This window comes from Dromiciops gliroides, chromosome 3 (genome assembly GCF_019393635.1).
Source record: "Dromiciops gliroides isolate mDroGli1 chromosome 3, mDroGli1.pri, whole genome shotgun sequence".
Lineage (NCBI taxonomy): Eukaryota > Metazoa > Chordata > Mammalia > Microbiotheria > Microbiotheriidae > Dromiciops > Dromiciops gliroides.
In genome coordinates, this window is record NC_057863.1 from 934,992 (window position 1) to 1,005,304 (window position 70,313).

The 70,313-nt window shown below is 48.7% G+C and overlaps 3 protein-coding genes across 7 annotated transcripts; 2 read left to right on the forward strand and 1 right to left on the reverse strand.

The window, feature by feature from the left end:
* Positions 1-5,287: 5,287 nt before the first annotated feature.
* SLC13A5 (solute carrier family 13 member 5) lies at positions 5,288-29,093 on the reverse strand. Of its 5 annotated transcripts, none has more exons than XM_043998414.1 (13): positions 29,010-29,093; positions 28,083-28,184; positions 22,753-22,881; positions 21,894-22,030; positions 21,319-21,503; positions 20,203-20,365; positions 18,145-18,267; positions 17,623-17,838; positions 15,290-15,390; positions 15,011-15,129; positions 14,008-14,169; positions 12,125-12,262; positions 5,288-5,452 (listed from the first exon to the last, which is right to left on the reverse strand). In XM_043998414.1, the coding sequence occupies exons 2-13, from the start codon at positions 28,182-28,184 to the stop codon at positions 5,315-5,317; spliced, it is 1,713 nt and encodes a 570-aa protein (XP_043854349.1). In that variant the 5' UTR covers positions 29,010-29,093; the 3' UTR covers positions 5,288-5,314. The 5 variants fall into 5 exon arrangements, with proteins under 5 accessions (XP_043854349.1, XP_043854351.1, XP_043854348.1 ...); XM_043998416.1 differs by having other exon boundaries at positions 29,046-29,062; XM_043998413.1 differs by lacking the exon at positions 29,010-29,093 and adding an exon at positions 28,784-28,818.
* Positions 29,094-52,666: 23,573 nt separating this feature from the next.
* Positions 52,667-61,602, forward strand: XAF1 (XIAP associated factor 1). The gene is given in 8 exon segments (XM_043991459.1): positions 52,667-52,740; positions 55,057-55,192; positions 55,958-56,014; positions 56,286-56,478; positions 57,230-57,282; positions 57,285-57,299; positions 57,917-58,207; positions 58,959-61,602. Coding segments are annotated over 8 exon segments (822 nt in total). The 5' UTR covers positions 52,667-52,708; the 3' UTR covers positions 59,004-61,602.
* A 1,525-nt stretch (positions 61,603-63,127) lies between these two features.
* Positions 63,128-67,113, forward strand: FBXO39 (F-box protein 39). The gene is given in 4 exon segments (XM_043998378.1): positions 63,128-64,153; positions 65,979-66,030; positions 66,033-66,154; positions 66,698-67,113. Coding segments are annotated over 4 exon segments (1,329 nt in total). The 3' UTR covers positions 66,827-67,113.
* Positions 67,114-70,313: the final 3,200 nt, after the last annotated feature.

Here is a 70,313-nt window from a genome sequence, read left to right on the forward strand (position 1 = left end):
GAGGAAGCAGAGCCCCAGAGCAGGAGCAGAGCTGGCTGGCCACCCCAGCACTGACCCTGATCTCAGGGCGAATGTGTGAGGGGAAATGGGGGATCCTCAGTACTCTGGGCACCCAGGCTCTCCTACCCACCCCCTCCCACAGTGAGGAGGCAGTCAAACCATTAGGGCAGCCTCCTGAGAACCACTTTCTCCTACAACTTGGCTGAAATGGGTGTTTTCTGAACTGGCAGAGAGGTGGGAGGATAGTAGTACAAGGTGACCAAGGCATGGGACCTGTGGCTAGGAAATACCATGGTAAGTATTAGGAAAAACCTGGATGGATATCCAGGCTCTATCAGCATGTTCTGAATCCAAAGAGTTCCAGGCTGTATTGGTGTGGAGGCCCAATGTCCACTTTAGTGAAGGTGGCAGAAAGAGGCTGGGGGTCAGGGTTTGTAGAGTCTGCTCAGATCTCTGATTATGTGATAGCAGTGGCTCTGAGGGGAAGAGGGCTGGAACATTTACAAAGCAGCTGGAGCTGGGGGGGGGGGGGTCATGTGTGGCCATAGAGGGCTGTGGCTCCTGTGGTGGGGGTCGTGGCCCTGGTGACCAGGCTCTGGGGAAGGAAAGGAAGACCTTTCACAGAGGTCCCTTGGAGTTTGAAGTGATGATGGTCAGGGTTGCCATGTCCCCAGAAGTTTTCTTCTGGGAGCCCTCCCCCCAGCCCCGACACAGTCCTCACCCTCAAGGTCCAGTGAGATGGGCAAAGCACTGAAGCACCAGATGAAATATCCATACCAAGTGGAAAGTGACTCTTCAGTGAGTCATGGGAGGCAGAGGGTCATCCATGCCCCTGGAGGGTCCTCCAACAGCACAGCCAGCTCTCCAGGGGGCATTGAGCTAGGTGCCTGCTCTGAGAACCATGAGCTCTGGTGAGTCCAAAGAGAACCATCCCTTGAGAAGGATTCACTCTTTGCTGCCCTGTGTAGGGGAGTGAGAAAGGGAGGTGGGATTTCACGCACTAGCCAGGCTATCTTGGTGTGCAGCTCTTGTTCAGCAGGAGACAGATACTGCCAAGCAAGAGGCAAGCACAGGTTTAGTCAGAGCATGAGACAAGGCAGTTTCATGAGCCCCAAGGAGAGAGTTGGCTCTGACCAGGAGTGGGACTTCAGAAAGAAGCAGAATTTGTAAGAAACGATGAGCAGGAGGAGTTCAGAGAAACCTGGAAGGACTTGCATGAACTGATGAGTGAAATGAGCAGAACCAGAAGAATATTGTACACAGTATCAACAACATTATGTGTTGATCATCTGTGATAGACTAGATTCTTCTCAACAATACAATGGTACAAGAAAGTTCCAAAGGACTCATGATGGAAAAGGTTCTCCAAATCCAGAAAAAAACGAAAGCTGTGGAGTATGGATGCTGATTGAACCATACTATTCCTTTTGTTTTTAGTGCTGTTGTTTTTCTGGTTTGAGGTTTTTCCTTTTTGCTGATTCTTCTCTTATACCATGACTAATGCAGAAATATGTTTAATGTTATTTTGTGTGTATATATAATACATATATGTGTGTGTGTGCATAACCTATATCAGATTATTTGCTGTCTAGGAGAGGGGGGGAGGGAGAAAAATTTGAAATTGGTAATCTTATAAAAACAAATGTTGAAAACTATCTCCACATGTAACTGGAAAATAATACTTTTATTCAAAGAAAGAAACAGCTGCCCAGAAGAGACTCTGGGTGTAGAGGAAGCAGTGTGAGGACAGCAGACACCTTGGCCACAAGGTATCCTACAAGAGAAAACTTCTCTTCCCTCAGCCTCCCTCCTCACTGTAGGGAGGGTCCCTCAAGCCTGGAAACTTGGCATCCCATGTGATCATTCCTCCCTCCACCCCAGCTCTGGCCCTCATCCTCTCCCTCCTGGGTGGTCTCCACATCTCCACTCTTTCCCTACCCCAAGCCATCCTCCACATGCCTGCCAAGGGGATAACCCCGAAGCACGGGTCTGAGCATGTCACCCCTACCACCTCCTTCCTATAAAGGCCTCCTGGAAAATCCTGGGTTCAGATCTTAAGGTTTCCAGTAATTTGACCACTTCCTGCCTTTCGTAGTTTTTTACACCCTACTCCCTCGAGACACACAATGCTCCAGGCATATTGGAATCCTTGCCAGTCCTGGGACATAATACTCTCCTTTCCATTTCTACGCTGTCCACCCCCTCCCCTCCCCTCTCTGTCCTGGGTTTCTTTGAGAATCAGCACACGTGCTACCTTCAGTGGGAGGCCCACCCTAGCCCCCAGCCTTCCTAAGGGAACCTGCCATCTACTTTGTATGGACTAATTTACATTTCATCTCCCCACCAGAATAATCAACTTCCTGAGAGTAGGAGGTGTTTTTGCTCAGCACAATACCAGGCACATAGGAAGCATTTAATAGTGACTGACTCTCTTAATATGTGCTTCACTACAGTGTTTGTTCGGTTCTCTCCTTACTAATGTGTATATTTGTGGCAAAGTGTGACCTAAGTTTATGGGGGGGGGGGGTATTTTGTAATTACTGTTCACTTTATGCCACTTCAGTAAATGTCTTTGCTGGGAGCTAATTGTGTAAACCAGGTGCCTAGCACAGGTGAGCACACACCAGTAGAGCTCGTGAGCTTTGCTCTGTAGAGCAGAACCATACATTGCCTTGAACCCGGAATAATCAGGCCCAACCATCTAGTGCTGGTCCTAAGCCTGGAGGGAGATGTTCCCAGCTCTGATTTTCTGAATGGGAGAGATGATTTTGGTTTCTCACATTCAAAGAGAGATCACTCTGAATTGGCAGGACCGAATTGGCCTTAAATGTGTGCAAATCTCAACAAAAGGGGTGGATGGGCAGCTGGGAGCCAGCCTCTCTCACCAAAAGCTCTCTGTGCTCCAGGGTCCTGCCAGCACTGTGGCTGGTTAGCACCTCTCTGCTGGGATCCTGCACCACTCTTGTGGCCAGGGGGCTGTATACCCCAGTCCCTGTCTATACCCATTGGGAGGAGTGAACTCAGAAGTGAGATGGGGAGCCTGGGAGTCCCCTGGAGGCTAATGCAGCTCTAACCTTCCAGCTGGGCTCTCTTCTCCTCCTTCCCTCACATCACTCCCAGGGCACGGCCAGGCTGCTGAGCGGAGATTGGCCTTGGCTCCTCACCCTCTTCTCCCTGTTCCCATCGACACTCTCCCTTAAACAGCCTCTTTCTCTGCTTCATCTGTGCCCCCTTCCTTCAGTCCTCCATGCCACTGCCCAAGGGAAATTCCCACAACAAGTCTCCTCTTTACTCAGGAAACCCCCTTTGCTTGGCTACTTTCCCCAGCTTCTAAGGTGCAAATTCTCCACCTTTCTTCCATTAACTCCAGGATGCCCTGGCTCTGGGGCCTTTCCTTCTCAGGGCCCCAGCTCTAGCCATTCTTGCTGGCCTCCCTCCTTCCTCTGCTGGCTTCCATCTGGTCTCAGCTACAATCCCACTTTCTGCAGGAAGCCTCCCTTCTGGCATCTCCAAGACTGCCTTCAGTTGTCATGTCTATACCTTGTTCATCCCCAAGTGTTTGTGTGCACTCTCCCCCATGGCACTGCGACTGCTTCCCTTGCATCTCCAGTGGGTGCCAGCAGAGCCTGGCTCTTAGTAGGCATTGCATAAATGCTTTGCTTCTTCCCACTCCAATCCATCCTCCATCCAAGTCAACAGTGAGACCACGTCACACACCCCTACTTAGTAAAGTCCAGTGGCTCCCCATTTCCTCTAGGACCAGAGCCCCTCTTCTCCCTTCCACCCTGATGATCCTGGGTGTGGATGCAAAGGGAGCTGGTGGCTGGAAGGGCCATGAGAGGCATCCTTGGACAAGGACTGGACAGCCCTTGAAGTGTACCAGTGAGGAAGAGGGGGAGGAGGGAGAAAGAACCCACACACACACACACCTTGAGGCAGACCAAACCTCTGCTGGACAGCTTGCCTGTTCAGGGAGCTCTTCCTGACCCTAAGCCTGACCGGATGGGCCCCTTGCAGCTGCCCTCCCTGGGTTGTAGGGCAGCCAGGACTGGCGAGTGCATGGGGGGCAGCCGTGACATACAGAGCGGGCAGCATGATCTCTTCAGCCTGATGACTTTATTCTCTAGCCTTCTACAACAAGCCCAGGGAGGGAGAAGCATTTTGCTCTCTTCTCCAACACATGCTCAGAGCTGTCGGCCACTCACGGCCCCTGGAAGGGAACAGGAAACTGATTTCTTCAGGGAATGAGCCTTGTTTATCTGATGCCAGGGGGGCTCTGGGGCACAGGCTCCAGAGATCGACTGACTAGGAGGGCAGGGACCCTGCTCGATCACCTCCTGCCTCACTAGCCCAGAGCCAGAACCAGAGCCAGAGGCTGGGAAGCCCCTGAGAGGCCGGAGCAGGAGCTGCTGACCAAGTGTGGGCCATGGGAGCCACGTGGTGAGGAGGCCCTCAGTCCCTGAGGGATCAAGCTTGTCTTAGGCCACAAGAGGCCAAGACCTCCCCATTTTCCACAAGACTTGAGCCTGACTGAAGAGGTTTTCCTTTCTGATAACTGGGGCTTTGGGGTGGCAGGGGAGGGACAGGGAGAAGGGCAGGGGCTTCTCTGTCCTGGAGTCGGGCCGGAGCCCCAGGTCTGCTGTTGCAGGCTACCATTCATGGGCTCCCTCCATGACAGAGCCTGGGAAAGGGGCTGGTCTGTGTGGCTTTGGAAGGGTCTTTCCCCAGCCTCTGGGGCAGTTTCCCAGACCTTCCTTCTAGCAGAGCCAGCTAAAAGGTAATGAAAAGAGGCTCTTGGAGGTATGAGTCCCTGCTCTCTGCTCCCTCCCCAACCCAGGGGCAGATGTAGGGAGTAGACCCAGGCCTCCAGATAGCCTGGGTCTTCACATGAAGGCACTGGAGTCACGGGCTGCCCTGGTCAGCCGGGAAGCAGCTGGTCATTTGGGAAGGCAGAGGGGCCACTCAGAGTAGACACTGGGAAGAGTAGCTGGCCTCTTTCTGGCTCAGGGGTGAAATTTCTCAAGCCACGGGAGCTTGCTCAGACACCTAATCTCATACATCTTCACCCTGTTGGGGCCAGCACTTCCTTTGCCCTGGATGCAGACACTGGCTGTTCCGAGAGGCCCCATGGGTTCTGGCCCTGCTGGGGGGACCATTGCCTGTGACAAGGCTGCTCAGATGTGGAGCAGCAGCCCTAGACAAGGCCGAGGCCCAGGGGCACTGGCCTCTGGGACTCCTGTCCTTCCCCCCTCCCCACCTGTCCCCCCCCCTCCCCTCTGCCCCTCCCACACCACACAGCCAGCCAGCTGAATCCTTAGTCTCTAATGCTGGTTTGTGTGGCATTTGCCCAGCTTGGGAAATGGTCCAGGTCAAACAGCAGGCGTCCCCAGGTGTTGATGGCTAGAGACACACAGAGAAAGCCGATTATGTTCATTACGAAGCCTGTTTTCACCTGGAACAAAGAGAGTCAAGTCAGCACCTGGGTAGTGGCCAAGCTGGGGGGGGGGGGGGCGGCATCGCAGAGCAAAAGCAAAGTCAGACCATCCTCCCACCCTTCCCCACCCCAGCTCCCAGTCAGCCTTTACCTGTGCTGACAACACACAGGTAGGGCAGCAGAGGAAGCCTGTCCTTAAAGAGCAATACCCTGCGATTTGACCAAATCACAGAGAAAATCCGTGGCAAGCACACCTGTGATTCAAACCTGCTGCAGAACTGTTTCCTGGGGCCTCCACTCCACTCACTCTGCAGCCATCAACCTTACTCAAACCAACATTGCTACTATCCTTGGATAGAGTGTGTCAACCTCCTTCTCCTATGCCTCTCTCTTCACCATTCTTGTAATTTCCTGGAACCACGTAACCCAACTCCCAGTCCCTATTCTTCCATTAGAACATAAGATCCTTGAGGGCAGGGATTGTCTTGGTTTTTTAAAGCCTGTATATCCAGCCCTTAGCAGTATTTGGCACATAGTGAGTGCTTCATAAATGCTTTTTCATTCATTCATTCATAGAGAATCACAGAACTGAAGGATTCTCAGAGGCCACCTGTTCTATGCCAAACCTCAACAAGAAGTCCAATCACCCCACACCGTGTATGTAAACACTGGAGACTGGTATCTGCCATTGGCTATATCACCCAGTATGTCTAGCTATTCCAGCCCTAAAAGGCCATGACTACATTAATTTGTCCATCATGGTCTAAACAAAAACTGTTGTCTGCTTTTTTTCCTTGTGTAGCTAATTTAGCTTTTTGTGCAGTCATGGATTTAGGAAGCTCTTTAATGCTCTGGGGCATGATGCAAACCAAAATATTTAGAGGATCATGAGTGGTGACATTTGGACATAGGTCTGGGTCAGGGAGCCTTGAAGGCTGTATTGTTCTGCCAAATCAAATACTTTTTATTGTCAATCAACATCCAATACATTGGGCCCTGCATACTCTATGGCTTTCAGCCAATTCTGTAACTGTCCAGATTCCATCTCTGACAGGATCACATTTGTCAAAATCTGTCCCTCCCCATCTCACACCTTCAGTAAACGTGACCTGGATGGCTGTGTGAGGTCTTTGCACCAGCATTTTCTGGAGATGAGGAGAGTTGGGTCATGAATTCATACATCTTTTCTTGGCCCCCTGGGATTGTATGGGTCTTTTCAGGCCGGTGTTAGCTTCCCTTCTTTAGCTTTCTGTATCATCTTGATCACCAATCTGCTGATGCCCCAAATGCTTGTGTCAACTTGGCCAAGTCTGACTGTTTCCCCATCTACATGCCCATCGTCTTTTGCATTTGCTCATGCGATGTCAAGAGAATGAGGATGGCAGAGTCTTTTAGAAAAGCCCTTTCCAATTTTTCAGTTTTCTTTTCCCAGGGGCAGCTAGCTGGTGCAGTAGATGGAGCACTGGCCCTGAAGTTGGGAGGACCTAAATTCAAATCTCACCCCAGACACTTACTAGCTTATGAGCCTGGGCAAGTCGTCTGGGGCCATCTCCAGTTTTCCTGATCTATGTTTTGCTAGGGGACCTAGATGGCTCTGGAGAAGAGAATGACTTTGGTGACCTTGCACAGCCCTCCCTCACTTAAATCCAATTCACTGTAAGTCATGACATCACCTAGAGAATGAAGGATAAACAACAATTTTTCTTGTCCCAGCTTTTCCTCTGTAAATGCCCTGAGGATGATTTCACCAGTCCTACCACTTCCAATTATTTTACCAAGGATACAATTAATGCTTCTCTGCTATTGTTCTCCATGTTCTCAGTTGGTGACATCCTCAGCTGCTATCTTTTTTTTAGTGAGGCAATTAGGGTTAAAGTGACTTGTCCAAGGTCACACAGCTAGTAAGTGTTAAGTGTCTGAATCCGGATTTGAACTCCTGACTCCAGGGCCAGTGCTCTATCCACTGTGCCACCTAGCTGCCCCTGCTATCTCTTTCTACTTGACAAGGAGGAGACAGAATTTAGGCTCTTTGGGTCATTGTTTTGCTTTGGTTAAATTTTCTTGTTCAGGTCATTTTTCAGTAATGCCTGACTCTTCATGATCCCATTTGAGGTTTTCTTGGCAGAGATACTGGAGTGGTTTGACATTTCCTTCTCCAGCTTATTCAGATGAAACTGAGAACAATGACTTGGCTAGGGGTCACACAGCTAGTAAGTGTCTGAAACTGGATTTGAACTCAGGAAGATGAGTTCTGTCTCCAGGCAGGTACTCTATCCACTGCAGTGCCACCTAGTTGCCCCTAACTTTCCTTAGGAAACAGACAATCTGTGTCTCTGCTCTTTTATCTATTTCCCATTTTTTGCCACCAGTAGCTTGGTTAAGCATGTCAGGTTGTAATTACTTCAATTTCACACCACATTTTCTTTCTTTGCTTCTGATAATCATCAATTACTCACATTAATCTCCTTTTTGGTGATGCTATTTGGGGCTTGCCATGTTTAAATATTTAAAGTTGAGTTTTCTTTACAGTCCACAAATCTTTGGCCTCTCTCATTTATCACTTTCACAGTGTTTTCCAATGTATCCTTCATTCTGATTGTCTAAACCCACCTTTTACATTGCAGTCACCAGTTGTGTCTATGGTGATTTGAGAGTGTTGGCCTCTTCCTAATCAACCATGCCAAACAACTTATCATGAGCCCTGCAACATAGGATGGCCAAACATCCATGAGCTGACTCCCCTTGTTACCTTTGGACACACACTAAAACCAATCCTGCCAATGCCTTTCCTTCAAGGTAAGGAGTCTTCCACTTCTCCAAAGCGGGCAATACTTCCAAGTAGATGCAACTTGCTTTTGCTTGGCTGTCATTTGCAGTAAGAATGTCAAAATGGATAGGACCCCATGGGGGCATTCAGAATGCCAAGCAGACAGGTAGCTGGGCTTCCAAGTCAGAATAGCTTGGGTTCATGTCCCACCTTGGATACCTCTCAGAGGAATTACCTACCCTGACAAAATCTCAGGTCTGGACAAACCACGGACAAAAACAAAACCATGCACTCGTTGGACACTGCACATGACTCACATTTGCAGCACCAGCATCTCAGCAAAGGTTCCAACCTCTTCCCTTCTGCTCCCATCATAAGAAGCTGATTCTAACTGTCTTTACCATGGAGCCCTCTGGCAATGAGTCTCTCCACACTGAGCCAGGCTGATCCTTGGAAAGAAGGCTCAGTCTGTTGCCAGGGCAGTCTTGCTGCCCCCTTAGAATGGAAGAAAGGAAGCTGGTTGGGAAAGGCTGACCCCATGGGCTCAGAGTAATTTGAGATGGCTGGCATCCCTGAGGAGATGCCAGAGAGCAGGGGAGTGGTCAAAAAAGCCAAGGACCTCAGCCTGGGCTGAGGGAAGAAGGGGCCACTGGAATCAGAGTAGATAATCTGGTGCCACTAGGCTAGTGGGCAAAAGCTCCTCCTAAGGCCATGTGCCGCTAAGGGAGAGAGATTCTCAGGAGCTGAGCCTAGCCCAGGGCTCCCAGGTCCCACCGGAAAAAGCCCATGAGTCTGGAGGCAGGGGGCATGGGACAGACAAAAAGCATCCCCTCCCCCCACCCCAAGATGGGTGAAGTGCAGGGGAGTGAGTGAATTTTACTCTCATTGACTTGACTCAAAGAGGGAATAACATTCTCTTTTGAGTATATAGAAATCTATCTTGCCCTGAAGGAAAGTAGGAGGGGAAGGGGATGGGGGTGGGGAGTGATAGATGTGAGGTAAGATAGGGAGAGGGGACAGTCAGAAGCAAAACACTCAAGGAGGGACAGAGTGAAAGGAGAGAGAGAATAGAATCAACTGCATGGGGAAGGAATAGGGTAGAGGGAAATACAGTTAGCAATAATAACTGTGACAAAAAAATTGAAGCAAGTCTTTCTGATAAAGGCCTCATTTTGCAAACAGAGGACTGAGTCAAATTAAAATAAGAGCCATTCCCCAATTGATAAATGATCATGAGATATGAACAGTTTTATGAAGTAATCAAAGCTCTCTATAGCTATATGAAAAAATTCTCTCACCATTTGCTTTTTGTTTTTGTTTTTCCAGGGCAATGGGGGTTAAGTGACTTGCCCATGGTCACATAGCTGGTAAGTGTCAAGTGTGCAAGGTCGGATTTGAACTCAGGTCCTCTTGAATCCAGGGCCGGTGCTTTATCCACTACAGCACCTAGCTGCACCCCTCTAACTCACTATTGATTAGAGAGAGGCAAGTCAAAACAATTCTGGGCTACTACCTCACACCTATTGGATTGGATAATAGGATAGAAGAGGAAAATGACAAATATGGAGGGGATATTGAGAAAATGATATATTAATGGACTGTTCGTGGAGTTGTCAACCATTCTGTAGAGCAATTTGGAACTATGGCCAAAGGACTATAAAACCATGCATACCCTTTGACCTAGCATACCACTACTGGGTCTGCATCCAAAAAGAGATAAAAAACAAAAAGGAAAAGGACCTATATGTATAAAAATATTTGTAGCAGCTCTTTTCTGGTGCAAGGAATTCAAAATTGAGGGGATGCCCACCATTATAGCACTATTGTGTTATAAAAAATGATGAGGAAGATGATTTACATGAAATGGTGCAAAGTGAAATGTACTATGTACAAAGTAACAGCAATTTGCAAGATGATCAGCTGTGAATGACTTAGAAAGAACTGATAGTGTCTGAATACAGATTTGAAGGTTTTTTTACTTTTTCTTCAAATTTTTTTGTCTATGTTTTCTTTTCCAACATGACTAATATGGAAATGTTTTGCATGACTACACACGTATAACCTGCATTTGCTTGTCCTCTTAATGGAAGAGGAAAAGGAGGGAGAGAGAGAATTTGGAACTCTCTAAATTAAATTAATGTTAAAATTGTATTTATGTATAATTGGTGGAAAATGCAAAGAAAAATGTCCCCCATATGACCAGCTCTTCATCCTCAGATCCCTGGTTTGGACCGGACACAGCACTAGAGCTCTGCTCAAGATGCACCCAACCAGAATCCTTTGGGAAAGTGCAGACATTTACCTACCTCAAGTCCTATTGTACCTCTGCCATTCTCCATGAAGTGTGAGAACAAAGGGCAAGACCAAGGGCAGCAGTTCTGAGGCTGCACCTATGGATTCTATCAGTGCTTAAGGACACTAGTCATCTGGGGCTCATCTAGAATTGCTTGATGTTCTAGACTGCAACAACCTCATCAGCTTGTTCAGGCCACTCCTCTTCCAGGGCATACTCATGACCAAACAGAAGCTCCATCTCCTCCTGTCTCCAGAAGAGCTATAAATCTCAGTCTAACACTTAACACTTACTAGCTGTGTGACCCTGGGCAAGTCACTTAACCCCCAATTGCCTCACTTAAAAATCTCAGTCTAAGCTTTAGCCTTTCTGAGGTTGGTGCTTATAGCTTGAGCTTCCTGTGCAGCCACACACTGTCCTCTTTAATGGCTTCCCTTTCATTTCTTAATATATTCATGATTCTATAAGCCAACTCTTAGCTGTGAGTAGCAGATCAGTCCAAAGGATGAACTTTGAGTTCATCTAGAGAAGTGTCCTATTTAATGCAAAAAATGACCCTATAGTTTGAGAATGATATTTACTGCTCAGTTTTATGAGTATGTTTTGAAACTTTCATGATTGGGAAGGCTAGCTTGGAATATCTGCATAAGATTCTCCTTATTGGTGGAGAGGATGAGGACTTGATGCTGCATGTCTCCATAAGGGGCAGAGTTGGCATGAGAGACGTTGTTAGTAGAGAGCCCTTCATTTCTGCTTCATGAGAGGACAAAAATGGTTCCAGACCTTCTTTGGAGAGGAACCCAGGGGCAAAACAGAACAAGCTTGGGGAAGCAGCCCCTCCCACCCCAAACATGTCCTTCCTTGCATCCTTGTATCCCTAGAACCTTTAAGGAAGCCCCCTCACCCTCCTCCTTGGGTAAGATTGGGGACTCTCTCTCCTCTCTCTGTCCCTCCCTCCCTTTATGTCTTCTCCTCTCTTTCTCCTCTCTCCCCCTGTCCCTTCCCTTCCCTCTCTCTTACCATATCTCCCTCCCAGTAAAGTTCATCCTCTTTACAGATGGGTCATCTGTACAACTTATCTGTTTTTTATCTACTTAGGACAAATGAGCTTATCCAATATTCACTCTTTATGATGGTAACTACCATTTAGTGGGAAGAGAATAGAGCTTTTGGATTTAAGTTATACCCCTTCTACTTCTTTTTTTTTAGTGAGGCAGTTGGGGTTAAGTGGCTTGCCCAGGGTCACACAGCTAATAAGTGTCAAGTGTCTGAGGCCAGATTTGAACTCAGGTCCTCCTGAATCCAGGGCCAGTGCTCTATCCACTGTGCCACCTAGCTGCCCCCAATACCCCTTCTACTTTAAAGAACAATTACCATGGAAGCAGCTTGAAACCTAAAAATCATTTCTCCTAGACCAGCCTTCTCTAAGGAGGCAACTAGATATAGTTCCAGTCTAGCTGGCTTTGTGGTCCCTTATCCCAATATCTCACAGCCTCCCTTGGAGAGGAGTGGTAGAGATCCCAGAGATGTGTAGTTACACCTCTCTTGTGAGTGGACATCCTACTCTCCATGGACAACACCCATGCCTTAGCTTATCTCACCATCTTACAAGTTAGAGCAGTGCCATTACCATGTCAGAAACTTTAAGGTGCCCATAAGAGAACACAATGGCGTTCGGGGGTGTGGCCACAGGCAGCATGAAGGCAAAGGAGGAGCTCAAAGTGCAGGGAATCATGACATACAAGGGGTTGATATGAAGTTTCTGGGACTGGGAAAAGAATAAAAAATTACATTAAAAATATTCAGGAAATAAACACAAACAAGCAGATATTCACAGCACTGGAGAATCATTCAGGTTTGGTTTGGGTGAGTCTACCCAGCCTAGAGCCTGGTCTTGATTTTATCAATTCAATCCAATAACCCTACAATTTATGGTAGGGGAGGGGGTCCATCAGACCAGCTGGGGACAGGACAGCCTGGTCTGTGGGCCATGACATCATGTTAGTAACTTTCCCAGCTGGGCACAAAATGGGTCTGGGGCTGTGGGAGACCCAGCCTAAAAGAGCTATTGGGTTTGCTGTTTGTGATAGAAAATCTTCCTTTTTATGAAAGGAGTGGGAGAGACAGTGCAGAGCCTGGAGACTTCGTGAAAACCCCCTCTCCTCTAGGTAGTCAGAGGGGGCAGATTTCTGGGCAGGCTAGACACCATTCAGCTCCTGCCCTGAGTTTATGTCCTTTGGCAATGAGCTGGTATTTACTGCCCTTTCCATAAGAAGCCCTTCTGTAACTCCTGTCTGGTTGTCTCTGGGCCTGGTTTCTCATGGGATAATGGCTGAAGTTGGGATTTCTGAACCATACCAGAAAGAGCAGAGGTCCAGGGCCTAGGGCCCCTGACCCAAGTCTTCTCTAGTCATTCACCAGGCTGCGGGGCTGGAGTTGGCCCCAGAAGGCTGGAACTCTGCCTGAGAAGACCAAAGTCTAGAGTGTGGGTGAAAGACAGCCAGCTCACTGCGGGAGGGCCTGTGACCACAACAGGACCAGATGACAGGGTGCCTTAGAGAGGCTGTTGGGGAGGCATCCAGGCCTCTGTTGTGGTACTCCCCAGGGAGAGTTGGTGCCATTCGTGGCCACAACAAGAGAACTTTCCAGAGCCAGTTGTCAGAACCCAACCCAACCATCCATTAGGTTGGCTTCCTGAACCTCAGCTGGGCGTGTTATTTGTAGGGTTCTCATATTCCTTTTTAATACAGGAGGGGAAAACCTCATTTGGTTTTGCTTTTGCGACAGTTTAACTGCTTCTTGGCTCTACTATTTGGAGAGGACTCCCTCCCTTTCAATCCCCAAGTCTCTAGAAGACCCCTTACAATCCCAGGACTGAGTACCTACGGTGTAACCTTGATGAAAGTACAAGACTATACAAGAGAAGAATGAAGGGGTGGAGGATTGTTAAAGATCAGATTCCAGGGCAAGCTGGCCGCTCCCAGGGTTTGACTTTCCTCAGCCCCTTCTTCAGTGACTAGGCCAGATGCTTCCAGATGAGGTCTCCATAGAACAGTGTGTGTGCCTTGGGGGCAGAGGCCCTGGCCACGTCACACTGCCTCACTGGCTCCTTTCTGCTCCAAAGCTAAGCAGGGACTGAGGAGCATGGTGGGCTCACTTTGGTCAGAGTTTAAAATGGGGGAGGGGACGGGGACCAGCTTCCCTTCCCTATCTTTACCTAACTCTACCGGGCCCTAAAGTCCTTCCCAAAGACAGGTGGGGGTCTTGGATAGGGCCTGCACTCAAGTCACAAGGCCTGGCTAAGCCCCTGCTGTGCACAGAGCCCCTCGATGGGTGGAGCAGCATGGGTAGGGTTGGGAGCCCCAACTGTAGACAATCATAGGGCCATCTAACAGCCCCAAGAGGTGTCTAAAAGGCCCAAAGGAGTGGGGTAAGGTGGAGTGGGGGAGGGAGGAAGCCTGGGGAGAGGGGGAGGAGTTGTCAGTGTTTGTGGGTAATGCTGAGTCCACTCACCATGGAGGCAAAGATGGGCAGGAAGAGGGTGACAGTGGCAATGTTGCTAGTGTACTCAGTGAAAATAGCTATTAATACCATGAGGAACATGACTAGAACGGTCGGGGTGAAGTTCTTCAGGGGGTCCGTCTGCTTCCCCATCCACTCTGACAGCCCTGAGACCTGCGAGCATGAGGACAGGCTTTGGGGGAGGGGGTCATCTGGACAGAGGAGTCCTCTGGCAGACCAAGCACAGGGCCACCGCTGCCCAGAGGGGTCCCTCACAACAATCCCGTCCCAATGTTTGGACCCGTTTTACAGATGAGGAAACTCATGCTCTGAGATGTGCCTTTCCATGACCACACACTGGGATTCAGCCGGTGGCCCTTCATGCTGCCATCCCAGCCCCTTAGTGCCCCTTGGAGCTAAAGCCTCCTCCCAAGCTCTTGTTCAGGAGAGCCATGTCCAGTGCCAGAAGAGCTGTCCTTCTCAGAGACTTCCTAGAACCAGGGAAGGACACCCTGGACAAGGCTCCTCATTGTTTCTGTCCATGCAGAGAAGTTTCTAGACAGGCTTGAAGGGTGGGGGTACTTGTGCCCAGTACTCAGGCCCCAGAATGTCTCACAGGTGAGACAGAAGGCTGTGGTCACTTTTCCCATCCTTCCTCCTCCTGCATCTGGCCCCTTCTGGACCCCTGGTCTCTTTCTCCATAAGGAGGTACAGAAAGGCCCAGGGGGAGCCCTTTTGACCAGGGAGATGCCTATCTCTGTCTGTCCCCTGTCTTCCCATCAGGGAAGTCAAGTGTGTGGCCCCAGTGGATTTACTTTTCCAATGTCCTCCCTCCCAATTCTTGCCAGGCTGAAGACTGGTCTGGATCCAAGCAGAAAGGAGTCTTCCCTCCCCATCCCACCTCGCGTGAGCTATAGCTGAGTGGCAGCTTGGGGGGACAGGAGAGGAAGGACAGACTTGCCCTGTGGGGTCCCCAACAGAGCCCCCCCCCAGCTCAGGGAGGACCCACAGTTACCTCACATCCTTTAGCCAGGGCGAAGCCACCACCCAGGAGCAACACAATGCCCCAGGGGACTTTTTCCTGGGCCACCTTCCAGGACAGCAGAGGTGGGGGGTAGAATGGGGCCTTCCACTCTGAAATAAAAAGCAATGGAAGCCATGGCCCCAAGTGTCAGACGTGGGGAGGCAGCGGGGCCCCATCTGTGACACCTCACCGCAGATGGTCAGGACCCGGGGGGCTCCCTCAGCTAAGGCCAGTCTCCCCACCACCACCACCCCGGTCCACAGGCTTTACCTTCTTCATTCTGGCTTCGGAAATTGAATTTTAACCTCTGGGAAGGAAGGATGAACATCAGGATGGAGATGAAGATCGCCACAGTGGCATCTGTCACATACCTAGAGAACACGGCCAAAGGTGGGTGACTGGCTCCGAGAGGAGCCAGAAAAAGCCCAGTCAAGGGTGGAGCTAGAGGGAGCAGGGGGTGCAAGGCTTGTGCTTACTTACAGGCCTCCTGGCTGGCTGGCCAACTCCTCTCTCTGTGAAGACTCAGAATCAGTGACTTCTCCACCCACACCAGCCCCCCCAGGGAGCTCACTCTCCTACACTAGTCATTGGCCATCCATCTTGGTCTTGGATTCCTGCCTCAGCTTATCGAATCCAATGCCAGGAGCCTTAGGGTCCAGTCTCATGGATGAGGCTTCGTGCAAGCAAATACTCCTCTTATTGGCTTGGATGCCTAGTCCCAGCTGCCATTCCTGGCCTTGGGGACAAGCCCGAGTGCCCTCCTCTTAAAAGTTCACAGCTTCTTCCGAGACACTCAAACCCAGTTCACTCATCTGATCAGTAAAACCTTGCTCTGCAACAACCCTCAACAACTCTCCTCACTGGAACTGGATTCTCCTGCTTCCCCAAGATACCATCCTCCTGGCTAACCTCCACTGGAAGCCACTTTTTTCCCAGCCTCCCACCAAATTCACAGGCCCAAGAGGAGAGGTGGGCAGGCCCATGCCTTGTTACTGAGGCCCCCCTCCTTGGCCTTTCCTCCCCACCCCTCAGAGAGTTTACTTGAGATATATGATGTGTGCTTGAGATACCATCTTCCTTAACTCACTGTCATCATCGGTCACTGTCTAGGTCACTGTCCCAGCTTCCTCTTCTGTCCCAACCTCAAGAGTCTCCCTCTGTAGCCCATACCCTCTCACCTTCTTCTCCCTTTAAATGGTCGTTTGCTGACCTCAGCCTCACCTCAGCCTGATCACACCCAAGACCTTGGAATGATGTCACATCCCTGCTCAGACAGAGGCCTTGGGACAAGGGTTATTAGTAAGATCCACAAAATACTGAGGCTCTTGCCTCCACAAGCAAAGTGCAGGTTGGTCTCCATTCCCTAAGTTAAAGAGGCTCAAGCTCCCTCAATGATGGAAGAAGTGCTTTAGTGTAACAGAGAAAGGCCCTGAAGAGGTGGAGGAGGATTCTGGTGTGTGTCAGGGAGTTGGCAAATAGAAGCACTCAGAGCTAGCCCTCAGTTGGGAAGTTCGTCCCAAATAAGAGGGAGCGGGTGTGGGTCCCACAGATGCCACCAGCAGACTGGGAATCCAAAAGGGGCTAAGAAGAGAGGGCCTAGGACCCCTCCCTGCTGTCCAACAACAGAGACAGGCTGACCGCCTGTCTTCCCAGGGCATCCAACCAAAACATGGAGTCCCCAAGACTTCTCCAACCAGAAGATAAAGGAATGGAGAAAATGCTGCTGAGCATGAGAGGGTCCTGAAGACTTGAGAAGCTCAGGCAGGGAGTGCCCCACTCTTGCTAATTAGGGCGAGGGCTTCAGGATTTGGAAGGTGGTGTATGAGAATGGGAACCAAAGCTTCCGCTCTAACAATCATGGGTGTGGAGAAAAGCCCTTTTCTGTCTGCCTCCCTGTTCCAAACCCTGCCATTGGGTTTTTTTCAGTGGCTCTGTCTCCCTCTGCTTACAAATTGTCTCTCCCAGCACCTCAAGCTAATTCTCTTTCATTCCTGCTCACTCTGTTGTTTCTGCTGTGGCCCAACTGCTCACCTGTCTAGGCCCTTGGGGGAAACCCGGTGCCTGGCACAATGTGAGCTCTCTTGATACTTTTCCATCTCTCTGACAGGAGGTGGGAAGCCTTGAAGGTATCTTTGAGTCTTCTCTTTGCCCACTTCCTTTTGAGACCATTCATATCTTTCTTCCCCCATTCCTATTGCCCTCACTACCACCAAGACATTCAAGACTATTATCGGACCCTCCCTACAAGGTCTTCCCATCTTCTGTCTTCTCTGGTCCAAGCTGCCATTGACACCATTGCTCAATCTTCCTTCTTAGCAATGCTTCTTCCCCACTCTGATCTGGTCTTCAGGAGTCCCTTGCCCTCATCTCATTCCTTAGCAAATGAGGAGTTCTCTTCCTGAAGGAGATTCCTCGTGAATGCTGAGTGGGGGCTGCCTAGAGCTTTCCCCAGCCACCTGTCCATTCCAGGGGCTTCTAGGGACCCAGGCCCCCAGACGGGCCTGCCTCCCTCCCTCTCCTTTGGCACTTCCAGGACAGCTGCTCAGAGCAGAAACAGCCAAAGGGACCACGGGGCACCCAAGGAAAGAGGCCCAATCCCTTACTTGTTCTTAGTCTCTTTCCAGTAAATCGATTGCCAGCCAGGAATAAAGCCGGGATCCCGGAAAAACCACAGAACAATCAGGAAAGCGAAGTTGATCAGCACGCTGATTTCCGGGTAGGAGAGGGAGCCCAGTTTCTCATACTCTTCTTTCAGCATCAGATACGCCGCCTTCTCCTTCTCTGTCTTCTGGACGCCAATGCCTATGTTTCTTTTAAAACTTTGGAAACAAAACAGATACTCAGCACTGCGACCGGCTGCTCTGCCCCTCCTAGAGAGCCTGCTGAGCAGACAGTCTGAGGCTGGCATGGCAGCCCAACCTCTGCTTCTCGCTGCTGGGGCCACTTAGCACATGGGTCTGAGGAAGACTCTTCTTGCTGCTCATCAGCTCAGAGCCCCCTCCTCCCCAGAAGACAAGCCTGCCCTCTCTTGGAGGCTTGCAGGAGGACAGAATCTCAGAATGAGCGGCTGCACTGCAGCATCTCCCTCCCCTCTCCTGCCCTTCCCTTTGGCAGCCCCCACTTACTTGGTGCCCAGGAACATGCACTGGAGCCAGATCCAGGCAATAAACAGCATCAGAAGCATGTTGGGGAAGGCAAAGCTGAACCAGGAAGCAAAGTTGATAATTTCTTTGCTCTCAGGGAACAACCTGGAGGAGGGAGAAGGGGGAGGAGGCACATCAGCCTTGGATCAATGATGGGGGGGGGGGCGCGGGGGGAATGGCTCTTCCTCAGCTCCCCTCCCCCCACAGGATCTTCTCATTCTGAATTTCATCCCTCCCACCTCAGAAAAAGGAGCATCTCCATATACACAACTGAAGCCACAGAGGATTTTCTAGAAAACAGTGACTCTCCCTTCTATAGCACTTATTTAGAGAAGACCATTTCAGAAAATCCAAGAATACAATGACAACATTGTAAAGAAAAACTGAAGGACTGAAGACCCAACCAGGATTTACTATGATTGATGGGGAAAATGATTACCCACCTCCTGAAAGAGAGGCAGTAGACTCCAGGTGCAGAAAAGGACATGGATTTTTGGAGCATTTCCACTGGGTGGGTTAATTTTGCTTCTCTCTCACAACAAATAGGGCCATTAATGCCTTTCAAGAACAACCAGCTCAGCACTTCTCAGCAGCAAAGCCAGAAGCCAAGTACAATTTGTAGCCCTTTGGACCTCCTCTGTATCCATGATCATCTCATACCTGCCCACCCTGCATTTAAGGAGGATGACTCCCAACCATCCAACACAACTTTAAAAAATGAGAGACTTCAGATCCACAGATAAGGGAAGAGTTTAGGACCAAACACGATACAGAACACATAACAAAATGGAAAATAGAACATTTTGAGTACATAAAATTAAAAAGTTTTGCACAAATAAAACCAATGCAACCAAAATTGGAAAGTAGAAAATGGAGGGGGGGGCGGGGCTGGCATCAAGTATCTCTGACAAAGGCCTCATTTCTCAAATAGAGAACTGAGTCAAACTTATAAGAAAACAGGTCATTTCCCAATTGATCAACTTGGTCAAAAAATATGAACAAATCAAAGCTATCTATAGTCATGTGAAAAAAAAAACGCCCTAAATAACTATTCATTAGAGAAATGCAAATTAAAACAATCCTGAGGTACCACCTCACACCTACCAGATTTCTACTAGATTTTTAAATAGGTCCCTGTTGGTAGAGTTGTGAATTGAGTCAACCATTTTGAAGAGCAATTTGGAACTATGCCCAAAGGGCTATCAAACTGTGTGCCCTTTGATCCAGCAATACCACTGCTAGGTCTATATCCCAAAGAGATAAAAAGGGGGGGGGGAGGGTGGAAGGACCTAGTTGTACAAAAATATTTATAGCAGTATGGTCCAAGACAATCCCAAAGGACTCATGGTGAAATATGCTATCTGCCTCCAAAGAAAGAACTGATGGCGTCCAAATACAGAACTGAAACACTGTTTTTCCCTCCCTCCTTCCTTCCCTCCCTTTCTCCCTCCCTCTCTTCTCCTTCCTCCCTCCCCTCCTTCTTTCTTTCCTTCCTTCCTTCCTTTCCTTCTTTCTTTATTTTTGTCTTCTTGTACCAAATGACTAATATGGAAATGTTTTACATGATTGCACACATATAACCTATATCAGATTGCTAACTGTCTTGGGGGGGAAGGGAGGGAGGGAAAGGTAATTTGGAACTCAAAACTTTAAAAAAAGAAATATTAAAAATTGTTTTAACATGTAATTGGGGAAGGGGATAAAATATTTTTTAAAAACAAAAGACTTCAACTGGCCACTTGGGAGTTATCTCCTGCTGCTTTCCTCAATCCATTAGTCAATCAGCAGCCCAGCACCATTTTGGTGTGAATGAATGACTTGGCATTAAAATGTCAGAATTCCTGGTGCCAATCTGGACATGGTCTGGACAGGAAGCATCAGGAAAATGTGCCTGGATCAACTTGGGCTTCCTGGGACTGTTAGTGCTGTATGGACCTCAAGAAGGGAAGAGGAAGGTAACTAGCGATCCCAGTACCTGCCTCTCAGTCCTTCCCCTTGTCCCCAAAGCTGATGTTGACTCCAAAGAGCCCAGAGACTTACATGCTCATCTGCCCTGATAGCACAATGTTGGGTCCAGTCCCAGTCAGAGTCCCAGTGCCTCCAATGCTGGCTGCATAGCACACACACAGTGTCAATGCCTTGCATGTACTCACATTTTTTCCTACCATCTCCTTGTTCTTGACCTGGGAAGCAACATTTTTCTCTGGAAAGGAAACAGGAGTAATTGTCTTGGGCCCAGTCTTGCCAAGCCCTCCCAAGGCTCCAAGTCTGCTCACAGACTGCAGGGAGTAGCCAGAAAGCTCCACAAAATGTGATTTCCCTCAGACAACTGCAGATCTCCAAGGTTTCTGGCCACATTATCTGTCACCTGGAGCTGTGCCCCTCCCACATACCAAACCTGATGGGAAGGGAGCAGTCATACTTTAAGGATAGTGCCAATGCCAAGACACCTATGATCCAAGCAACCCAGGGGATCTAGGAAGAGAGACCTGCACAAGAGACCAAGGATGCTAGCCCACAACAAGAAGGCTCACAGCCTTAAAGCAAAGAACAGGTGTTGGGTTGGGAAGGAGAGGAGACTTGGAAGCCCCTTCCAGCTATTAGATAGAACTCTAGGGTGGCATGGCATCTGCCATGGAAGCCTCATGGGCAATTATGAGGCAGGTCCAATCTCCCATTTGGAGCAATGGGTGGCCAAGCTGGTTTCACTCTGAGATAGCCAGCCTCCACCAACAACCACCCTTGCTCCTACTGGCTCCTTCAAAGAAATGATTAGGGGGCAGCTAGGTGGCGCAGTGGATAGAGCACCGGCCCTGGAGTCAGGAGTACCTGAGTTCAAATCCCGCCTCAGACACTTAACACTTATTAGCTGTGTGACCCTGGGCAAGTCACTTAACCCCAATTGCCTCACTAAAAAACAAAAACAAAACCAAAACAAAACAAAGAAATGATTAGTCCTGCCCAGAACTGGCCCCTTGTCCAAGCAGGTCAGAGAGGAGGAGAGCCTGTAGGAAGGCCACTTCTCCTTTGCCCCTCAGATGGAAGAGGCAGGATTAGGATCAGAGAAGGTAGAAAGAGGGACTGGTCAAACCCTGCTTTTCTGAGTCCAGCCTGGAAATGGACCAATGATCCTCAATCCTGCAAGCCAGGGCTCACCTTGGAGGTCTTTTTCATCCTTATCCGAGAGCTCTATGCTAGACGGGGAAAATTCGTCATCCTTGTCTGTCAACTTCAGCTGGTCCAGCACAGCCTGGACAATGGGCACCATCATGGCTGTTGTGGCTGTGTTACTGATCCACATGGACAAGAAGGCTGTGATGCACATGAAGCCCAGCATCAGGCTGCAGGGAGAGTTCAGAGCAAGAGTCAGCCTCCTACCTACCATGGGCACTGAGGGCGGGCTCTCCCTTGAGAGAACTTGGGCTTCACTCCCAGGTAGTTCTACCCTCACCGCCTGCCCATCCCCACTGGCCTCTCCTGCCAGCTTTCCCAAGGGGCCCCTCAGGAGGCCTAAGCTCCTGGTTATCAGACTTAGTGGGAGAGCCCTGGGCCCAGAGGAGTGGCCCCCCATTTTACTCCCTGTTCTGCCACTTCCTCCTTGGGGGACCTTGGGCCCATCCCTGCCCCTTCATGGGCCTCCATCTCCTCCTTGTCAAGTCTGTTCTCACATGTGTCTGAGCCCCTGCTGGTCCCCCTCAGAGATAATAGGGAGAGAAGAGCAGGGCACGCACAGGCCTGGGGAGATGCCAACCAGGAGGAGGGTGCGCAGGGCAATCCTTTTGTGCACATTCCAATGTTCCACAGCCACAGCAACGATCAGGCCCCCCAGGAAAAGCACCGTGGTGTCCTTCATGTACTGTAAACACACCTGAGGGATGAGCAGAAACAGCCTTCTGTGTGTCTGGTGTCTGCCTGCTTATCTGTCTGCCTGTCTGTGAGTCTGACTTCCTGTTTCTGCCTGTCTGTGGGTCTGTCTGTCTGCCTGTCTGTGAGTCTGACTTCCTGTTTCTGCCTGTCTGTGGGTCTGTCTGTCTGCCTGTCTGTGAGTCTGACTTCCTGTGTCTGCCCATCTGTGGGTCTGTCTGTCTGCCTGTGAGTCTGACTTCCTGTGTCTGCCCGTTTGTGGGTCTGTCTGTGTCTGTCTCTGCTTGTTTATGTCTGTCTGAGGCTGTCTTCCTGTCTGTATCTGTCTGCCTGCCTGTCTGTCACTCTATCTTACACCCAGCCCAGGGACAGGGTTGACACTTCTGCCAGGAGAGCAGCAGCTCTACACAAAACCCCTGGAATTCTTGTGTGAAGGGCCTGATGCTGCCATCTGAGTGACCTTCTACCACTCAGAGCCTTGGTTTGCTCATCTAGAGAGTGGAGATGATAAGTGTGAATGTCCCTATTTCTGAGGATGCAGTAAGACAAGAGATGCATAGGAAGCCCCCTCTGGGGCCAGTTGCAAAGAAGACACAACAGGCAGTTTGGTGGGAAACTCCCATTAATAAGCCCAAATGGAAAAGTTCCCTCTGTCTGGAGCAGGCCATTGGGGCAGGAGTGTCAGCAAGGCCCTCAAGAAGGCAAAGACCCTCTAATTGGACTTACCTGCTTAGAGTCCAGGACTTTGAGCAAAGGGAACAGCAAAATAGGGAGGAGGGATGTCACAGGCAAGGGGATGACCTCCGTGCACCAGTACACAGCCATGAGGAGGATGACATAGGTACAGTTGGCGCGCTGCAACAGAAGCCAAACTGGGGGTCAGGCAGCAGCCCCCCACAGCTGCCCCGGGGGAGGCCTGCTATGCTTGTGGCCAAGCCTCCCCCTTCAGAACAAAATCCAACACTGGGAGAATCCACTGAATGCCCAGAGGAGCATCTTTACAGTGCCAGAAAAAGGTGGGCTCCCCAGGTAACAAAAGAACCAAGACTGTCAGGAGGGAGTGCTGTGAACAGACAAGTCCAAAGGAACTGGATCGCTGTCAAAAATGACCCTGGCTCTCCCTCCTCTCCCCTCTTCTCAGGAGATACAGCTGTAGGGCCAACCTATGGCAAAGGAGGAAAAGGCGAGAACTGCCCAATCACACCTTCCATCTGTTGCTGAAGGCAAGAAGATGAACAACCAGGAAGAAAGAAAGATAGGACCAATGATTCACAGGAAGTGAAACATCATAACAATGCCTGGCATTTACATAGACAGCACATTAAGGTTTGCAAGGTATATTATACATTTCTTACTTGATTCTTATAATAACCCCAGAAAGTTAATGTGATTATTTCCATTTTATGAATGAGAAAACTGAAGCAAACTGAGGTTAAGTGACTTGCCCAGGGTCACACAGCTAGTGTCTGAGGCAGGATTCAAACTCAGGTATTCCTGACTCCAACTTTCTGACTCCAGTGCTTTCTGAGATGCCCCCTAGCAGCAAACATAAGAGTCCTGGTTCTGGGTCTGAGGGATCAAAAGCAGCTTTGGCATCTCCCTCCCTGGGCCTCATTTTCTTCCTCTGTAAAATGAAAAGACTGAACTACATGGCTTCTACAGTCCATCCACACACACCCTCCTTGAGCTAGGATCCTATCCATAAGAAGCCAACAATAAAATCCAGGCCCTCGGGTGCTCCCTCCCCTGCCCCAAAAGGACAGACAACAATGCAAGAGGGCTAGCTAGAGACCCTAAGGCCAGCTTTCCCAGTTATCTCAGATGAGACTGGATGGGATGAGACTAGTGACCAGAAATGACTCTGGAAAAGGAATCAAAATGTGGACTAGGGAGGGGAGGGGGGGGGGGTGGTTAGCAACTGTGTATTAAAAGGATATCTCTGGGGCAGCTAGGTGGCAATGGATAGAGCACCAGCCCTGGAGTCAGGAGTACCTGAGTTCAAATCCAGCCTCAGACACTTAACACTTACTGGCTGTGTGACCCTGGGCAAGTCACTTAACCCCAATTGCCTCACTAAAAAAAAAAAAAAAAAGGATATCTCATTTGGGGAAATCCAAGCATCAGATCAGGGACACACAGTGGAGAACAGCTGGGCAAGGATACGGGAAACAAAACAGAAGTCCTGTATCCAAACCACCCAGACAGAAGACACTAGATGAGCATCTTGGGAGGCAGCTCACGGAGCTGCAATGGATGTGCCCTAATGACGAGGGGTTTCAATCAGCTGACATCTGAGAGAGCAGAATAGCCAATGTTTGGGGCTGAACTCGATCATTCCATCCTTCAGGAGGTGGAGAAAACATTGAGATTGCCTGGCATTGCCATTCAGGAAGTGTTACTAATGGGGAGAAGTTCATAGGAACCTGAAGAGTATAGCAGGGACTAGCCTGACATGATCCCCACCTCTAGGGTGACCACACCTTCTCTCATGTACTCACTAGATGCCAAGCACTCTGCTGGGAGCTGGGTGATGGGGCAGGGGGGCAGATGCCTGATAGCTGGTAGCCACATTGGGGAGGGCTTCCCAGAGCCTTGGAGGAGGGAGGAGGAATTTTTCCCATTGAAGGGACAGCCTGAGATGCCAAGTAGCCACATGGATAGAATTCTTTCTATGAGAGATAGACCTCAAGGGGGATGAGGAATTGGACCCCAACTCCTGTTTATGAACTAACAAGCATGAAGGTTTCACTCCCAAGTGATGGGGTCAGGGGAATGTGCCAGCTCCCCCTTAACACAATTTGTGGCAGGCAGGCAGGCTCAGATGATTGGGGCTGGGGGCAGTGGTTCAGAGTAGCTGCCTGGTCCCAGGTTGCCATAATACCCATTCCCAGGGACCTCAGAAGCACCCTCCCCTCAGCACCTCCATGACCAGCCCATGTTGGGCTCTGCCCTGCTTGAGCTCAGAGCAGGTTGGGTCCTGCTGGGGCAAGGATTTCTGTCTAGGCCTGGTGGCTCCCCACTCCTCTCTCCAGACAGGCTGACAAATAGGGACCAAGGAACAAGGAAGAAGTAGAGATAAATGCCCCCAGAGGAGGGGAGCAGGACTGGGTGTGCCCGTGTGTGCCAGGGTGCACAGTGATGTGTGTGTACATGTTTGTGTACAATCATGTTGCAGACAGTGCATATGTGTGTGTGTGTGTGCCCACTGTGCATGCTGGGTACACCTGCAGAGATACTGAAGTAAGCAAGGGAACAGGGAAAAGCAGGATACCCCAGTTGGGATGGGGAGGAAGGGTCAGAAGTGCATAAAAATGCAACATCCCAATGATCTCAAAGGCATCATCCCAAAGTGCCTCTGATCAGAGGCACTGTCCAGATTGGCTCTGGAATTTACATATTCCAGGACCCAGGTGGGCTCTGCTGAGTCAGCACATATTGCTGGGGTATCCTCCTTTGGGGAAAAGAGGGCATGGACATGGAAATGCAGGCAGTCCCAGTCAGCCAAGCTGAGGGAGCATGGCTACAAAGAAACCCAAAGAAAGGGCAAGCAGGTGAGGTCTGAGGATTCTGGGAGGCCAAGCCACAGATGAGTAGACCCCCATCTGTGAGGCTGCCTGGGCCATGGAGGCAGGCCCCAGAAAACCCCAGGTGGAGGTGGGCATGGAGGAGAGCCCAGAACATTGGGCAGTGGGGGGAATCCAGCTGGAGAAGCCCAAGGGGGCAAGGGGCCCCAAATCATATCATTCATGCCATTTCACACAGCATTTCTGAAGCACTTCTACAGGATAGACACAGAGACCAAGCCAAGTCAGTCCCTGCCCTCCAAGAGCACTTGTTTGAGGTTCAGCATGAACCCAGAGCAATTTACTTGGGCCTCCCTCATGTCTAGGCAGTGAAAGGGAGGGATCCCACTGTTCCAGAGGTCCCCTCCCACTGCTGGCAGTCCAGGAAGGCTGCACAGACTGGTGGAGAAGCCTGGCCAGCCTCTCCCTTTCCATTAGGCACACAAGTCTCACCACAACAGGGGACCCAGTTAATGTTAGTAAGAATTCTATGGAGTTCACACACACACACACACACACACACACACACACACACACACGCACAGCCTGCTACTGCTGGGGTGGTGCTAGTTCCCCTTTCCTTATTCAGTTAGAAACCATGAGTTGGTGAGCAGCAGCTGGACGCCCGGCCCTGGCTGGACGCTTCCCAAACGTGCCCCTGGTCACCCCAAAGCTCAGCGCAGAGCTCCATCGGCCCTGGACCCAGTCATGTAATACCCAAGTTATCACACAGGTGCAGAACTCCAGAGATCATAGCCATCACCCCTGGGCTCCTCGGGGTGGCAGGGCATACATACAGGACAGCTCCTGGACCCCACTGGTGCCCTACCAAAGAAGGGATGACAGAGTAAGGAAGAGGAGCTGCGGCTGCATTCTGCTTAGGGGCAGGGGGAGGGAGGAGAGCGGGCAGCTGCTAGGAGCTGGTCGAGGAGGGGCATCTTCGGGAGGCAGAGGCAAGAGCAGAATAGATACCCTGCCAGACAGCTCCGACCCCCCAGTATTGGACAGCTCTTGGGGGCGTGGCCAAATTCCGAAAGCGAGCTCAGACTAAAGGCTATTTGGCTAGTCCCAGGCCTCTCCTTTCCTTCCGGAGGGGCCACCACCAGGGGCGCGCAAGACAGCTCTAAGTTTAGGGCCCCAGGCTCAGTGGAGGGAGGAGTGCTCTGGGGTCCATCCCCCAAGGAGATGCAGCGTCCTCAAGGTGTCTCGGACCCCGTAGCTAGGCTCCGAGCTCAGCAGGCCAGAGCAGCCCCAAAGCTGCCCAAGGGTAAGAGTGAGCAAGGGAGAGCAAGCAAAGGATGGGGAAGAAAGGGGAGACAATGGGGCAGCTAGAGCACCGGCCCTGGAGTCAGGAGTACCTGAGTTCAAATCCGGCCTCAGACACTTAACACTTACTAGCTGTGTGACCCTGGGCAAGTCACTTAACCCCAATTGCCTCACTTAAAAAAAAGGGGGGGGGGACAGGAGAGGAAAAAAAAGAGAAAAACAGAGACACCCACAGAGAGAATGAGACAGAGAGGGAGGAGAAAGGGCAAGAAGAAGGAGGAAGAGGAAGAAGAGGAAGAGGAGGAAGAGGAAGAGAGGGATGTGAGAGACAGAGAGGAGATAGAGAAAGAGACAAAAACAGACACCCACAGAGAGAATGAGACGGAGACAGGGAGGGGGGAGAAAGGAAGAGGGAGAGAGGGGGAGAAAGAAACGAGAGAGAGAGAGAGAGAGAGAGAGAGAGAGAGAGAGAGAGAGAGAGAGAGAGAGAGAGAGAGTTGGAAAGGAAAAGGGAGAGGGCAGAGGGAGAAAGCAGAAAGCCAAAGCACCAGGGAACTCCGAAGTGCGGAGGCAAGGCGCCACCTAGGCCAGAATCCCAGTATCTGAGGCATCACCCAAAAGGAACAGAGCACCGCTCAGCCTCCGCTAGCAGCCCGCCCCGCACCAGTCCCTGCTGCTGCTGGGAGGGGGCAGCTCAGAATTGCAAGCGAGTCCCTTGGCTTTCCTTATTATCCTGATCCCAAGCCTAGAGGCGATACTCTTGGCTTTCACCCAAGGCTTCTATGTGCTGTCCTTTTAAAAAGGATCATTGCTGCCCTTGCTCCCCTGGTCCTGTCCCTGGTCCTGTCCCTGGTCCTGTCCCTGGTCCTGTCCCAGGTCCTGTCCGCTCCGCGCCGCCCGCTCCTAACGGGCCAGGGGTTCACTCACTAGGCTCTCTTCCTGTCCCGGGCCCTGTCCCCAGTCCCTAAAGCGGTCCCAGCCCGTCCTGATCTCCGCTATCCTAGCCAGAAGCCTTGCCTCTGCCTCTATCCCTAACCCCGGCCCAGCTCCGGGTTCAAAGCATGGCACAACGCACATCAGTCAGCCGGCATTTATTCAACACCTGCAGTGTGCTGAGCCCCAGCTTCTCGCCCGAGCCCTAGTTGCGTTCCCGTTTGGTGTCCGCACCCCAAGCGCCGCGCTATCCCAACCCCGGTCTTAGCCCCCGGCCCGGGGCCCCAACTTCACCTTGGACTTGGCGATCACCACGATGGGTAGCAGCAGCAAGGGGGTCAAGACCAGGACCAGGAAAGACTTAAACTTCTTCAAGCAGCTCCCGACCGAAGCCATCTTCCGTTGGAAGAGAGAGAGCCAGGAGGGGGAGGGAAAGCTTCGGGCGCCGCCGCCTTAAGTAGAGCCTACGGGGTGGGGTGGGGGGTGGGGGCCGGGGCCCCTTGAGGGGTGGACAGGGGGAAGAAATTCCCTCCCTCTCCGCTCCTGCCCAGTCCGGCCCCTCCCCCCCCCAACCTTTGGTTCCTCCCTCCCTGCCCCCCCCAACCTGGTCCGTGCCGAGCGTCTGAATGGGGGAGGGGCTCCCTCCTCTGTCCTCCAAGTCTCTGGCCCTTCCCCAGACCCTGTCCCTCCTCCTATAATGGGACAGAGCCCGGAGGGAGCGGCCCCTGTTACACCCTCTCGCCCCCAGTGGGAGGCTCGCCCGCGGGATCCGCCTCTGAGCTCAGCTCCTACCCTCACCCAAGGAGAGGTAGGAAGGAAGAGAGGACCAAGGAGGGGGCCGGGAGGTGCCACGCAGCAGAATCCAACTTTCTGTAGCAGAATTCCCGCGCTGTCCCGAAGAAGCAGTAACGGACACTAACGCTCCCCCCCCCCCCCGCCCCGCCCCAACACTCTCACACACACACACACACACACACACACACACACACACACACCCCACGAGGCTCTTTCCGTCTGCCTCCACACTCCCGTGCTCTGGTACAGACCCCTGGTCCCCGCCTGGCAAGTTTGTCCCCTCCCCCCACTCCCGGTCCCTGCCTCTCCTTCCCAGAACCGGACGGGGCCTCGGACGAACTCCCAATCTGCTAGCCCTTGACAAATGGTCATCAAGCCTCGGACCAAAGACCGGGGTTGGGGGGCGGAGGAAGGGGAACTCCCAACCTGAGGGGTACTCTGGGCCAGCCTGGGTCTCCACACCTCATTCTTCTCTAACCCTCTGTTCCTTCCCCACGCTGATGCCTGCGCCGGTCCCTTTTCCCCGACACCCCGAATAGACTCCAGCTTCCTACTCCTGTGTCCTCTCCTCCTGCCTGCGCATGGCCTTCAGGACACTGCCCTTGCCTCCCTCCCTTCTCTCTTGCGCCCTGTGCCTCTACCTCGGCGGACTTCCCCGTGTTCCTTGCCCAGACCTATGCGCTCATCCTTTCTCCCTTCATGGAAAGGCAGCCAGGCGGGAATCCCCCTCCCCTGAACCCCAGCCCCAAGCCCGGCCAAACTCGGTCAGCTCTTCTCCCAGACGCCCACCCCTGGACACACATACATGCAGAGACCTCGATGGCAGCAGCCAGGACTAGGGAGGTGACAGTTTCTCGGTCCTGGCCCCAGCCCATCTGGAGGTCGAGACTCAGTTCTGGGATTCTCTGCTTAGCAAAAACCCGGACAAACTGGAAAGTGTGCAGAGGAGGGACGTGGAGGGTGCAGGGCCCAGAGCCAGATCTCATTGGGCCTTTGAGAATCTGCTGAAGACCAGGAGCTGTGAGGCACTTGCAGAAGACTCCAAAGACATTCACATTCATGGAACTGACAACTTCCCAGGGAGCCCACTTGGCCCAAGAAAAAGCAGAAGGTGGGAATGCTGAGAGACAGCTTTAGGCTGGAGGTCAGGGAGAACTTCCCAAGCATGGAAGCTCCTTAAAGGTGGAGTGGGCAGCTGCCTCCTCCAGTGGTAGCTAGGTCTGCTGGGCTTTCCTCATTGGAGAACTTGGGGCCCAGACTGAATGGTCATTTGCCAGATGTGGCAGCTCTGGTGCAATCAGAGAAACTCAATGAGTTCAAATCTGTCCTCAAACTTAGTAGTTGTGTGACCCTGGGCAAGTCCATTAACCCTGATTGGTTTCCTCATCTGTAAAATGGGTTGAGGAAGGAAATTGCAAACCACTCCAGTATCTTTGCCAAGAAAACTCCAAATGTGCTCAGGCTGAGCCAGACAGAACTGAAAGACTCAACAACAACAAATTTAAATACATTGTCCCCATTGATTCTGTGTGTTAGTGGGAGACTACACCACAGAATTGGGGGGGGGCAGGGAATGTTTATGGCTAATATTTTTACTACTCCATCTTACTAAACACCTTTGCTAAGTGCTAATTAACTTGGTCCACTGGCTGATTGCTAATGGTAAGCATATCAGTAGGGATGGAAGAGCTATGGTTCTGGAAATACAGACCCACAGTTACCCCTCCAGAACCTCAGATAACAATAACCCTCTGGGAACCCAACCAATAAATGCAAGTTGGGAAGTAGGCCAGAGGCAGGGATCTCTTCCTACATTTTGCTAAGTCTGATAGTCTCTTCTCTGTAGCCTTTGATACTGTTGGTTACCCTCTTCTAATCATCCCCTCTCTGGGCTTTCCATACACTTCTCTCTGCTCCTTGTCAGTCTTCTTTCCTGGATTTTCATCCAGGTCATGTCCACCAACCATGAGAGGCAGAGTCAAGAAACATTGAGTAGGTACCTCCTACTACAAGTCAGGCACTGTTAAGCCCTGGGTATACAAAGAAAGGCATAAGGCTGTACCTGTCTACTAAGGACTTATAAAATGAAGGAGCAGGAAACATAAAAAGCAGCTGAAGGAGGGAGGAGAAGGTTACCGGGAGTTGAGTCAGGGTCTGATGAAGTCCTTCAGCTGCTTGGGAAATGATCTGAGGAGTGTCAATGAGACAGCTGATTTCCTCTTGTCTTTCTGGGAATTATGAAGACCTAAAAAGCAATGGGGGTGGGGAGATCATGAGGTGAATGTCCTTGAGCATCTGGAAGGAACTCTCCAATGGCCACTACCAACCTCTCCAATGGTGAATGTTTCTTAGAGTTCTTCTCCCTCTATACTATTTCCCATCCACTGTTATAGATTGAGTAGTCAGCTGAATGTTGATGATTGCCACATCTACTCATCCAGCCCTAACTTCTCTGCAGACCTTTGCATTTACATCTCCAACTGCCTTTTTGACATCTTGAGCTGAGTGCCCATTGGCAGCTTCATTGCTCAATATGGAGTTCTAGGTCAGAGATCCAGGGCAGACTAAACAGGGGACTTGCCCACAGCAGTGGTGTTCCAGGTAGAGAGGCTCTGGGCAGCACATGGGGAAAGGAGGGAGGAAGAAGCTAGCAGCAGCAAAAGTATGGCTCAGACCTCAGGCTCAGAACAAGGTCTCACTTCCAACTCTAGTCCAGTCTACAGAGAAATCATCAGGACAGAAATCCCAGACCAAAGGGGAACTTAAAGTTCTGTCACTCTGAACCAGAAGAGTTCTCAGTTGGCTGATGGGGGCAGAGTCCAGCAGCATCAATTTGCTGAGGTCAAACCAAGGGGGCAGAAATTAAACATAGCCCAGGATCAGAAAGATCACTTGGAGAACACAAAAAGCTTGCAGATCCCCAGCCTGTCCCTGAGATCCTGAAAAAGATACTCAATACACCAAGAAATCAGCAGCATGATCAACCCACACCAACTCTCCAGGAGTCTAATGGAGTTCAGCCCTAATATCAAATCCAAACTCAGGAAGAAGTCTAGGAGAATAAGCAAACAAAAGGGGAACCCCTTCATAAGGAGCTATCATGGTAGTAGGAACACAAACACAGAAGAGAATGATTCCAAAGTAGCTACAAGCAAAGCCTCAGAGGAGAACCCAGCATGAGCACAAACTCAACTAGAATTCCTGGAAGAGAGAAACCAGGAGTTTTTATTTGGGTTTTTTTTTTTTGGTGAGGCAATTGGGGTTAAATGACTTGCCCAGGGTCACACAGCTAGTAAGTGTCAAGTGTCTGAGGCCAGATTTGAACTCAGGTACTCCTGATTCCAGGGCTGGTGCTTTATCCACTGTGCCACCTAGCTGCCCCAAACCAGGAGTTTTTAAAAGAGGTTGAAATGGGTTTTTAATAAATAAAATTAGAGTGCTCAAGGAAAAAAAAACTGGAAAAGAAACGAGAGATATGGAAGAAACTTGGAAAATTTACAACTTGGTAAAAGAGAAAAATATACCAAGAAAACTCCTTAAAAACCAGAATTGGCTGAGTGGAAGCTAACAACCATATGAGATACCAAGTAACAATAAAACAAAATCCAAAAATTAAAAACAAAGGAAAAATAGAAGAAAATGTGAACTATCTCATAGGAAAACAACTCACCTGGAAAATAGATTGAGGAAAAATAATTTAAGAATCATTGGTTCACAAAGAAGATATAGAGAATAAAATTGAATGTAAAATAGATCATTTTTATTATATAAAATGAAAAAGCTTTTGTACAAACAAAACTAATGTAACCAAGATTACAAGGAAAGTAGAAAACTGGGAAAGAATTTTTGAAACAAATATCTCTGATAAAGGCCTCATTTTTCAAATATATAGAGAACTGAGTCAAATCTATAAAAATGCAAGTCATTCACCAATTGATAAATGGTCAAAGGATATGAACAGGCAGTTTTCAGACAAAGAAATCAAAGCTATCTATAATCATATGAAAAAATGCAAAAAAAAAAGAAAAATGCTCTAGATCATTATTGATCAGATCAAATGCAAATTAAAACAACTCTGAGGTATCACCTCCTATCAGAGTGGCAAATATAACGAAAACAGAAAATACTGGATATTAGAGGGGATGTGGGAAAGCTGGGATGCTAATCCACTGTTTGTGGAGTTGTGAAAATATCCAACCATTCTTGAGAGCAATTTGGAACTGTGCCCAAAGGGCTATAGAACTGTGCATACCCTTTGACCCAGCAATACCACTGGTAGGTTTCTATCCCAAAGACATCCCCAAAAAGAGAAAAAGACCTATTTGTACTAAAATATTTACACTAGCTCTTTTTGTGGTGGCTAGGAATTGGATATCAAAGGAATGCTCATCCATTGGGGAATGGCTAAACAAACTGTGGTATATGCTGGTGATGGAATATTATTGTGCTATAAGAAATGACAAGTAGGATGACTTCAGAAAGGCCTGGAAAGACATGTGTGAAATGTTGTATTGTGCAGAGAACAGAACCAAGAGAACATTGTACTCAGAGACAGCAATATTGTTTGATGAACTGTGAATGACTTAATATTCTCAACAACACAATGATCCAAGACAATCCCAAAGGACTATTGATCAAATATACTATCCACCTCCAAAGAAAGAACTAATATTGATGGAACAGATTTAAGCATGCTATTTTTCACTTTAATTTTTTTCTTTTAATGGTTTTCTTGTACAAAATGACAAATATAGTAATGTTTTACATAATCATACAAGTATAACCCATATCTGATTGTTTGACACCTTAGGGAGGGAGAGGGGAGGGAGGGAAGGAGGAATAAAAATGGAACCCAAAACTATAAATAAAAATGTTGGGGGGTTTTTTTGTGGGGCAATGGGGGTTAAGTGACTTGCCCAGGGTCACACAGCCAGTAAGTGTCAAGTGTCTGAGGCCGGATTTGAACTCAAGAACTCCTGAATCCAGGGCCAGTGCTTTATCCACTGTACCACCTAGCCGCCACTATTATTTTTTAAAAAGAAAGAATTACTGGTCTACCTAAAAGACAAGAAAAAAAAGAGGCTTGATATTATATTTCAAGAAATTATAAAGGAAAACTACCTAGTTATCTTAGAACTAGAGAGCAAAGTAGAAATTGAAAGAATCTGCTGATCACCTCCTGAAAGGAATCCCAAAATGAAAACTCTTGGGGATGCTATATCCAAGGTCCAGAGTTCCTAGGTCAAGTCAGGATCACACAAGATTTAGCAGCCACAGGAAAGAAGCAGAGAGCTTGGAATATGATATTCCAGAAAGCAAAGGAGCTAGGATTACAAACAAGAGTAACCCTCCTAACAAAAATGACTGTACGGGGGCCAAGCCAAGATAGCCTAGTAGAGAAATACTAAACTGAGCTCTCCCAAATTCCCTTCCAAACCTATGAACCCCAGAGCTAGCTCTGAAAACAGCAATAAATGCCTGAAGATTGGGACAATGCCCCATCCACCCCAGGATCAAAGCACACCTTTAACATAAAGTTAGAAGTCAGAAAATAATTAAACTGGAAAAATGAACAAACAACAAAAATGAACCTGACCATAACAAGTTATTATGGTGATGAGGAAAATCAAGAGAGAAATCCAGAAGAAGATAATTATGTCAAAACAGTTACAAGCAAAGCCTCAAAGAGAAACGTAACTAGGCCACAGGCCCAAAAAAGAATTCCTGGAAGAGCTCAAAAAGGATTTTAAATATTGAATAATAGAGATAAAGGAAAAATTGGTAAAAGAAATGAGTGATAGGAGAAACTTATGAAAAGAGAGTAAAAAAAAGTCAACGTCTTGAAAAAGAGGCAGAAAAAAAACACTAAAGAAAATACCTTAAAAACAGAATTGACCTAATAGTAAGAAAGGCACAAAAATCCACTGAAGAAAAGACTGCCTTAAAAAGGAGAATTAGTTGGAACTATGCCCAAAGGGCTATGGGACTGTGCATACACTTTGACCAAGTAATATCACTACTAGGTCTGTATTCCAAAGATATCATCAAAAGGGGTAAAGGAGCCACATGTACAAAAATAATTATAGCAGCTCTTGTTGTGGTGGCAAAGAACTGGAAATCAAGGGAATGCCCAACAACTAGGGAATGGCTGAACAAGTTGTGGTATTATGCTGTAACAAATGATGAGCAGGCAGATGATCGCTCCAAAAAACATCCAAATAAGGTCATAGGAAAATGCCCGGAGCAGCAAAACTCACAGAAGAATGTGCTGAAATCACCTTCTAACCAAGAACAGCTTGGAAGGTCAGAAGAAGGGAACTGCTGTGCTGATACAGGAGTCGAGCCCAACCCCACAGTCACCTTGACACAGATCCAGTCCCAGGAAGGCCTCACCAAAGAAGGAGAGCCCCAGAGCCTCTGAATCAGCTGAAGCACCAGTGTCATCTGGAACTAAGCTCACAGTCTGGTGAGTGGGCTGAGCCCTGGGCAGGGGGGAGACTATAGGGGTCTATGCTGGTGCTAAGGCAGAACTTGCATTTGACACCCCTACTGAGAACCAGGTGGTAGACTCAAGTAGAAGTGGCCCAGGTGGGAGAGGGGCACAGGCTCATCAGAGCTAACAACCACAACACACAAAGCTGATTGATTGGCAAATTGTTCTGGGGTCATCTAGGACCAGGAAACAGGCCGGGCAAGGGAAGAACCTGTTCCTCCTTAAATCATACCACCTGGGACTTCTTAAGCTTGGGATACTGCAGCCTAAAAACAGTGCCCCACTTTAAGGAGCTAAAAGTCTGGTAAAAGAAAGGCAAGATGAGCCGACAGAGAAAGGTGAGGACCATAGAAAGTTTCTTCAGTAACAAGGAAGACCAAGGGGCACCCTCAGAGGAAGATGTCAACATCAGGGCCCCTACAATCTAAAGCTTCCAAGAAAAATACTAATTGGTCTCAGGCCATAGAGGTGCTCAAAAAGGACTTGGAAGATAAAGTTAGAGAGGAAGAGGAAAAAATGGAAAGAGAAATGAGGGAGATGCAGAAAAGACATGAGAAAAAAGTCAACAGCTTGAAAAGTCAAATTGGCCAAATGGAAAAGGAGGTACAAAAGCTCTCTGATGAAAATAATTGCCTAAGAATTAGGATTGAACAAATGGAAGCCAGTGACTTTATGAGAAACCAAGACACAATCAAGCAAATCCAAATGAATAAAAACAATAGAGGGCTATGTGAAATACCTTCTGGGGAAAACTGCTGACCTGGAAAATAGGTCCAGGAGAGATAATTTGAAAATTATTGGTCTACCTGAAAACCATGATCAAGGAAAGAGTTTAGACACCATCTTCCAAGATATTCTCAGGGAAAATTGCCCTGAAATTCTAGAAGCAGAAGCTAAAATAGAAATTGAAAGAATCCACCGATCACCTCCTGAAAGAGATCCCAAAAGGAAAACTCCTAGGAATATTATAGCCAAATTCCAGAGCTCTCAGGTCAAGGAGAAAATATTGCAAGATGCCAAAAAGAAAGAATTCAAGTACTGTGGAGCCCCAGTCAGGATAGCACAAGATCTAGCAGCTTCTACATTAAAGGACCGGAGGGCATGGAATATGATATTCCAAAGGGCAAAGGAAATGGGATTGCAACCAAGAATTACCTACCCAGCAAAACTCAGCATTATCTTTCAGCGGAAAAAATGGGACTTTAATGAAAAAGAAGACTTTCAGATATTTGTGATGAAAAGACCTGAACTGAATGGCAAATTTGACTTTCAAATACAAGACCCTAGAGAACCATAAAAAAAAAAAAATTGAAGCTGGGGGACATACCTGGGGTCGTACAGTGGGTGACTGTCTTGTGTCTGAGGCCAGGTTTTGGCTGGGATCTCCCTGGGTCCAGGGGTGATGATTTGTCCACTGTGTCACTTAGCTAGATGATAACATCTTTAGGGTTAAATTGAGGGGTGAAGGGAATTCATTGGGGGAGGGGGAAGGGCAGAAGTGAAATCCTACATGAAAGTAACAGGAAAAGGCTTATGGAGTGGGGGAAGAGATGGGAGAGGAGCAGGGCAGTAAATGAATTTTGAACTCATCAGAAAAGGCTCAAAGATCTTAAACTCATCAGAGCTGCCTCAAGGAGGGACTAATAGACACACCCAACTGGGTAGAGTAATCTATTTCATCTGGGCAGTAAATGAGCCTAACATTCATCAAAATTGGCTCAAAGACCTCAATCTCATTAGAACTGGCTCGAGGAGAGAATAATGTACACACTCAATTGAGTGGAGTAATCTCTTTAACCCTGCAGGAAAATAGGAGGGGAAAGGGATAAAGAGAGAGGGGCAAAAGAAGGAAGGGCAGAGTCGGGGAGGGAACAGACAGAAACAAATCCCTTTTAAAGAGTGATAGAATGAAAGAAGATGGATAATAGAATAAATATCATGGGGAAGAGAATAGGATGGAAGGGAAACAGTTAACAATAGTAATCATGAAAAAGAGAAAAGGGGGAAAAATTGTACAAAAAATATTTATAGCAACTCTTATAGGAGGCTAAGAATTGAGAATCAAGGGAATGATGGAAAAAGCTGTGTTATATGATTGTAGTGGAATGGACTTGTGCTACAGGAAAGGACAAACAGGATGATCCCCCAAAAAACCTTGAAAGACTAATGAACATTGATGATGTATAGTGAAGTGAGCAGAGTTGGGAGGACATTGTGGATAGTGACAGCAGGATTGTTCAATGAGTAATTGTGAATGACTTAACTACTCTCAGCAGTGCAATGATCCAAGACAATCCCAAGGAACTAAAGAGGAAGCTTACTATGCACCCCCAATAGAAAGAACTGATAAAAAGAACACTTGTAGATTATACATATATAACCTGATTTCGATCTTGTGGAGGGGGGAGGAAAGGGAAGGAGGGAGAAAAATTTGGAACTCTAAGTCTTATGAAAATGAATGTTGAAAACTATCCTTACATGTAAATGGAAAATAAAATAAATGTTTGTTGAAAGAAATGATGAGCAGGCAGATTTCAGAAAAATGTGGAAAGACTTAAGCAGATTGATAATGAGTGATGTGAGCAGAACCAGAACATTGTACACAGTAACAGCAACATTGTGTGATGGTCATCTGTAATAGACTTAACTCTTCTCAGCAATACAATGATCCAATATAATTCCAAAGGACTTGTAATGGAAAATGTTCTCCACATCCAGGGAAAAGAAGTAGTAGAAAATGTGAAATATCTCATCGGAAAAACAGCTGATCTGAAAAAATAGATCCAGGAGAGATGATTTAAGAATTACTAGCCTACCTGAAAGCCATGATCAAAATAGATACTTGAAGGGGCAGCTAGGTGGCACAGTGGATAGAGCACCGGCCCAGGAGTCAGGAGTACCTGGGTTCAAATCTGGCCTCAGACACTTAACACTTACTAGCTCTGTGACCCTGGGCAAGTCACTTAACCCCAATTGCCTCACTAAAAAAAAATAGATACTGGACAGCATGTTTCAAGAAATTGTCACAGCAAACTGCCCAGATCTCCTAGAACCACAAGGTAAAATGGAAGTTGAGTGAATCCACCAATCACCTCCCAAAAGAGATCCCAAAATGAAAACTCCCAGGAACATTATAACCAAATTCCAGACTGCAAAAAGTCACAAAGAAACAATTCAAATATTGAGTTGTAAGATTACAAGAGATTTAGAAGCTTCTACATTAAAGGAATGGGAGGTTTGGAATAGGATATTGCAGAATGCAAAGGTGCTAGAATTACTGTAGTAGCAGCCTGGTGGGCCTGGGTCCAGTTAGGGATGCTCTGGCCCTGAGGGGGACACTAGGACCATGGAGAAATGTGGTTGACCAGCTTGTTGGAGTCAGAGATGACTCTTTCCTTGGAAAAGCAAAGTAGTTGTTTAACAAGGTAGTGGTTGGTCAAACACATAATAAAGCAGCCACCCGGAAAGCTGGGCTCCTTAAATTTACAACATGAGCTTAGTTTGGAGCCACTCATGTTTGCTATAGAATTAGGACCAGATAGTGACAATAATCTCAAGTTGGAAATGTGGAATTTTTATTATTCATAAACCCAAATAGCTAACATCATTTTCAAACTGCTGTAACATTTCAGTCTTATGTCTCTCCCCCCACCCCCTTCTTGCCTCTATAAAATTGTCATCTTCTTTGTTTGGGGAGCCATACCTCTATGGCTGTCTGATTAAGGAACATGCCATAAACCTGTACCTCCCTGGGAGTTGAAGCTTCTTCTTCTGGCCATGCCTCTGTATGCCAAATAGTAAAACCTTTTGCTAAAATTTTGATTGGATTCTGGGGGTGAGTAATTCTTTGAAAGGGGAATGTTTTTAAGAACCCATCTAGCAGTAACAATTACAAACAGAAATAACCTATGCAGAAAAATTTAGTATACTCTTTCAAGAGGAAAAAAAATTGGGCATTTAATGGAATTGAGGACTTTCAAGCAAGACTGAAGAGAAGCATACAAAGGCAAACATGAAATAGAAACCATAACAAAATCAATGTGGTTAAAATGTTTGCATTCCTATATGGGGAGATGATAATTGTAACTCCTAAGAATTTTATCATTCTTATGGCAGTTAAGAGGTGTATACTTAGAAAGCATGGGTTTGAGATGACAATGTTGGGGTGCTTAAAATTTAGGGGTGAGAAAGAGGGATACACTGGGAGAAGGGGAAAGAAAGAAGAATGGGGAAAATTATCTTACATAAAAGAGACATGAAAGGAATAGCTATTATAATGGATAAGAAGATGGGGGAGGGTGGTAGGTAACACTTGAACTTTAAATTGTTATGGACCTGGGGTACCTCAGAAGTTTTCTGGGGGAAATCAAGGAACCTTCTCCTTGAGAAACTAAACCAAAGGACAGACACACCTAAAGAGATAAGGAGCACTGATCTGGACTGAGTTAGCTCCAGGACCACCACCCTTCATTCCAGTCTCCCCCAACCTTTGGGGAGATTAGATTAGGTGTGGCTGCTGCCTTTGCAGGAGGGAGACAGAGATGGCTTAAGAGATTGGAGCCACCTCTCACCCAACTTCCCCCAGCCACCACCAGTGGGGGATAGTCGTCCCCCAATAAGAGAACTTTTCAGTCAAATGATCACCCCCATCTGACCACCATTGGTCCTCTATAAAAGTATCTGCCTGTCTCCTGCTCAAGGAGACAGGTATCTCAGAGAACCATGACTCTGTGCCATGCCTTCTCCCCATGAGAAGTCCAAGGACTTCTCTCTTGATTTCCTTTCCCTAGCACCTAAATAAACTATTATTTTATTCTAATTGGATTTGTGTGCAAGAGGGTGTAATTCTTTAAAGAGGAATTCCTAAGAACCCTTACCCCAATCCCCCCCCCACCACCACCAATTTTCCCCATAACAGAAATCAATCTTACCCTATAGGGAAGTAGTAGAGGAGGGGTATAAGAGAAGGGGATGGAAGCTGATAGAAGGAAGGGTGGATTAAGGGAAGTAGTGATCAGAAGAAAAACAGACTTTTGAGAAGGGACAAGGAAATGAGAGACAGAGACAGAGACAGAGAGAATGGTAAATAGGTGAAAATGGGATGTTAATAATCATAACTGTGAATGTGAATGGGATAAACTCACCCATAAAAGGGAAGCAGATAACAAAAGGGATTAAAAACCAGAATCCAACAATATGGTGGGTTGTTTGTTGTATGTGTGGAACAGAAAACTGGGGTAAAACAAAAAGGGGGGTAGCAATCATGATCTCTAACAAAGCAAAAGCAAAAATAGACTTAATTAAGAGAGATTAAGATCTTTTTGCTGAAGTATACCACATTGAAATAATATCAGTACTAAGTACATATGCACCAAATGGCACAGCATCCAGATTTTTAAAGGAAAAGTTAAATCAATTAGAGGAGGAAATAGGCAGCAAAATTATACTAGGGGGATCTCAGCTTTTCCCTCTCAGAATTAGATAGATCTAACCATAAAATAAGAAAGAGATTAAGGAGGTGGATAGAATTTTAGAAAACTTAGATATGATAGACCTCCAGAGAAAATTGAATGAGAACAGAAAGTGTGAGAAACAAAATTGTGGGAAACTCCATTTTAAAATTTCCGGGACTCAATGTTGGAAAAGTATCAAAGGCCTTTATTTATACATTCTCAGGTGAATGGACCAACTCCCTAATGGAAATGTTGTGGAGCATGGGACTCAGGACCCTTTTCTCTCTTAACGGGCTGGCTCCACCCTTCTTCCTCAGTTACAATCTTCGAGCCAAGACACTGGCACCAAACGCTACCCAATTGGAATGCAGTATAGTCAAAGGGGCAGCCCTCTAAACTCCTCCCTTCTTAGTCAAAGGGGCAGCCCTTTATACTTCTCCCCCATGTGACCAGCCCTGGGTCTCTCTCATCAAGTGATCCTGATTGCTGGGGAGGGGGAGGAAAGGAGCCATTAGTAAGCACCCTTCTCCCAGCTGAAATTCACCTCCCAGACATTCCCCAGACAACTTTGAGAACTGCAAAATTTACTGAGAACTGATTCCCCACCCAGTCCCCTCTTGCCTGGGGCTGACTATCTTTGTCATTTCCAGACTCTTGATGGACTTATGGACCTTCCCCCAAGCAACTTATCCCCTCCCAATGTTCCCCACCTTACTCCCTGGACTTTATGTTATTATGTAAAAAGGGTCCACCTACATTAAGTACTTTCTATTCAGAGTCAGTAATACCTATACTTAGGAGCAGTTCTATTATTTCTTTTGTCAAAGGTTCATTTACATTAATTAGCTATATGTCACTCTGGAGCAATCTTTTGGTTCCCTTTTTGTTCTGTTACCCCATAAAAACACTGTCCTCTGTTCCCATCTTTGGGTATTCCTAGCTTCCAAGCTTAGTGATACCACGACCTATAGTTCTTCTGCCCCGATTAAAGACTTTATTTCTCCTATATTGATTGTTTCCTTAATTTCCAGGTTAACAACTTCAATCAGCTTTTATGGGGGGCTCATTTTTCTCACAGAAAGTATACTTTTCCTCAGCTGAACATGGCATCTTCACAAAAATTGATGACGTAGTAGGACATAAAAATCTCACAACCCAAGTACAGAAAAGCAGAAATATTAAATGTATCCTGTTCAGAACATAATGCAATAAAAATTAAATTTAATAAAGGACTGTCATGGGGCAAATGGGGTAGGGGTTGGGGTAGGGGTTTGGAGTCCTTAGGAATTCCTCTTTAAAGAATTATACCCTCTTGCACAGAAAAGCAGTTAGAATATAGTAGGCTTCCACCAGTTGCGGACGACCATGGCGCCTTGAAGAGCCACAGGCCACAGTGTGGCTGTGCAGTCTGATATGGGAGCCACAGCTCCTGCCGCAACAAGGACATCAGAAAACTGTGCTCTCTGTTGCCCATCGGTTCCTGTGTTTCATTCGTTTTTCTTCCTCCCAATCTTGAAGGCCCATCTCAGCTGCATGCAAGCTGCTCCTGAGTACTGAACTCCATTGGGTGCGGTCCTTGGGCCTTCTCCTTCCAGCTGTCTATTCCCAGAGCCCTCAAGTCTCGCTTGCATATCTCTGTACCAAAGCTGGGGGCGGCCAGCAGGTCTTTGGCCTGAGGCTAACTCACCATAGAGTAGGTCTTTAGGAATGCATCAGTCTTGCATGCGGTGCACATGACTGGGCCAGTGCAGCTGTCTTTGTTTCAGTAGGGTGTAGATGCTCAGAAGGGAAGTTAGGGAGCACTTCTGTGTTGGTGATCCTATCTGACCAAGATATGCCAAGAAAACAGTGCATGTGAAAGCTGTTTAGCTTCTTCTCTAGTTTATTTCGGGGCTGAGGAAGGGAAGGGAAGGGAAGGGAAACCAAGAGAAATCTTTGGACTTTTCATGGGGAGAGAGGCATGGCACAAAGCATGTGGCTCTGAGATACCAATCTCCTCAAACAAGAGACAGGCAGATACTTTTATAGAGGACTGATAGGGGTGACCATCTGATTGTGGAAAGTTCCTTTAGTGAGGGACCATCCCCCACTGGTGGTGGCTGGAGGAATTGGGTGAGGGGTGGCTGCAGATCTCTCAAGCCATCTCCTCAGGACACAAAGGAAGCAGGCATACCCAAACTTATCTCGCCAGGGTTGAGGGAGACTAGAATGAAGGGTGGAGGTCCCTAAGCTAGCTCAGTCTGATCTGGTTCCATTTATCCCCTTAGTTATGTCTGTCCTTTGGATTATTTTCTCAAGGAGAAACTTCCTTAGCCTCTGCCAATCAGTGCCATCAACCACCTTCTGAAAGAAACCCAAAACTGAAAACTCCCAGAAATATCATAGCCAAAATCTAGTTTGTATGTGTTTATGTATTTGTATATATGTATACATATATATACATACTATTGTGTAAACACATATGTGTGTGCATATGTGTATATGTAAGTATACACACACACACACATATATGCTTGCAAGCAATCAGAAAGAAAAAATTCAAGTATCAAAGAGTCAGTCAGAATCACTTATAATTTAGCAACCACTACCATCAAGAAGAGGAGAGCTTGGAATATGATATTCCAGAAGGCAAAGGATACAGACTTAGAGCCAAGAATAAATTACCTAGAAAAACTGAGTATAATACAATGGGGTGGGAGTAGGAGGAGGGGGGAAGGGATCTTTAATGAACAGAGAACTTCTAAGAATTCCTGATGAAAAGACTAGAACTGTGTAGAAACTCTGAAGTCCAAAAACAAGAAGGAGGAAGAAGGAAGAAGGTAAGAGAACCACAAAAAGGTCAACATGAATGTTCTGTGATAAAAGAATAAACAAGGAAAAACTGCTTCCATTATAATGTGGGGAGATGATCATATGTCCCTCAGATCTCTATCATCACCAGGGCTCATAAAGGGAGTCCACTTAAACAAGGCCTGGGAGTGGTTCTGCTGGGGAAGAGGAATACACTAGGGATTGGGGTTGGGGTAAAAGAAAGCAAGGCCGGGGGCAGCTAGATGGCGCAGTGGTTAAAGTGCTGGCCCTGGATTCAGGAGGACCTGAGTTCAAATCCAGCCTCAGACACTTGACACTTACTAGCTGTGTGACCCTGGGCAAGTCACTTAACCCCCATTGCCCCACCAAAAAAACAAAACAAAACAAACAAAAAGAAAGCAAGGCCAAAGACTCAGAATGCAAAACGTTTTTAATTATCTTTAGTCTTTTTTAAAAACATTTTTTAAGTTTTGAGTTCCAAATTCTAACTCTCCCTCCCCCTCCTCCCCTCTTCTTGAGATGGTAAGCAATCCGATATAGATTATACACGTGCAATTATGGAAGACATTTCCATATTATACATCTTGTACAAGAAGACTCAAAGAAAAGAAAGTGAAAAATAGCATGCTTCAGTCTGTATTCAGACATCAATTCTTTCTTTGGAAGCAGATAGTGTGCTTCATCATGAATCCTTTGGGATTGTCTTGAATCATCATATTGCCAAAAATAGCTAAGTGATTTACAATTGATCATCATGCATTACTGCTGGTACTGTGTACAACATTCTCCTGGTTCTGTTCTCTTCACTACGAATCAGTTCACGTAAGTCTCAGAAAGTTGTTTTGATAGGCTCTGTGTTTGTAATGGGGTTTAGGGATTTTTGTGTGTGTTCTTAGTTGGGTGTGAGTGAATAAAAAAGTGGATCTTGGCTGATTAAAACAAAATATTTTTTAAAAGAACTCTTCACGTCCAAATCAAGGGCCAGCCAGGTGGTGCAGTATGCAGTAGATGGAATGCCTGCCTGGAGCCTCAAAGATACATCTTCTTGAGTTCAAATCCAACCTCAGACACTTACTAGCTGTGTGACTCTGGGCAAGTCACTTAGCCTTATTTGCCTTAGTTTCCTCGTCTATAAAATCAGCTGGAGAAGGAAATGGCAAAGAAAACCCAAACAATTGTGAGGAGTGAGATATGACCAAATGGACTAAACAACACCAACAAAACCATCCAGATTTTAACTCATTATCTTTACCCCTGAGCCTCCTACCATTCTTATTACTTAGAGGGCTCCCAACTCCAGCAGGAGTCACCCTGGATTTCTCACTGTATCCCTTATCCAATCAGTTACTGACGCTATTTTACCACTGCAACATCTCTCCATCTCACCTCTACAGCACCTCTGGTCAATTTCGCCTCTGAAGCATCTGGAGAAAACACCCCTTTCTCTCTTTTCATATCACTCAAGCAAGGACATGTAAGTCCTTGTGCTGAGCCAGATTGGAAGATCCATGATTTGGTGCTTTACCCAAAAGGGTCAGAGGCCAAGGGCCTGACTTCTCCCTTGGACTCTCTCCAGACTTTAGCCCACACCTGCCTGAGAGGCCTTGTGGGACACGGGTGATTTTTCCTGCCTCTAGCCCTCAATCTGCTCACCCTCTGCTGTTTGACAGTATCCTTCCCTATCACCGGTGCTGGCACTGTGAGGGTCCTGTGTCCAGGCTAGACCATGTTGAGGACACTGCTTGCTGCTCCACAGAAGTCTCTCACATGTTCTGCTCCCTGGCCCCACCCTTGGCAGGGACCCAGGAGGGCAGCATCACTGCCAGGTTGCCTTCCATTGAATTCAAGGGTCCAGAATCAAAACAAATTGCACATCATGAAACTTGTAGAGCTCACCTGTGCAAACCGCTGCTGGCAATGATCTACAGGAAATCTCAGAGAATGAATAGAGCCATTTTGTGTGGGTCCACTGGACCAAACAAAAAATAGTAGGTAGAGCAATAACCACTTAGATATTTGAATGCCCTGAGGTTTACAAAGTGTTTTACCTAAGGAAGTCACCAAGACCTTTCTAAGAAGTAGAGCTGTTTGCCTCAGACACTTGACACTAGCTGTGTGACCCTGGGCAAGTCACTCGATCCCTATTGCCCTGCAAAAAAATTAAAAAAGAAGTAGAGCTGTCCCAACATGGAATGAGTTGCTTTGGGAGGTAGTGAGTTCCACGTCACTGGGGGTATTCAATATGTTTCTGAAGTCCTTTCCAATGCTGACATTCTAGCACGGGTTCTGGGATTTTCTGAGGCCTTCATACAAACTCTTTGAAGTTAGGGAGGTCATCATTATTTTCAAGGGCAAAGGAGAACAAAAAGAAATCTGAGCCCACAATGTTTTTTGCTTCACATTATTAAGTAACAGGCTGCAAACAAATGGGCATTTGTCCCATGGGCTCTGAGCCTTCTAAGCAATGGAGCCCCCAGATCCATTCATTTCCTAAACTTTTGCGGGGAAGGCACTTTCCAGCTCTGCCAAGGAAGACCAAGGTGAAAGGATTGGAAGCTCAGACTAGGCTGAGAATGTGGGATGGGGCCCCTGACCTGAGGAGGGAGCAGCAGTCCATGACTGGGAATATTATCCTGGGGGGATGAAAGGCCCTCGTCTGCCACAGGGAATGTGGCCAAGGGCTCCTGGCCCTCTGCTTCTCCTCCCCCTGCTTTCCCCTAGCTCAGAGTGCCCAGCTTTCCCATAGCTTAGATGAAAAGCTCCTTGTCTTCCGCCTGCCAACAGAGTGAGAGCAGGCAGAGGTGCATCCGGCTGCAGCCCCAGGCCCGAGCCCTGGCCAACTGGGCCCTGAGGATCCCTTGGCAGCACTTCACTATTGCCAAGAGAGTCAGTATTGGGAAGAGTCTGAGCCAGGGCCTTGCACGCTTAAGAACATGCTGGGGCCCACCCTCTGGTGATGGCCTCCCCTATATCCTGCCAGCTTGTCACCCCCACCTACCCTACCATTGAACCAAGAGCTCCTCCGAGCCCGGGGCTGGTTTCTGCCCTTCTCTGCACCCTCCAGCTCCTGCACCCAGTAAGTGCTTAATAAATGTGCATCGACTGATGGACACAGACAAAACCACGTACAGGCCCGCACATGTGCACATAGCAACATATGTATGCACACGTGTACACCAGGGAGGTGAGATCTGGGCAATGCCATCTCAGGGGTCTTGACTTGGATTCCCCTGCTTGGCATTTTCCTTAAGGGGTAAGTCTTCCTCTTCCTCCCTTTTCTCTCCCTCCTCTTCACCCCCCTCTCCTTCTCATCACCCCTCCCACCTCTCCTTTCTCACCTCCTGTTTCTCTCTCTCTTCTCCTCCTCCTCACCTTCCTCATCTATTTCTTTCTTCTTCCTCTTCCTCACCTCTCCTTCCTCACCTCCTATTTCTTTCTTTCTTCTCCTCCTCCCTCCTCCTCACTTCTTTCTTGCCTCCTGTTTCTCCCTTCTCATCCTCCACCTTCCTCCTGCTCCTTCATCTATTTTTCTCTTCCTCCTCACCTTCTCTCCTTCCTCACCTCCTATTTCTCTTTTCATTTCCCCCCTCCCCTCTTTTCCCCTCTCTCCTCTTCTCCCTCCTTTTGCCCTGCACAGACTGCTGCCTTCTTATTTGCATCAACTCTGAAGATTCTCCCCTTCAAAGATGCCAGTCACTCCTTGAGTGGAGGAGACTGTTAGGTCATGACAAAGGACAAGCCCAAGCCTGGGTCCAGGAGAGGACAAGACACATCATCCAGGGAGTCCCCAGCACTGCTGAGCCCAGAGTAGGTCACCCACCAGAGTCTCTTGGTTTAAGCAGAAGGATACTTGCTGTGCAGAATGATCTGCAGTGGGTTTCAAGGTTAGCTTTATGGTCCTGGATCTTCCCCAGGTTCCCTTCAGACACTGATCTCAGGAGGGGAGCAGGAGCCACCCCATAGAGAGGCCTGGCACAAACCTCAAAGGACTTAGGGAAGGACTCTGCCCTCAGAAATACTGATCCAAGGCTCAGCAGCTGGGGCCAGAGCCCTGAAGGCTCCACAGAGCTTTGGGGCCTCCTCCACGACACCTTTGCTGCCCCCAGCTGTCAATGCTCTCCAGGTGCCCAGATCACCCACCAGCTGTGTCTCCCAAGGAAGGCTAAGCTCTTGTGGGGCAGTCAGAGCCCTGACCAGTGCCCCGGGACTTGTCAAAAGCAGATTTTGGAGGGTAGAAAAACTGACTCCCCTTAGGTGTCCAGAAGGCACTGAATGTCTCCCTTCCCCCATCATTTTATGGTTACAAAAGAAAACTCTCTAGACTTTGGACCCGGTCCAAGGAAAGGCAGCCTTTTCTTTTGCCTCTTTTAACATTCTGTCTAATAGTTGGAGCTTCACAAATTCTAATTGTCTTTTTGAGGCCAGTCCAACTCTTCCTGGCCCCACTGGGGGGTTCTTGTGCAGGGATATGGAGGGGATTTGCCATTTCCTTCTCCAGCTCATTTTACAGATGAGGAAACTGGAGCAAATGGTGAAGTGACTCGCCCAGGGTCACCCAGTGAGTGTGGTGTCTGAGGCTGGGATTGGATTCCAGGCCCAGCACTCTATCCACTTTGCCTCCTAGCAAGTTTGTCAGCTATTTCAGTAATTATTATCAATGTTAGAAATATGATCTCAGCTATTGAAAGAGCCGACAAGCATGCTGAAGTTGCCTACAGGGTCAGACATCATACTGATGCTAATATGGTGATATCAAATGGGGGAGGGAAGGGGGAGTCAATCTAGTCCTTCTATTTGGATTCATGAGTCCTGAGATTGGGGGAGGGTGACAGAGTTGAGAGAAAGCAGGGGGAAAAGAGCTGAAAGTTGGGGCCACAGAAGCTCATGGAATTTCGCCCACAGCCTTCATCCCAGCCAGACTTTGAGCCCCAGCTCAAAGCATTGATAAGCTCCAGAGTGTCAAGAGGAAGGTGACCTGGATGCTGGATGAAGCCTATAAGAACCCATGTCTCTTTGGCTGGGGTACCCCTGGGTCCAGGGTGGGTGCTTTGTCCACAGTCACCTAGCTGCCCCATGATGACATCTTTAGGGTAAAATTGAGGGGGTGAGGGGAATGCACTGGGGGAGGAGGAAGGGCAGAGGTAGCATGAGGTCAAATCCCACAAGAAAGAAACAGAAAGTGTTTATGAAGTGGGGGAAGAGATGGGGCAGGAGCAGGGCAGTAAATGAAACTTTACACTCATCAGAATAGGCTCAATGACCAAATAGGCCTCAAGGAGGGATTACACCACACACTAATTGGGTGGAGTAATCTATTTAATCTGGGCAGTAAATGAGCCTAACACTCATCAGAACTGGCTCAAAGACCTTAACTCTCATCAGAATTGGCTCTAGGAGGGAATAACATATACACTCAATTGGGTGGAGTAATCTCTCTAACCCTGCAGGAAAATGGGAGGGAAGGGGATAAAGAGAGAGGGGAAAAAGAAGGGAGGGCAGATTTGGGGAGGGGGCAGATAAAAGCAAATCCCTTTTGAAGAGGAATAGGGCAAAAGAAGATGGATAATAGAGTAAATATCATGGGGAAAGGAATAGGATGGGGGAAACAGTTAACAATGGTAATCATGAAAAAGAGAAAAGGGGGAAAATTGTGCTAAAAATATTTACAGCAACTCTTTGGGTGGCTAAGAATTGGGAATCAAGGGAATGTCCATCAACTGAGGAATGACTGGAGAAGCTGTGGTATATGATTGTGGTGGAATGATATTGTGCTATAGGAAATGACAAACAGGAACTGGGAGGGACATTGTGCATAGTGACAGCAGGATTGTTCTACGAGCAATTGTGAATGACTTAACTACTCTCAGCAATACAATGATCCAAGACAATCCCAAGGGACTAATGATTGAAGCATACTATCCACCCCCATAGAAAGAACTTGATGTAGGAGGCAAAAAAGGGGTTAATAGAAAAACCTAAGACCCAAGCTCTAATACAGATATTAGTTCTAAAAGGGAGTCAGATCCCAGTTAATGGATAACTTATGTTAGGTTCTCATACCCATAGGTGATCAACATCCATAATGGACCAGAACAGGTCAGGTCAAAATAACAATAAAGGAAAAAGGAAACCTATAGAAATTCTTTTTTTTTTTTTTTTTTGGTGAGGATTAAGTGACTTGCCCAAGGTCATACAGCTAGTAAGTGTTAAGCATCTGAGGCCAGATTTGAACTCAGGTCCTCCTGATTCCAGAGCCGGTACTCTATCCACTGTGCCACCTAGCTGCCCTATAGAAATCTTTTTTTTTTTTTTCAGGGCAATGGGGGTTAAGTGACTTGCCCAGGGTCACACAGCCAGTAAGTGCCTGAGGCGGGTTTGAACTCAAGTCCTCCTGAATCCAAGGCTGGTGCCTTATCCACTGTGCCACCTAGCTGCCCTCCACCGCCCTAATAGAAATTCTAATGAAAATGATTATATTTTGGGGAAACTAGGTGGCGCAGTGGATAAAGCACTGGCCCTGGATTCAGGAGACCTGAGTTCAAATCCGGCCTCATACACTTGACACTTACTAGCTGTGTGACCCTGGGCAAGTGTGCTTAACCCTCATTGCCTCAAAAAAAAAAAAAAAAAAGATTAATATGGGCAGCTAGGTGGGCTCAGTGGATTAGAGTACCGGCCCTGGATTCAGGAGGACCAGAGTTCAAATCCGACCTCAGACATTTGACACTTACTAGCTGTGTGACCCTGGGCAAGTTACTTAACCCCTATTGCCTCACCAAAAAAAAAAAGAAAAAAAGCTTATATTTTGAAACCTAGCCATTATAATAATCTCCACCTTGAGGATGGTACAGGGGAGGGCCTGTTCTACTCATTATAATATTCTCCACCTAGGGGTGTTACAGAGGAGGGTTTATTCTAATTTGGAGTTCCTGGGGGTCTTAAGCCAACCCCCAAGGTGGGTACCTTTTATCAGTGGAGGTGTTGTTTTGGGGGTTTACGCATCATAAGGTGAATCTGGGGACAAATTTGCCTTTTCTGCACGTTTCTTTCTGATTCCCATGGCTAGTTTCAAAATATAATCATTTTTCATTAAAATTTTCCATAGGTTGTCTTTTTCCTTTATTGTTATTTTGACCTGACCCGTTCTGGTCCGTTATGGATGTTGATCACTAGGGTATGAGAACTTAACATAAGTTATCCACTAACTGGGATCTACTCCCCTTTTGGAGCTAATATTTGAATTAGAGCTTGGGTCTTGGATTTTTCTATTAACCCTTTTTTTGCCTCCTACATCAGGACGACTCACCATCAATTTGACCCCAAATTTCCATCCCACATCCAACTGATAAAAAGAGCACTTTTGGATTGAACATATATAACCTATACCAGATGGGTTGCTGTCTTGTGGAGGGGAGAGGAAAGGGAGGGAGGGAGAACAATTTAGAACTCTAAATCTTATGAAAATGAATATTGAAAACTACCCTTACATGTAACTGGAAAAAAATAAAACAATGTTTGTTGCAAAAAAAAAATAGAAATAATAAGGGAAAAAAATAAAGAATCCCATGTCTTCATTGCTCCCTAGCCTCCACTCCTAACTCTCACCCCCCCCCCACCAGTTTTGTGTGTTGTCTCACCCCATTAGAATTGCAAGCCCCCCCCCAGGGCAGGGACTCCCTTTCTTTTTGCATGTATTGGAATTCTAGAACTTAGGGCATACAGTAAGCACTTAATAAATGCATATTGATTTTAAGTGATTTGGTTTTAGGAAATGGGGGATGAGGCAGCTAGGTGGCTCAGTGAATAAAGCATCGGCTCTGGATTCAGGAGGACCTGAGTTCAAATCCAGCCTCAGGCACTTGAGACTTCCTGGCTGTGTGACCCTGGCAAGTCATTAACCCTCATTGCCCAGCAAAAAAAAAAAAAGAAAGAAAGAAAAAAATATAAGGGGTGGGCGGTGGCAGATAGGTGGAGCAGTGGATAGAGCACCAGCCCTGGATTCAGGAGTACCTGAGTTCAAATCCAGCCTCAGACACTTAACACTTACTAGCTGTGTGATCCTGGGCAAGTCACTTAACCCCATTTGCCTCATCAAAAAAAAAAAAAAGGAAATGGGGATGGTTAGCCTACAAACATAAAAGTCTTGTTCAAGTGTGACCAATGGCCCAGGACCTCTCCCCTGCAAATGGGAAAGGTTCAGTCTTAGCCCCTCTTCTTTCTCCCTTTGACTTATTTTGCCCCCACCCAGACTTTGGAATATATTCAAATACAGAAGTGTTCATACAAGGTCTCCATGATAAGCACTCACTGTAAACAATTGTCTTAAGGGATAGGACCCGCCTTCATGCACACGAAGAATGAACAATAGCCCATCGACAATTTACTACAATTCTCTTCCCTGGCCTTAGAAGGTCAGTGCCCCACCATTCTGGTCAGTCACACTTTCATGTCAGAGCTGTTAAGTGCCGTACAGTGTGTGTTGGGGGGGGGGGTGTGTGTGGAATAAGACAGTTCCTGGCCTCAAAGAGCTCACAACCTGACAGGAAAGACAACACATACAAAGAAGCTAAGGGTGGGAAATGATCTGAGGAGGTGTGTGGGGGTCAGGAGCCCTGGGGAGCGCCCCTTCAATGGGGGGAATTGGGGGGGGGATCTGGGAGGAGCTCTGTAGCTCCTAACCCCCACCAGCTGAAGCTAGAGTCAGGGAGGGTCCCCAAGGCTTGGGGGGCTGAGGAGGCAGGAATTTCAAGTTCTGGAAAATAGTGAAATGCAGGAGATTGGGGGGGGGGGTAGGGTGGGGTGGGGTGAAGTCCCTGAGGGCCTCCTTAATAAATGGATGACACAGGTTAGGTTGGAGGGCTGAATTGATCTTCCTTGCGGCTTCCTTTCCTTTCCTAAGCCCCTCCCCAGATTCCCTCCTCCTTTTCTATCATGGTGTCCCTCGGTCCCAGGGAACAGTGGGGGGCAGCTTGTGGAAGTGTGCCTGGAGTTTTCAAAGGTGTTACAGGTGTGCCCTTCCATCTTCCCGGACTCCTGTAACTTCCGTTACAGGTGTCCCGGGCCCCTTGAAGGGCCCCTCCTGAGTTTGACCCCTGTCCTGGGCTCTAGAGCAAGCAGAGCCGGATATCCCACCAACATCTGGGGGTCCAGTGTGGAGCCTGTCTGACCCCCCACCCTGCTCTGCCTTTCCTCATCTCCCCCACCCCCAAAGGCCGACTGGGAGAAGGCTCCGGGCAGAGGGCAGATTCCGGCGGGGCCCAAAGCCAGCTTTCCTCTTCCCGCCCCAGGCAGCCTTGGCTACTTTCAGTTTCATTTCCTAGTTGAATGTTACAGGAAACCGAAAAGGCGCGCTGAGTGTCAGAAGCACCATGGAAGAGGACCTCCAACTCTGCACAAACTGGTAAGAATCTGATCCTTTGGTTCCTCAGCTCCAGGCCCTGGCCCCTTGGGCAAGTTGGGAACTGCCCAGCCTCTAGCAGAGGCGAGAATTGGGGGCTGGGCCGGGAGAAGGCAGCCTCTTCCCTCCCGGCCCATGGGAGATCTTAGCACCCCATCATAGAGGGGACCCCTGGCCCCTGGGCCCAGTGAACCACATGGTTAAGAGCAAAAGGAGGAGAAAGAGCTGGGGATCAGGGGCTCCAAACCCAGCCAGGAGGCCACTGGAGCTGCAGCCAGCAGAGCCCCCTCTCTCCGCTGATCCAGCCAAGGTCAACCTGGACCTCAGACTGAAAGGGGGGCTGTGGCTGGAGGAGGCTGCAGCAGATGCAAGACTGGGACTTGACTGTGGGGAGTTTGTCTAGCTTTTAGCATCGTTTCAGTAATCCAGTGCCCGATAAATGCCTGCCCAGGGAAGTTAGAAAGAAGAGAGGAGGAAGAAGTGGGAAAGAGAAGAAGGGAGCACACCTCCCTCATAGAGGATGGAGTGCACAAAATGAGTTGCATTTGTAAGAAGCAAATCTGCTACGGAAAGCCCTCTGGCTATGTTTGAGCTGAGAAAGGCGTCTTCAGCCAGTTGAATTCAGAGGAACCCTCTCCTCCCTTAGTACCCTCTCCAACAAAACCCAGAGCACGAAAAATTTACTTTATCTGGCAAAAGATTGTGTTCTTAAAGGCTAATAGCCAGGGATCAAAATTCAGAATATCAGAGAAATGACTTGGGAACCATGCCACCTGTTTGCACCTGGCAATAAATCAGAAGGGTGAAACCGAGGAAATCAAATTCATCTTGGAGAAGATGAAATCCAGGCCTCTCCTTGCTGACCTCTTAGTCAAAAGAAGTTCAGAATCCTAGAAGAAAGGGAAGTCCCCAAGGGCTACAAGCTGAAGGTCAATATCCTGGAGTGCAGATGCTGTCTAGCTGCTGGGGACCACTCCCCAGCCACTCTTCTCTCCCTCTGTCTTTTTGCCTCTGCCCTATCCCCCTTTCTGCTCTCTCCCCTTCTCTTTCTGTTTCCCTCTCTCCGTGACTGTCTGTCTGTCTGCCTATCTTTTCCTGTCTCTGTCTCTCCCCTTTTGTTTCTCTCCCTCCTCCCTCTCCCCTCTCCCTCTCCCTCTCCCTCTCCTCTCCCCTCTCCCTCTCCCTCTCCCTCTCCCTCTCCCTCTCCCTCTCCCTCTCCCTCTCCCTCTCCCTCTCTCCCTCTCTCCCTCTCTCTCTCTCTCTTCTCTCTCTCTCTTCTCTCTCTCTCTCTCTCTCTCTCTCTCTCTCTCTTTCTCTCTTTCTCTCTCTCTCTCTTTCTCTTCTTTTCTGTCTCCTCTCTCTCATTCTTTCTCCTTCTATCTCCTCTCTCTCTCTTCCTCCACTGGCTCTCCAAGTGTTCTTCTATAAGAAGGAAGCCTGCTCCTTTGAGCCTAAGGGGAAAAGTAGGGAGATGGGGAAAAACAGACTCTGGGGTCCAGGAGAGAAAGTGAAGCATCCCCAGCAGAGGTCCTTGACTTTCAGAGGGGAATCAGAGAGAATGAGGAGTCAGTGGATTCTCAGTTGCACTCCCTACTCTCCTAGTTCCTAATGATTACTCTGCCTGACACTGGGCTATAGATTTGTTTATTGTACTGACTGGTGAGTGGTCATGGGGACCTCGGCTAGACACAAGGTTCAACACAAGAGCCTGGGAGAGGAGGCGAAGAAGCTGGGCATCCAGGGCAAGGATGGGCATGGCAGGCACAGTAAAGTGTGAGGGCCCAAAGAGGGGCATCATGGAAATGTTGGCCATAGGGCCAGAGTGACATCCAAAGGGGGGCTGAAACAACCCAAAATGACTGAGAGGCCACAGGTCTCAGGGGAGGGGAAGCAGTGTATGAAGGAGGGTGAGAAGCAGAGGGACACTCGGGAGGGTCTGGTGACTGGGGGATCTCCAGGGTGCATAGTCATAAGGGGGAGTCCAAAGGGTAGAGCTATCAATGGGGGCTAAAGGAGAGAGGCTCAGGAGCCCAGAGGTTGGGGAGGATGATGGCGTTGATGCCCCCCAGAATGGTGTTGGGGAGGGTTAGAGCCAGCCTCATCACTCCTAGGAGAGGAGCCAGCGGGCCTGCAAGGGAGAAGTAGCCACGTCCACAGTGGGTCTTGGCCCAGGGAGGCTCCAAAGGGCAGCCTTTTTTCCCTCCTGCTGTGGCGTTCTTCATGCACTCATTAAATCTGCTCATGGAGCAGGCTCCCAGCCCAGCCTGTCATTGGCTCATATTTCAGTACATGAAGCCAACCTGAATTTCTTCCATTTAGTGGGAAAAAAGTGCCCTCTGCCTACTTCTTCCTCCACGAGGTCCACTGTCTGAGGTTTCGGACCATCTGTCCAGAATGCAAGGAGGTCATTCTGAAGAAGGAGATGAAGGACCATCAAGAGAATGGGCACAAGCAGGTGGGGAGATGAACCCCAGGAACCCTGGGCTGGTTTCTGGAAGACCCAAAGCTAATATGAGCTCTATCCCAGGTCACTATGAATGAATGAGTGAATGAATGAATGAATGAACACACACATGGAGAGCTAAACATCTAGGATCCAAGGGCTGTGACAACAGGGGAGTCACAAATACTGTAAGACAGACAGTCCCAGAGCTCCCGTCAGGATGGGGATGACCTGTATGGGCGAGTAAAGCACCATGGAAGGCTGTCCTTGTTTGGGGTGCCAGGGCTGCTGAGTTGGGAACAATGAAGTGTCAGGTGACAGCCCTCTCTAGCATTAAAAAGGAATCCCAATCTGCTAAGTGAAGCTAGAGCAGGAGACAGACTGGAGCGATTGGATGCCCAGGGTTGCAGAGGTCATAGGAAGGTGGCCCTGAGGGACAGCTGCATGCCATGGGCAGCCTCACCTCACTTGGGGTGGTCTACATAGAGTATAGGAACCAAGTTTGCTTTCAGTCACCAATCAAGCCAGCGATGCCCCCCAGGGTAGGAGATCCATTGCTGAGTGAATTAATTCCCCCAGTGAGGCTTGTGATGCCTCAGTTTCCCCTTCTGCCAGATGGAGCCAACTGCTCCTTACTGTGTCTTCCCTTCCCTCTGTGGGCAGCCCTCACCCCTTCTCCAATCGACTCCCCCTCAGCTCTGCCCAAATGATTGGTCACCTGAGTCCCCCATAGGTTCCCCTACTCATTTACCTTAATCTCTCTCCTCCCACGCTTAGGTCCAGTGCAGTCTGTGTCTACAAAGCATGCAGAAGTACCTGCTAGAAGCTCATGAGGTTAGAACTCTGTCCTGGGGAGACCCAGGTGGGGAGGCGGGAGGAATCTCAGAGTCCCACCCATTCCTTCTGAACTAAGCCTGCTCAGTGACTGGGCTAGCAGCTGGGGCCCACAGGCATTGGATGAGAGTTGTCTGACTGCCTGCTGCACAGGGCACATTGTGATGGCTGATCACAGCCTCCAGGGTTGGCCAAAGTCCTTGCCTCCCAGTTCAGGCTGAGGACCCCGATGGAGAGGAGAGATGGTCTATCATTTCTTCCTTCCCCTCAGGCTGAGTGCTCTGAACGCCCCATCGCATGTGAATTCTGCAAACTGGCCATTCCGTTAAGCCACTTGGAAGAGCATGAGACTGGCTGTGGTGGCCAAAGAGTGTCCTCCCTCAACCATGGGCAACCTGTTCTGCCTGCACAGCTGACAGGCCAGAAGGATACCCGTGTGTCCAGGCTTAGAAATTCCAGAAAAGGTGAGCAGCCCCAGGGCAAGGCCCTCTGACAGCAGCAGTCCAACTTTCCTGCCTGGGGCTTATCTTGATCACTGAACCCTAGCTCTGGGTCTCAGTTTCCCAATCTGATAAATGGGGGTGGTCCCATAGAGACACTCCATGACTTCATCCAGCCCCCACATTCTGGAAGTCTGGGACCCTGTGTTCTCCATGCCCCTTTCCAGTGGGTGAGTGTTTGCATTCTGATGGTAACTTGCCGCCCACATGAAAGGTTCCAGCCTTGCTCCTTCTTCACCCCCACCCCATGCAAGGGCCAGCCCTGGCATCTGCTTTACCAGGCACCTCACTGACTGGTGGCCTCGACATTGCCCTGACCCTAAAGTAGCCCCACTGTGCACCCTAACTTCTAATACTGACTCTTGTCCTTTGTTCCATCGTGCCTGGATTCAAGGGAGAGTGGTGGGAGTCTGAGGGAGTCCCAGCCTGCTAGGACTGGCCCCAGGGGAGTGCTCATGAAAAAGGGCATGCCCCGTTCCTTAGGCCCAACTGTGGCTGCAGTAAGATGTCTGGGAGGCAGACTCAGCTCACTGCTGGCTTGGAGTTCTAGCAGTGCCAGGAAGGGGGGAGGCTCCAGATCTAGTGATCCTGCTGCAAGGAGCTGGGGTGGGGGTGGGGGGGCCCCCCGAGGGGCAGTACTGCTGTTAGAGTAGCAGCAAATCAAACTGGAAAAGAGACACACTTGTTATTGATGATTGTTCGTGTTTTTTCAAAGCTCCCAGAAAGCTGAGCTGCCCGAAGTGTAGTCAAGACATTTCAGAAGCAAAATCTTTCACAGCCATCAGGTGAGTGGTTGGGGCATTCAATGGTATTCAGTGGTTAGTCCCAGTGGTACGCTATCAGGGTGCTCTGGAATGCTGTGTGGTTCAATGGCTGGTACTAGTGTGAAGATAGGAAGTCCTGAATTCTAATATTATCTTGACACTATTTGTCTGACCCTTGGGCAAGTCATTTGACCCTCGTTTGCTTCTGTTTCCTATCTGTAAAATGGGGTTCATAACAGTATCTATGGAATTTGTTATTAGGAACAATGAGGTATTTACAATAAACTTAAGGCCTGATAAATGCTAGCTACCACGGACGACTGCTCAGAACTGCTTCAGTGTTGTGGCTGGCCCTTGTGCCAAGTCAGTGGGAGTGTTCAGGGTTGGTTTGATCCCTTCTCTCCCTTTCCTCCCTCCCTGCCTTCCTCTCTCCTCCCTTTTCTCCCTCCCTTCTCCCCTTCCTTCCATCCCTCCCTCCCTCCCTCCCTCCCTCTTCCCATTCCTTGCCAAGCTACTGGGGCAACTCAAGGCAGCTTATCGAAACCAGGCAGGCAGGCAGGCAGGCTAGCCGCCCATTCCGTGAAGGTTGTCTGGTTGGCTGTGGCCGTGAGCAGCTGCTTCTTAATGCCCTCATGCAGGATGAATGCCACCGCTTCACAGAGCTTCTGGGATCCTTTGATTCCTGCCTGCTAAAGAGGCCCGAACAGCCTTCTCCAGTCCTGTGGGAGCCAGGAACCAGCCCAAGCATCCAAGGAAGAGAGGGTTGTCCGTCCAAGAAGAAAGAAGGCCGTGCATTTAAAGTGCTACTGAGCTCCCAGGCTGCCAGATACCAGCCTGCTCAGGGCAAAGAGGAGGAAGAGTACAATGTTCTGGAAGGCTGCTCCCATTGCCACATCCTACTTCCCCTGCCTATACTGAAGCAGCATGAGGTAGGCCCTGAAGCTCTCAGGCAGGGCACCAGGGAGCAAGCCCCAGAGCACCTTCCCCCCCAGGAGAGCAGCTTCTCCCAGCAAAGCACTCCCCCCCAGGGAGGCACCCCCCTTAGCACCTCCCCCCCCCCCCGCAGGAGAGCAGCCTTCTCAGGACACAAGGGCCTTTTGGAGAAAGGTGCTTACAGGCAATGAAAGGGAAAGAACATGTCTTTTATGAACAGAGAAAGGAACAGAAAGAAGGGCTACCAAAGGACCTACAAGAGACTGGGGGCATCCAGGCAGGCTTCCCAAAGGAAGGAGGGGAGGGGGCAGAGCATGGTATTTGAATGCAGGCCAGGGACAGGGACAGAGAGCAGGAGCTCTGCTAGCAGCCTGGGAGGTCCTGGGGTGGGGGGGCTGGGCAGCTGGACTAAATGAATGAGGCGACTCCTAGATTTAGAGCCACAAGAGGACGCTGAGGCCGCCAAGACAAGGTTGTTGAACAGCTTGTCCAAAGATGGCACAGAGCATAGAGGCAGGACATTGGCGCCCCTTCCCTCCTTTGCCATTCCTTCTTCCACAGAGAAGAAGGCTCATGGGGCAGAAGAGGAATAGGTCAGATGAAAGAGAGAGCATTCATCTCATCAGCCACCCCAAAGCCCTTGGCCAAACCACCCTCCCCTCCCCAGCCCTGCTTTGTGCCCATTCCTAGAGTTGCACCTCTGGCTTTCTGGGTCTGCTAACCTGTCTTAAACATCCCTTCCCTTAGGAGAAGTGCCAACGCTGGGCTTCTCATATCAATGGAAGATTCTGAAGCAGAGGATTCCTAATGGATCTGGAAAATCCCTGGCCTGGAGGAGGTGCTCTGAAGATCCCCATTGCTTTCTGCCTGTCCATCTGCCTGCCCATCTGCCTGCCCATCTGCCTGTCTGTCTGCCTGCCCGTCTGCCTGCCCATCTGCCTGCCCATCTGCCTGCCTAGGCTTTGCTCTGCATTTTCCATTAGACTTTTGTTTTTAAGAGAAAAGCCCAGGCAGCAGCTGGTGGCATTGTGGATAGAGCACCAGCCCTGGATTCAGGAGGACCTGAGTTCAAATCTGGCCTCAGACACTCTACATTTACTAGCTATGTGACTGTGGGCAAGTCACTTAACCCTCATTGTCTCCCCCCCCCCAAAAAAAAAAAGAGAGAGAGAGAGAGAGAGAGAGAAACAGAAAAGCCCAGGGAAGGATTTGAATTGTCACTAAATTGTTCGGAACAAAGGACCTGGTCCTTAAGAATGGCTCTGGAGAAGGAGCAAGGAATCCTCATTCCTTCCCCTCCCCATTCTTGGAAGTTTAAGCTCCAAGAAACTTCTCATACTCGAGCCCTAGGAGTTTGCCTCCTGTAGAAAACACATTTATTCCCCCCAAATGAAATCCACTACTAACTTCTCAGTGAAGTTAAGCAAGGCTGGAACGTGTGGCTCCTGGACCGATTGCGGGTCAGCAACCAGCCTCCCGGACCCTGCATGGAGAAGCCACAGCCCAGAGGGATGGACAGGGGAGGGGGCTGCCCCTCTGCTCTGCTTCTCGGGTGCTTCCTGAGACCAGCGGCCTCAGGACATGTGGCAGTGCTGACTGGCTTGGGAGTTTTAAACTAGTCCAGAAAGTGTTTGTCCTTCCTTCATCCCCTAGACATCCCCAGCAATTAAGCAGTCAAACACAAGCGATTCGGGGAGAGGACGTGTGCCCAAGCTAGTTAACTGACTTAAGCAAGGTGGCTTTGTGCCTCAGTTTCCCCATAAGTAAAGCAAGTGTGACTTACTTGTCCTCGAATCCTCTTTCAAAGCCCTTGAACCAGACCATTGGCAGGTGGGAAGCCGACTTGCCCTTTACCTGCTGACAACCAGCCACCTTCCAGAAGTCCGGTGCTATCTCAAGGACCCAATATGCCCATGCAGACAATGATCAAGTCCTGCAGAGGTCTGTCCACTAGAGGTTTCCAGCTGGGCAGGTGTGCCTCCCCCAGCCGTGTCCACGAGCTCCTCGCGAAGCTGAGCATCAGAGAAGCGAGGCCCGACAGGGCCCCTGGGGATCACCCAAAGTGATGAAGCTCAGGGCCAAGGCTCTGCCCAGGATCACACAGCTTGACGGGTAGGGTTCGAGCCTTCCCGAGCCGGAAGAGAGGCAGGGAGCGGCCATCCCTTCGCTCGTCCACAGACCTGGGGACTTGGTCGTGAGGGGAGCAGTGCCTCCCCTCCTCGCGGGGCCTGGCAGCGTCATAAAGGCTCCCCCTTCACCCCAGCTAGCCGTGGGCGACTTCCCCGCCAGCCAGCTGCTGCCTGCGTGCCCTCGGGGCCCTGGGCGCACTTGACCAAGCACAGGCGGCGGCGCCGGCCCCCGACGGACTAGGGCCTCGCACTGGAGGGGGCGGGCGCGCTCCAGCCTGCGGACGGTGGCGGCAGCCGGACCCAGAGCGCAGCGGGTGGGTGGCGGCGGCCCCCAGGGAAGGGATGGGGGTAGACCACTGTCGTGACCGTGGAGATGGGACTGGGCGGTCCAGCGTCCCAGCCCCCGACCCGTTGAGCACTACAGCACGATCCCTGTTCCACTTTAGCTGCAAGACTCCTCCCCAGCCCATTCCCTAGACCTTAAAAAAAACAAAAACCGGGCTCTAACCCCGGCGGCTTCCATACCCAGTGCCCCACCAGGGTCCGAGCAACCCGCCTTTGCCTTCTAGGACCAAGCCTAGAACTCCACCTCCGCCCTAGCGTCTCCTTGCCTCGACAGGCTCGTCTTGTCTGCGCCACCCCACCCTGCCTTCCCCAACCTTGACGTTGGACGAGGATCTGTCAATTCTCAGACTAGAAGAAAAGAAATTAGGGAGGACCTTTTTCTTAGAGGGTTTAAAGCAAGCTGCGAGAGACCTCTCCTCCCCTGCGCCTCCACCTCTTCCCCTTCCTCCTCCACTTCCTTTTCTCTTTTAAATCCTTTCCCTTTCTTCTTCCTCCCCTTCTCAGCCACTGGCTACCTCCCTCTTTAATTTAGAAAGGAAACCTGGAGAGATTGGTTAGGTCCAGCCAACATCTCCTCGGATGCTGTGCCTCATCTGTAACCTTAGAAAACAAGATCTAAATTTCCCCCCAATTTGCCCTCCCCCGACGCAGGATTGTAGACAGATTTATTGATGACTCCTCTGTCCCAGGACTTTGGGCTCCCTCCCTCCTTGTCTGTTTGTCCTGTCTGTCTCTGTCTCTCTGTCTCTGTCTCTCTCTGTCTCCCTCTCTCACACACGATGTGGAGGAGAGTGGGTTGGGTCCTTGCCCTCAGAGAGGGTTCAGTCACAGAATCACAGACTGAGAGGTGGAAGGAATATGAATGACCATCTAGCTTAACAAGTCTCCCCAATGTTGAAGAAGGGAAGCATCCTCTGTTCCAGGACGATCGGGGGTGGGGGTGGGGGTGGGGGGAGGGGTTAGTGCAATGTTGGCCCTGTTCGCTCAGAGCGCCCCACGGACTGGGGGGAGGCAGGAGGACAAGGTTCTTTAGAGAAAGTAGAACTTGGGGCTTGACCAAAGGCTGGGTACGACTTGTACTGGGGGGGGGAGAGGAAAGGGGGTCCAGGGGAGTGGGAGGGGGTTTGTAACTGGGAGCAGAAGCAGGTGGCCAAGGAGGCCCAGGGGATGAGGCAAAGGGCAGGAAGAAGATCGCAAGGCTGGAGCTCAGTTCCGTGTGCCCAGTGACATTGGCCTTCCAGCTGTTCCTCGAAGGAGACCCCGCATCTCCAGACTACACGCATTTTCTCTGGCTGAGCTCCCTCCCTGGGATGCTCTCCCTCCTATCTTCCCTGGCTTCCTTCAAGTCCCAGATAAAATCCCATCTTCTGCAGGAAGGAAGCCTTTCCTTACGCCCCTCAGTGCTTGCACCTTCTTTCTCTTATTGCCTCTTTTTCTTGTCTATAGTTTGTTCCTATTTGTTAGCTAGTTATCTTCCATGAGCTCCTTGAAGCCAGAGACTGTCTTTTGCTTCTTTTTGTATCTCCAGCATTTACTACAGTACTGGGCACATAGTAGGTGCTTAATAAATGCTTATTGACTGTATAGATGACCAAAAAGAGCATCTATGTTTGTGGGGAGGCAGGTAGACAGATACACAGAAAAAGAGGTAGACAAATAGACTGACAGGAAGGTAAATGGATGGATGGATGGATGGATGGATGGATGGATGGAAACCAGAAAGACAGACAAACTAACAGATTGAGTGGCAGGGAGATAGATAAAAAGGAGGCTGGCAGCTTGACAGGCACAGAAGGGTGGGCAGAAAAAAATGGGCAGGCAGGGTCTTCTGAGGATAAAAAGAAAATGGAGGTACTCAAGGAAATGCTCTCAGAAATTATTTTAAAAGGCAAGCAGACAGATGGACAGACAAGTAGACCGACTGGCAGATACACGGACAGGCAGACACAAAGACACTCAGACAAATAGTAAAACAGGTAAAAAGACAGAGCCAGGTAAAGCAGATGAGTGGAGAGTCAAGTAGACAGACTAGCAGACAGATAGACATCCAAAGGGGGGATGCAAACAGGCGGGCAGACTGCAGATGATAGATAATAAATGGACAGACAGATGCATTGATAAATAGTAGACAAGTAAAGCAGACACCGACAGACAGAAAGATAGCCGGAAAGATAAGCAGGTGGATCGGAAGATAAACAGATAAGCAGATTCACAGATGGACAGTAAAGCAGCTAGGCAAACAAGACCAGGGAGGCAGACGAACGGACAGGCAGACAACGCGCAGCTAGGCGGACAGATGGATAAGCAGGAGGGCGGGCAGACAGACAGACGGAAGATCCTCTCCCCCTTGCTCCCCCCACCCAGGAACCAAGTGACTCCTTGTCCCCTCTTGGCGATCTGCCTTCACCACCGCCTCCCTGGAACACCCCGCCGGATTTCCCTATGGATGAAGAGAGCGAGCCGGCCCAGTGCCGCGAGCAGAGCTGCTGGGCCAGCCTGCCCGACGTGTGCTTGCGCCGGGTGTTCTGGTGGCTAGGAGACAGGGACAGGTCTCGGGCCGCGCTCGTCTGCAGAAAGTGGAACCAAACGATGTACTCGGCCGACCTGTGGCGGTGCCGAAGCATCACTTTCAGCGGGAGACCTTCCCGGTCCCACGCGTCGGAGTTTGAGTCGGCGCTTTGGTACGTGAAGAAGTTCGGCCGCTACTTGGAACACCTGGAGATCAAGTTCCTGAACCCGTACAACGCCGTCCTGACCAAGAAGTTCCAGGTGACCATGCGGGGCCTGCTGTCGTGTCTGGGCAAGAGTAACAACCGCCTCAAGTCCCTCTCCATCCAGCACCTTGAACTCGACCGGCTGGTGTGGAGAAGCAGCATCCGCACGTCCTTCCTCAAAAGCTTGAGCTTCTTTCTAAAGAAGGTGAGCAAGCACCTGGACTACCTGAACCTGAAGGGGGCGCGGCTGGCCGTGGAGCAGGGCTGCCACGTGCTCAGCTCCCTGAGCCACCTGCGCAGCGAGAGCTTCGCCTCGGAGCTCAACCTGGAGGACTATTTCAGCCACCACCTGGCTGTCTACAGCAGCCCCCAGTTCAACCAGACCATGTCGATGTTCCGTAGCCTGGTGGTCCTGACTCTCAACTACAACTGCATCTCCGACGAGCTGCTGGAGACCCTGGGCGAGAACAACGCCAGCTCCCTCTGGACCATCAACATCAAATGCCACATTCACGACCCTCACGGCCAGGTTATCTGGGGCATGTCGTGGGCCAAGCTGGCCAAACACGCTGCAAATCTCAAGGTCAACTTCTTCTTTGAACGAGTCATGAAGCACGAGCGTCTGACCCGCATCCTCTTGCAGGAGATTCCTGTCCGAAGCGTCAGCCTGAGAAGCTGCTACTTCAGCGATCCCGATTGGTCTATGCGGCCGACCCTCACTGACCTGCTGCCCACTTACCGACACACGCTGCAGGTAGGTGAAGAGGCTCTAGTCCAGGGGAAGAGGAGGAAAGGAAAAGAAGAGAGGAGAAAGATATGGGAAGATAGCTAGCAGGGATGGATGGATCAAGTGAAGGTTTGTTGTTTTTAATGGGGGGGGGGGTGGATACATTGGCATATTTTTAAGGAACAGGGAAGGAGTCAGTAGACAGGGAGAGATTAAAGATATGTGTGTGTGTGTGTGTGTGCGCGCAGGCGTGCGTGTGAAATCTGCTAGAAGACAAGATAGAATGGGATTAAGGATGCATGTAGAGAGGGGTTAGTCTTAGCTAGAAGAGTCACTTCATGAGAAATAGGCGTGGTGGAAGACATCTGAGTTTATGTGAGATGAGGAGAGAAAAGGAAGCTTTCAGAGACTGGCCTCATTTTTTTCTGTGATATATGAAGTAAAGTTCTCAGCTGAGAGGGTGGAGGAAGAAGATGCTATGGGAGACTTGAGAAGAGGATTGCAAGGGATGGTGTGTTGAGTGGGATGGGGAAGCAATTAGGGAGGAACAGGATACTTAGCTTGCTACAAGGAAGGCCCAGTTGGGATTAGATAACAAATGTGTAAACAACAGAATCGACAAAGTTCCACAATTTTCCCTAGCTCTATTAGGCAGTTTATGAATAGGGAAGGAGAAGATGGATGATGGAAATAATTCAGGGGTGCAGTTTAGTCATGACAGAAGATAGGACAAGAAAGCCAGAGATTCAAGAATAGAGGATAGTGTAGAATTGAGTTAGCTGGGGGCAGCTAGTTGGCTCAGTGGATAAAGCACCAGCCCTGGATTCAGGAGGACCTAAGTTCAAATCCAGATTCAGACACTTGACACTTACTAGCTGTGTGACCCTGGGCAAGTCACTTAACCCTCATTGCCCAGCAAAGAAAGAAAGAAAAAAGAGAATTGAGTTAGCTCACCAAGGGGTCAAGATAGAGTGGGCAGAAGAATATAGAAAGTGCATAAAGGATGATGGTTTGGGGGAGAATGTAGGGAATGCAGATCATGATGAGAACCAAAAAAGGGGATGGAGACAAAGGTTATAAGGCATAGGGAAAGACAGGATGCTAAAAGAGTGTGGTTAGATACAGGAATTTCAGAGTTCAAAAAGAGCAAGGAGATGCAAGACTTGCAGGTGATGGCCCAGTCATTGGTCTGGCCATCTCTAAGTGCAGCTAAGGCTAAACGGAGGTCCAGGAGATCGTTAGAAATAAGTAGATTGAGAACTTGAAGGAGCATAAATATGGATAGTCCAGTCTCCTAGCAGAGAGCAAGAACTGAAAAGGAGAGAAAGGCTGAGTCAGGTCCTCAGCTCCACAGCGTGAAGGTCCATAGGATCCTGAGGGTCCTGAGGGTCCTGAGGGTCCTGAGGTAATGGCAGCCAGGATCTGGAAAAGAGCAGTTTAGCCATCTTGTTTAAGATATCCCAGTTGCATTGGTTCTTTGAGCACCAATTCTGACCTTCATGGTCAAGTTTCTCCAGGCTTAGCTCCTTCCTCTCCACACCAGGTACCTTGTTTAGTTCTGCCCAAGGGTCTTTGATGCCTGTGGCATGGGCCTGCCCAGCAGTGTCCCTTTTTTGTCTCTAGCTCTTTGCTGTTCCTGGCCATGCTGCCTGTGGACAGATGGGGATGGTTTCCTTGTCAGTTGCCCCCAGGGTCTCTGCCCAGGAGTGAGGTGGCTAAGGTGCTAGGAGTGTTCCTGGGTCACTTCTCCTTCACAGTCTCAAATAGTCCCGAGGGGGGCAGCAGAAGACTCCCAGCTTCTCCTCTTCCTCCACATGAGCCTTGGTTTCTTTTCTTTCTGATCCTTTCTCAGAAATTAACTTTTGAATTCAACAACAACCATGAATCCTTGGATGAGAGCTTCTACACCTCATCTTGTCCTGTGAGAAGTTGTTTTACTTCAAAATTTGGGCCTTCCTGGACGTCAAATTTGTAGAGCGTATCCTGCAGAGTCAGGAAGAGGGCAAGTGCATGCTTCGCACACTCAAGGTAGCCAGACCCCTGGAGACCCTGGCAACCTGCCCAGGACTCCATATCCCACAATACCTGGGCATGCAGGCCTGATGTTCCCTTGGTCAGCTCAGCAGTCATCTGAATGGCAGAGGTCTGCCCCTCCCCCATGAACCAGTGACTGCTGAGATGACGGATGGAAGGATGGATGGATGAATGGATGGATGGATGGATGGATGGATGGATGGATGGATGGATGGATGGATGGATGGATAGATGGAGATGAGTAGAGCGAAGAAAAGAAGCTGGGTCTGAGTCCCAATGTTGCCTCTCATTAGATGGCTGATAGCACCAGGTCCTGTCCCATTACACACTTCCTTAGTTCCTTCCTCAGCACAGTGAGAGGGTGGGACTCTGAACCTTGAGTCCGGTGCTGAGACTTCCACTTATTCTGCCCCTTGGCCTTTGCGGGGGTGGGTTGTTATTCTTACTAATTGGACTTTTATCTCACTGATTACTTGTGTAAGGACTCCACAGTCACTATGTATGTGGGATGGGGTGGGATTTTCTCTGTTGGTACAGGTGAGAATTTATACAAACAGGTATGAGACAAATGAAGAGGACCGAATGTTGCGGGACATTTACCGAAAGTACAGAGACCTGATCGATACAGAGTTTAACTATTTTGTCATCGCCTACCCCATGATGTGAGGCGCACACCCAGGAGGAGAGCAGCCTCACTGCCCTTGGGACTCCTGAGCCTCATCCTCCACAGAGCTGCCCCTGGAGCCTTCCTCAGGGCCCTGGATCTCCCTGCAGCCAGAGCAGAATCCTGAGTGTGTGGGGCCTGGTGCTCTCCCAGCCTCCCAAGTCCTTTTAAATGCTGTCTTTACAACTGCCCTGGGCTGCTGATTACTCTGCTTACCATGTTGTCTGGGTTTTCCCCCTAACCCCTTAACCCAGGCTCACTCAGGTGATCCTGGACCTGATTGTTCTTGGCTTGGCCTCAGATTGGTTCCAATGCTTTAGCAGAGTTTCCTTAGGTCTAAAGGCAGCCCCTCTCCTCTCTCCCAAGAGCTCCTACTAGATGGAGGCCATCTGGTAATGGGGACCAAGGGGTGCAAAGAACAGGCAGGAAAGTCTGACCTTGAGGCCAAGAAGACCTTCCTAGCAATTCCAGCAATCATCTAAAGTGGAATAGGCTGCCTGGTGTGGGCTGGGCCAGGTGGAGGGGCTTCTGGGCCAGGTCTGCATTGGGCTGAATGTCCTCTTAGGACTCTGCCAGCTCAGCAGGCCTCTGCTCTGAGGCCCCAGCTCCTGAAGAAGAGACAAACTCCTGGGCTCCTTTTGAATGTCCTATGTTCATCAGGTGGGTCAACACTGCCCATTGGAAAGACCTGCTTCCTCCTCCTCTACTTTCCATCCCCCTGACTTGAGTGCTGAAGGCTTGAACTGTCCTAGGAGCTTGGTTCTGGGTTGGGTTTAGGTGGGATTTTCTGGGATGGTACAGCTCCTGTGGATTGATGGATAGACCATTCCTTCTAGGGTTGGGGTGGCTTTGGATCCAGGCTTCAGTTGTTGTCTTGGGATGGTATCAGCAGAAGCCAAGTAGTTATTTCTTCATTTCTGGGCTAACAATCAGATTCACAGAATCTCTGAGTTGGGAGGGGCTTCAGGAGCCTTGAGTCCAACTTGAATCTACCTCACACCACAATTATCCCCTACAAATGGTCATTCAGCTTTTGCTTAGAGACCTCCAGTGGTGGGAACAGAAGAGTGTGTGTGTGAAAAAGACACAGGGACACAGAGAAGAGAAAGAAAGGGGGGGGAGGTAGGAAGAGGGAGAGGGAGGAGAGGAGAGACACAGAGATGGGGGGAGAGAAGGAGGGAGGGAGAGAGGAGAAAGGGAGGGAGGAGAGGAGAGACAGAGAGAGAGAGAGAGAGGGCACATGCAAAGGCATCATGGTGTTACAAGTAAATTTAATAAAGGTAAACATACTCTGAGCAAAATCAGTTTCTTAATAGTGATACATATAACTGTTAATAAAACAGGTCAGCCAGTGGTACCACTGCTAGGTCTGTATCCCAAAGAGATCATAGAAGAGGGAAAAGGACCCACATGTACAAATATATTTATAGCTGCTCTCTTGTGGTGGCAAAGAATTGGAAATCAAGGCAATGTCCATCAATTGGGGAATGGCTAAACAAGTTGTAGTATATGAATGTAATGGACTACTATTGTGCTGTAAGAAATGATGAGCAGGAGGAGTTCAGAGAAACTTGGAAGGACTTACATGAACTGATGCTGACTGAGTGGAGCAGAACCAGAACATTATATACATTAACAGCAACATTGTCTGATGAACAATGGTGATAAACTTGGCTCTTCTCAGCAATGCAGTGATCCAAAACAATTTCAAAGAACTCATGATAAAAAATGTTTTCAACATCCAAAAAAAAGAATTGTGGATTATGAATGCAGATTGAACCATACTGTTTCTACTTTTGGGCTGGTTTTCCCCCTTCTTTTTTGAGGTTTCTCCCTTGTGCTCTGATTCTTCTTTCATAAGATGACTAATGCAGAAATATGTTTAATGTGATTGCACATATATGACCTATATCAGATTGCTTTCTGTTTTGGAGAGGAGGGAGGGAAGGGAGAGTGGAAGAAAAATTTGGAACTAAAAATCCTATGAAAGGGGCAGCAAGGTGGTACAGTGGAGTCAGGAGGACCTGAGTTCAAATCCAGCCTCAGACACTTGACATTTACTAGCTGTGTGACTCTGGGCAAGTCACTTAACCCCAATTGCCTCACCAAAAAACCCAAAACAAAACAAAACCAAAAAAACACAGGAAATTATCCTTATATGTAACTGGAAAATAATAAAATACTTTTATTAAAAAATAAATAAAAATAAAACAGGTCAGACTGGCCACCTTGGTAAGGTCAGTGGCCCCAGTGAGAAGGGGACACCCAAGAAAGAAGTGTGTCTTGGTGGTTATGAAACATGACAATTGGCTATACTAAGAAAAGTGGGCTGGCATATAGATGAGGCTAATCATACCCCTCCCTGACATTTAAGGAGTGTTAATTGTTTTATGGGATCCATTTGCCTCTTGTAATCTTTGCTAGGGAATCAAAACTGCCAGGCTTTCTGTTCTCTTAAAGGAGATCAAATCTTCCCTAATTTCACAGGGACAGACAAGAAAAGGCATTCTGTCTTTTGGGGGGATGGTATCAGGTTAACTTGTTGGGGCTTAAAGACAACAAGCAGATGTCCTAGGGGCTAATATACCAAATGATTCATTTAACCCCATTTTCTTTCAATTAGTATTATTCAACTTAGTGTGATTCCAAAGGGTAGTGATTACTTATATCATACTTAACAATATATATTTAATCCATCTAACCAACTGATATGAGTATATATTTTATATATCTTAGATAGAGGGATAATTAGGGTTAGGGTCAGATAGATTATTATATTAGGCCCCAAACTTTAAACCACAAGTTTACTTGCTTAACCACAGAAAGTTAGCTGGAGGACCTCCACCCTTTTGGTCTAATCATTGTAACCAAGCCTTGAGTGGTGGAGATGATCCAATGATACAGAAAGCCCCTCGACTGACTTTTATCCATCCATCTACTTGACCAGTGGCTGACCCTTGCTTCATCTTGCCTGTGACCAATGTCCTAAGATCCTATCTCCCAGTCACAAACTCATTGACCCAGATTATACCATAGATTCTCCTGGAGGGTCAAGGTATTGGTCTGTCAACCAATGAGATTGTGTACTTCAGTGTGCATCATTTGTATCATCTGGCTATGAAACTATAAAACCATGGCCCTGGAGGAAGGGGCATCTCCAATTGTGAGGAAGATCTGACATCCCATTCATGAAAGGGGACCAGGCCCCTTTCATGAATGGTTATGGTCCTGCATATAAGACTTCAGCGTTGTAATAACAGCACTTGTTTAGAAAAATACAAGCTCTAGAATATCAAGGGAAGAGATGAAAAAGAGGTAGAGATGAAGGGTAAGTAGCACTTCCAGACCTCAAATGACAAACATAAAGGCAGCAGTCATCACAACCATCTGCTTCTGGTTTAAAAAATGGATATCAATGGAGCAGACTAGACATGGAAGAATCAGAAACAATGGAATAGGCCAAATAAACCAGAAAATATAAACTACTTA

Coding starts and splice junctions, on each gene's coding strand:
- SLC13A5 (XM_043998414.1), bottom strand. CDS start 28,184: ATGGCTTCGGTCGGGAGCTGCTTGAAGAAGTTTAAGTCTTTCCTGGTC. Junction 15,391..17,622: donor TGGAAAGAGACTAAGAACAA/GTAAGGGATTGG, acceptor CGTGTTCTCTAG/GTATGTGACAGATGCCACTG. Junction 15,130..15,289: donor CCGAAGCCAGAATGAAGAAG/GTAAAGCCTGTG, acceptor TTTTTATTTCAG/AGTGGAAGGCCCCATTCTAC.